The sequence below is a fragment of the Phoenix dactylifera genome, chromosome 4 (genome assembly GCF_009389715.1).
Source record: "Phoenix dactylifera cultivar Barhee BC4 chromosome 4, palm_55x_up_171113_PBpolish2nd_filt_p, whole genome shotgun sequence".
NCBI lineage: Eukaryota > Viridiplantae > Streptophyta > Magnoliopsida > Arecales > Arecaceae > Phoenix > Phoenix dactylifera.
In genome coordinates this window covers 2,886,598-2,950,374 of record NC_052395.1, presented here as the reverse complement: position 1 = coordinate 2,950,374, position 63,777 = coordinate 2,886,598, and the positions used below count along the sequence as shown (strand labels likewise).

General features: G+C 43.3%; 1 protein-coding gene, 1 long non-coding RNA gene and 2 pseudogenes across 2 annotated transcripts; 2 read left to right on the top strand and 2 right to left on the bottom strand.

Annotated features, from left to right (window-relative positions):
- Nucleotides 1–15,646: 15,646 nt before the first annotated feature.
- On the bottom strand, nucleotides 15,647–16,000 carry LOC103712956 (annotated as a pseudogene).
- Nucleotides 16,001–17,122: 1,122 nt separating this feature from the next.
- LOC113463088 lies at nucleotides 17,123–20,941 on the bottom strand. The gene is made up of 2 exons (XR_003386777.2): nucleotides 18,622–20,941; nucleotides 17,123–18,526 (listed from the first exon to the last, which is right to left on the bottom strand). It is a non-coding gene; the product is annotated as an uncharacterized LOC113463088 (long non-coding RNA).
- Nucleotides 20,942–24,908: 3,967 nt separating this feature from the next.
- LOC103712973 lies at nucleotides 24,909–51,559 on the top strand (annotated as a pseudogene).
- Nucleotides 51,560–56,112: 4,553 nt separating this feature from the next.
- Nucleotides 56,113–56,950, top strand: LOC103712955 (40S ribosomal protein S30). Its single transcript, XM_008799676.4, has 3 exons — nucleotides 56,113–56,214; nucleotides 56,308–56,445; nucleotides 56,553–56,950. The coding sequence occupies exons 1-3, from the start codon at nucleotides 56,211–56,213 to the stop codon at nucleotides 56,597–56,599; spliced, it is 189 nt and encodes a 62-aa protein (XP_008797898.1). The 5' UTR covers nucleotides 56,113–56,210; the 3' UTR covers nucleotides 56,600–56,950.
- The last annotated feature ends 6,827 nt before the right edge of the window (nucleotides 56,951–63,777 follow it).

Here is a 63,777-nt window from a genome sequence, read left to right as displayed (position 1 = left end):
ACTCGGCTTCAGCCCGGTAAACCACAGCCGGGCTGGTCCTCGGAGTGTCGCCGGAAAAGCCTTGCACATCATGGCCTCCGAGGCTCCTTGTAGGGCCATTAAGACCCGGTAACTCTCCAGGTGGTCAAGAGGATCAGCCTTGCCGTTGTAAGGCTCCACCTGGGGCATTTTGAACCGTAGCGGAACCGGTTCATCTTCGATCTCCGGGGAGAAGGGCGTCTTCGTAGTGAACTCGAAGTCGCCATCACGTCCTGATTTTCTTCCGTGGAGTGCCTGGATTTGGCACTCCAGCTTCTCGACCTTCTTGTCGAGTTCGTCATTCTGGAGGACCGCTGCAGCGGTTCGTTCGGGTGCAAGTTGCCCCGGAACCGACTCAGCTTCTGAAGGTTGTGGCCAGCCTCCGTGGCCTCTGACTGGGTGCTCTCTCCAGAGGGAGGCCTGGACTTGAGAGTCCTGACCTCGAAGGGGAAGTCCGCTTGTAGGGGGCTCCGGTTGGACTGGAGCCGGAGGAAGCGGTGCCGTTGGGATGCCCCTGGGTTGCAAGCTTTGGACAGCGGTAGCCAAGGCTTGCACCTGTTGCACCAGGGCATCAAACTGCTCCGGCCGAACTTGAGGGGTTGGCTCGGCCGGAGGCGGCGAGTTTTGGACAGAATGTTCAGGACTGAGTGGAGGACGTCGAGAGGCGTTGGAAGCCCCTTTACTTCTTAGCTTCATGGCAGCGACTCGGTCCCTTCCTCTAGCGCCAACTGTTGCTGGAAATTGGACCCGGGGGCCGCCGCGAAACCAGGGGAGGAGGAGCTCCGCTGCCGGGAGGGCGGACGGCGGTGCGCCGGCCGACTGCGTCCTCCGTGGGGATGAGAGAGCGGAGAAGAGTGCGTCCTGTCCTGTCTTGTAAAAAAGCCGGTGGCCGGGCTCTCCGGCGCCGGCCCTCCGATGCTTAAGTCAGAGGGGGCTAGTATGTGGAGAGAGCAAGGAAGAGATATGTGGAGAAGATGAAGAGAATATTTGGATAAGATAAAGAGGATCTTTTCCTCAATTGTGTCTATGCCGTTTTTTTCTCTCCTCCGGTCCCCCCCCTCCTTTCCCCCAGGTTCCCTTTTATAGAGGGATATTGTGTTACCTGGGAGGTGACAGGGGAATTTTGTCATCTTTTGTGATAATTGGGCACGATTTGGCCCATTAATGGCGTAGTGGAGAATAAGGCCGAATCAGACCGGAACCAGGGAGTTGTCACGGTCGATCGGACCTGTTGGAGTGGTTGAACCGCCGGCCGTGGTGGGCCTGGGGTCCGTGGATGGTAAGTGCATTTATTACCGAGTGAACCGGCGGTCAGGGAGAGCCATACGCTTTGATGGTTCAGTGATCCGGAGATCGCCTTGAGCCGTGTTCATTAAATGACTGAGTGCATCGGAGACTTGGGGGGGTCTCATGCATTAATGGCAGGTCGTGCCGAATACCTGCGGAGATCTTATGCCTTGATGGCTTGGAGATAGCGGCAGGTTGTAGTGGAGTTGTCAGGTCCCTCAGGCTTAGAGGGTTAGGCGGAAGTTGAACATTTGGTTAAGGCATCGGCTCGGCAGGGGTGCCGAGCCAAGCCGGTCGCCCGACGGGGCGCCCTGTGGCGAGGTCGCTTCTAGTCAGTATTTCTAGTCGGCGCCCTTTGGGCGAGCGTTTTCCTGATTGGCGTCCTTTGGTCGGCCTTTTCTTAGCCGAGCGTCCCTACCTGGTGCTTTGGTTGGTCCTTTTCGGATCGGCGCTGTAATAACCCCAAAATATTTTTTTATGTAAAAAAGGATAGAATAGTCCTTTAAAATTGATATGAGGGGTAAAATTGGAAGAAATGAAAAGATAATGGCATAGTTGTAGATGCGTTGAAGTGGTAAGGGTAAAATTGGAAAGAAATCAAAAGTTAATGGCATAACAGTAGATATGTTGAAGTGTTAGGGGCAAAATGGGAATTTAATAATATTAAAAAAAGGGTGAATAGTATTTTGATGTGATTTAATTGGAGGGTTTGAGCTGGTGAAACCGAGAGAAAGAGGGAGGGGGTTCTCAGGCGTGAAACAGAGGAAAGAAAGAAAGAAAAAGAGAAGAAGAAGAAGAAGAAAGAAGAAGAGGAAGGGGATTCAAGGAGGAAAGGGATCCCGGTTGCACTTCCAGCTGAAGGAAAAAACGTAGATCTCCTTCCCCTCTACGCAAGGACCTCGATTTCCAAAAAGAAAAAGGTAAATATCCATCCCTATCTAGTCTTTTGATGACATTAGGCTATACAAAGGGTGGATATAGTCTAGAGGGGTCGGATAAGGGTTGTAGAGGTGGTTAAAAGAAGAAGAATCGGATTTTGACAAATTTTTCCGGCACTACGGAAAAACTGTGTCGAAGTCCCAACGTCGGCAAATTATTTAGGGGGTCAAACGGCCTCCGATGATGATGCATGTTATCTCTTGGGAATCCTCTGTGAGTGTAGAATGTTAGGTAAAAATTTCATCAAATTTGGAGTCCTGAAAGTGGATCAAAACCGGGATGAAGTAACCCACTGTCAGTTCGGGTTACTGTTCATCCGGGTGGAAAATAGGGGATTTCATGCCATAATAGGGTATTAAGCCCAGATTAAGCTAAGGGAGACCTTGTACTCGTGCAAGGGAGTCCCTAATACACATAAATGATGAGTTAATTAATAGAAAAAGAAAAAGAGAAAGAAAAGAAAAGATTTAGGGAACGGGGGAGTTGAATCAATTAAAGTTCCCTATATTATAATTGGCACGTAGATTATGGCCCTTGATACAAGACTAAATGTATTGTAAATGCATGTCACAGTTGGGCAAGAAGCTAGGGAACAAGAGGAAGAAGTTCCCCACTGCCTGCTGTAGATTTTTGGAGGCGTATCAGGGCTGTGCCGGATTGACAGGTGAGTGGGAGTCATGTACTTTGCACCATGAGCACATTCCTTATTCATTTTCATAAATGTTGCCAAGTGTGACTTGATTCCACCTGAGCTTATTGATTAATTGTTATAGTAGATTCCTCTATAATCTTGATTCTCTATGCTTGATTATTCTGTACATGCATTTGAGGGAACATTGAGAGGAATTACGAGGGGTTGATGAGTAATCAAATTGATTCCGAATTGTGAAATGATTTCTTTTGTAAATTGATTTCATTTCCTATATTTCAAAGACTTATGAGTGGTAGCCTTGATTATACTCCTTTATGAGTAGTTAAATTTGATCTGAATTGTGAAATGACTTCTTTTGTAAATTGATTCCATTTTCTCTATTTCAAAGATTTGTAGAGCCCATTTCAGTGGTATATTGAGTTGCATTGCACACCCTTGACCCCTCACTCCCAACCCTAATGTTAGTTTATGATTGGGTCGGAGTCGAGTGAGTGGTAGTCTTAATTATGCTCCTTTTTAGTAGAGTATTGGGAGGGTGCATTATGGCATTTATGCATGGCTTGGCAGTATCTGCAGGACACTTATAGTCGATGGGGTTGAACATCGGCCTTTGTGCACATAGTAGCCTTCTGGGTGGGCGGAGCCCAGTCCCTTCCTAGGGGGGGCACGGCCCTAGGCGTAGGATCGGCCGGTCCTACGACTTATGTTCTGCTTGCCGCCGGGCATAGTAAGACCCCGTGAGGTGCAGTATGGCTTTCCGCGGATGTAGAATTTCCGCGAGGTGCCGTTTAGTATGTAGATGTGAGATGGATTTCTGTTCTGGATACTGGCCAGCATTTATATGATCAGTGTGGTGTCTTATCCTGCATATGCATGTGACAGTAGGGAGTTGTTGCTGGTTCGCCTGGGGCGTAAAACCCACCTCCCGATAGCTGTCTAGCATTTATGTTATCGGTATGGTGTCTTATCCTGCATATGCATGTGACAGTAGGGAGTTGTTGCTGGTTCGCCTGGGGCGTAAAACCCACCTCCCGACAGCTGTCTAGCATTTATGTTATCGGTATGGTGTCTTATCCTGCATATGCATGTGACAGTAGGGAGTTGTTGCTGGTTCGCCTGGGGCGTAAAACCCACCTCCCGACAGCTGTCTAGTGATGATTTACATATTGGTGTGGTGTCATATTCGATGTATGCATATGGCAGTAGGGAGTTGTTGCTGGTTCGCCTGGGGCGTAAAACCCACCTCCCGATAGCTGTCTAGTGATGATTTCAGCATATTGACACCTGATTTGTATGTTCCAGCATTATGATCTGTTGAGCATATTCATGAGTAGCATATATGTTTACTTGATTATTCCATATATGCTTCAGATGAGTTGATATTGATTGTGGTGATATTGATGATTTACTCCATATTCTCTATGTTGAGATCATGTTCATCTTGTTATTGATCTTGAGATTTCATCTCGAGCCATGATTATATTCTGTCTCATGTGCATAGTACTCTCTACTCCACTCACTGAGTATTTATATACTCACTCCCCAGTTTGGTGTTTTTGATTGCAGGGCAGGTATTGTATAGAGAGGAGCAGGGTTAGAGATTGCCTGCTAGCTGTGCCGCTCCATAGTATAGTATAGTATAGTATAGTATAATGTAGATAGAGGTTTATTCCCTTTTGGTGTATTATAAACCTTCTGTTGTATTTAGTGTATAGTTACAGTCATAGATCCTGTTGTGGATATGGGTTTGACCATGGATAGAATGGGAACCAGATTTTTATACAGTTGAGTTATATGCCTGTGATGATGTATTGATATATATTGTCCAGGTTCGTTATGTGACAGGTTATGTGATTGCTGCTCTGACAGGTAGCGTTTTGTATGTAATGAGATAATCCTGACAGGTCACCATAGGAAAGGTGATCATTTTGTGCATGCATCATGCCAAAATTTTCAGAATTTATTGATGATTAATAGGTAGTAGGGTTCTACGTGGTGGCTGGTGGCCTTATGCCTACCCGCACCCTAGGACCGTCGCGGCGGCCCGCCGGGAACGGGGCGGGGGTCGTGACAGAGGTGGTATCAGAGCAAAGGTTAAACAAGAGTCCTGTCAGAGCAATAGGATGAGTCAGGATTAAGTATAGGATTATACTATGGAGCATAGGATTTTTCTGTATGTTATTTTATGAGTTATTTACAACTCAGTAAAATATATCATGACTCAGTGTGTAACGACCCATCCTCTCTTTTTGACTTTTTTAGAGAGATATAAAGAATACTCCAAGGAGAGGACCTGCTCGTCCTGGAAGGAGGATGGAGCCAGATATAGCATTGGATGCGGGTTCTGCACATGTCGAGCCCCAAAGAGAAAAACCTCCTCCTGCTGATAGACGGAGGGTTGATGATCAAGGAGATGTAGGAAGTAGAGATGCATTGATGGAACAGTTACTGGCGGAGAATCAGGCTCTGAGGGAGCAGATTGCTCGGGGGAAATCTCCTGCCCCGTCAGTAGTATCTATCCCACCTCCTGTACCTGTGCCAAGAAGTTTGGCCAGGCGGGCTCTAGATAATGAGGGGATTACTGTACAGGAGTTTCTGAGGCTCAGAACCCCGGAGTTTAAGGGGGAAGAAGGTGAAGATCCTCAGAGATTTCTGGAGGAGACTGAAAAGATGATACGGAGACTGCCCTGTTCTGATGCAAGAGCTATAGAACTTGTAGGGCTTACAATGAAGGAAGATGCCTGGGACTGGTACCAGAGGCATATGGAAGATAGATTGTACAGTAGGAATCCTCCAACCTGGGAAGAGTTCAGGCAAGCAGTGATGGATGAGTTCTTGTCTCCGGCTGAGAGGCAGAATTGGGCTCTTCAGTTTGAGAGGCTGAAGCAGATGCCCGGAATGAGCGTATCTGAGTACGCTCGTGAGTTCACTAGATTGGGGAAGTATGCTCCTTACATCATCCCCACTGAAGCTGCCAGGATAGAAAGGTTCAGACGAGGTCTGATTTCCCCGCTTTATAATGCAGTACTGGCAGTAGAGGTCCCCACCTTGTCTAGGCTGATAGATAAAGCAAAACAGTGGGAGACCAGAAATAAAGAGGAAAGAGCTGAAAGAGAACAGAGGAAAATGAGTGTGGGGAAGGAGCAAAACAGTAGAGGTAGATCTGAGGGAGTAGATCTCTCGGAGGGCCCGACGGAGCAGTCTGTACGCTCAGCTCCACCTGCCCCACGTAAGAGGAAATGGAGGGAAAGAGGTCAATCACAAGATACTTTTCTACCATCAGTACCTCGTCCTCCAGTCACTATAGCCAGAACTGAATCTGGGTTCCAATCATGGCCAGTGTGTGGCATATGTGGGAAGCAGCACCCTGGCAGATGCAGAATGGGCCAGGGAGTGTGCTACAGATGTGGACAGCCGGGTCATTTTGCCAGAGAATGCCTGCAGGGTGCCACCCAGCAGTTTGTGCCTTTGGCATCCTACCCTTCTGTGCAGATGGACAGGCCTAGTAGTAGGGGGCCTGTAGGCAGAGGCAGAGGTCAGACACCAGCATCACAGCAGAGTGTTGGACCATCTCAGCCATCAGCTCCAGTAGGTAGAGGGCAAGGAAGGGTGTTCACGGTAAATCCACAAGAGGCACAGGCATTAAATGTAGCTGTGACAGGTATGCTCCTCATTGATAAGATTAAAGCTAGAGTATTATTTAATTTCTGGAGCTACCCCATTCATTTGTGTCCCCTTATTTTGCTAAAAAGTTAGCTAAGGATAAGATATTAATGCGTATTCCCTTAGCTATTAATACACCTGTAGGGGATAGTATAAAAGCGAAGTATGTATATCCTACCTATGTGGTAGAGATAGAAGGTAAAACACTCCTAATTTATTTGATTTCCAATACCACACTGAGCAGAATATGAAGAGCAGATACACTCACCCCTTTGAGTAATCAGGTAATTTACTCTTTAAATTCGAGGACGAATTTTATATAAGGGGGAGGATGTAATAACCCCAAAATATTTTTTTATATAAAAAAGGATAGAATAGTCCTTTAAAATTGATATGAGGGGTAAAATTGGAAGAAATGAAAAGATAATGGCATAGTTGTAGATGCGTTGAAGTGGTAAGGGTAAAATTGGAAAGAAATCAAAAGTTAATGGCATAACAGTAGATATGTTGAAGTGTTAGGGGCAAAATGGGAATTTAATAATATTAAAAAAAGGGTGAATAGTATTTTGATGTGATTTAATTGGAGGGTTTGAGCTGGTGAAACCGAGAGAAAGAGGGAGGGGGTTCTCAGGCGTGAAACAGAGGAAAGAAAGAAAGAAAAAGAGAAGAAGAAGAAGAAGAAAGAAGAAGAGGAAGGGGATTCAAGGAGGAAAGGGATCCCGGTTGCACTTCCAGCTGAAGGAAAAAACGTAGATCTCCTTCCCTCTACGCAAGGACCTCGATTTCCAAAAAGAAAAAGGTAAATATCCATCCCTATCTAGTCTTTTGATGACATTAGGCTATACAAAGGGTGGATATAGTCTAGAGGGGTCGGATAAGGGTTGTAGAGGTGGTTAAAAGAAGAAGAATCGGATTTTGACAAATTTTTCCGGCACTACGGAAAAACTGTGTCGAAGTCCCAACGTCGGCAAATTATTTAGGGGGTCCAAACGGCCTCCGATGATGATGCATGTTATCTCTTGGGAATCCTCTGTGAGTGTAGAATGTTAGGTAAAAATTTCATCAAATTTGGAGTCCTGAAAGTGGATCAAACCGGGATGAAGTAACCCACTGTCAGTTCGGGTTACTGTTCATCCGGGTGGAAAATAGGGATTTCATGCCATAATAGGGTATTAAGCCCAGATTAAGCTAAGGGGAGACCTTGTACTCGTGCAAGGGAGTCCCTAATACACATAAATGATGAGTTAATTAATAGAAAAAGAAAAAGAGAAAGAAAAGAAAAGATTTAGGGAACGGGGGAGTTGAATCAATTAAAGTTCCCTATATTATAATTGGCACGTAGATTATGGCCCTTGATACAAGACTAAAATGTATTGTAAATGCATGTCACAGTTGGGCAAGAAGCTAGGGAACAAGAGGAAGAAGTTTTCCCACTGCCTGCTGTAGATTTTTGGAGGCGTATCAGGGCTGTGCCGGATTGACAGGTGAGTGGGAGTCATGTACTTTGCACCATGAGCACATTCCTTATTCATTTTCATAAAATGTTGCCAAGTGTGACTTGATTCCACCTGAGCTTATTGATTAATTGTTATAGTAGATTCCTCTATAATCTTGATTCTCTATGCTTGATTATTCTGTACATGCATTTGAGGGAACATTGAGAGGAATTACGAGGGGTTGATGAGTAATCAAATTGATTCCGAATTGTGAAATGATTTCTTTTGTAAATTGATTTTCATTTCCTATATTTCAAAGACTTATGAGTGGTAGCCTTGATTATACTCCTTTATGAGTAGTTAAATTTGATCTGAATTGTGAAATGACTTCTTTTGTAAATTGATTCATTTTCTCTATTTCAAAAGATTTGTAGAGCCCATTTCAGTGGTATATTGAGTTGCATTGCACACCCTTGACCCCTCACTCCCAACCCCTAATGTTAGTTTATGATTGGGTCGGAGTCGAGTGAGTGGTAGTCTTAATTATGCTCCTTTTTAGTAGAGTATTGGGAGGGTGCATTAATGGCATTTATGCATGGCTTGGCAGTATCTGCAGGACAACTTATAGTCGATGGGGGTTGAACATCGGCCTTTGTTGCACATAGTAGCCTTCTGGGTGGCGGAGCCCAGTCCCTTCCTAGGGGGGGCACGGCCCTAGGCGTAGGATCGGCCCGGTCCTACGACTTATATTCTGCTTGCCGCCGGGGCATAGTAAGACCCCGTGAGGTGCAGTATGGCTTTCCGCGGATGTAGAATTTCCGCGAGGTGCCGTTTTAGTACCGTAGATGTGAGATGGATTTCTGTTCTGGATACTGGCCAGCATTTATATGATCAGTGTGGTGTCTTATCCTGCATATGCATGTGACAGTAGGGAGTTGTTGCTGGTTCGCCTGGGGCGTAAAACCCACCTCCCGATAGCTGTCTAGCATTTATGTTATCGGTATGGTGTCTTATCCTGCATATGCATGTGACAGTAGGAGTTGTTGCTGGTTCGCCTGGGCGTAAAACCCACCCCCACAGCGTCTAGCATTTATGTTATCGGTATGGTGTCTTATCCTGCATATGCATGTGACAGTAGGGAGTTGTTGCTGGTTCGCCTGGGGCGTAAAACCCACCTCCCGACAGCTGTCTAGTGATGATTTACATATTGGTGTGGTGTCATATTCGATGTATGCATATGGCAGTAGGGAGTTGTTGCTGGTCGCCTGGGGCGTAAAACCCACCTCCGATAGCTGTCTAGTGATGATTTCAGCATATTGACACCTGATTTGTATGTTCCAGCATATGATCTGTTAGCATATTCATGAGTAGCATATATGTTTAACTTGATTATTCCATATATGCTTCAGATGAGTTGATATTGATTGTGGGTGATATTGATGATTTACTCCATATTCTCTATGTTGAGATCAATGTTCATCTTGTTATTGATCTTGAGATTTCATCTCGAGCCATGATTAATATTCTGTCTCATGTGCATAGTACTCTCTACTCCACTCACTGAGTATTTATATACTCACTCCCCAGTTTGGTGTTTTTGATTGCAGGCAGGTATTGTATAGAGAGGAGCAGGGTTAGAGATTGCCTGCTATCTGTGCCGCTCCATAGTATAGTATAGTATAGTATAGTATAATGTAGATAGAGGTTTATTCCTTTTGGTGTATTATAACCTTCTGTTGTATTTAGTGTATAGTTACAGTCATAGATCCTGTTGTGGATATGGGTTTGACCATGGATAGAAGTGAACCAGATTTTTATACAGTTGAGTTATATGCCTGTGATGATGTATTGATATATATTGTCCAGGTTCGTTATGTGACAGGTTATGTGATTGCTGCCTGACAGGTAGCGTTTTGTATGTAATGAGATAATCCTGACAGGTCACCATAGGAAAGGTGATCATTTTGTGCATGCATCATGCCAAAATTTTCAGAATTTATGATGATTAATAGGTAGTAGGGTTCTACGTGGTGGCTGGTGGCCTTATGCCTACCCGCACCCTAGGACCGTCGCGGCGGCCCGCCGGGAACGGGGCGGGGGTCGTGACAGGCGCTCTCTAGCCGAGCACCCTTCTGGTTGGTGCCCTTTGGTCGAGCGCCCCTTCTTGGCGCTCTCTCTGGTCGGTGCTCTCTGGTCGGGCGCCTTCCTGGTCGGCGCTTTTTGGCCGAACATCTTTCTGGTCGGCGCTCTTTGGCCGAGCGCCTTTCCGGTCGGCGCTCTTTGGCCGAGCGCCTCCGTGTCGGTATGACTTGGGGTTTTTCCCCCAACAAGTAGTGTCTCAGCAAAATACCATCTTGTCTAGGCTTGGCCTGACGGTCTCATTTCAAAACATAATACAAGAGCATCATGTACTTGTGCCTTTTTTTTTTTGCTGCTTAGGAAAAGAGGAAGGGGGAGGAAGGGACAAGTTCATCCCCGCATAGCAGCCCCTACTGGGCCTCCACTTTGCCAGAAGAATGTTCGATGCGGGTATAACTGACTCGTGTGTTGGGCACGTCGGCCGTTTTTACTCATATTCTCTCCACCCGTGGCTCGGGTCAATTATCTCTCTGGGTCTCGATCCGAACATCCGTGTAAGTACGTCATATCCGGCACCATCGAGGCTACCAGCGGACCAATAAGCCTCCTACCTCATATGTTCAAGCGGGGGGCATCCGGTCTCTGCATTTAATCGACGCCCGCACGTTTCAAACTCGGACCGCGCGAATGGAAGTAAAGGCTTAGTTCTACTGAGCTCACCTTAGTGGCCAGTTTGGTGTACTTGTTCATGTTTGGTGTATATTCATGTGCTATAAATTAATAATCCTATCTATTGCTAATGAATTACTTGTGCTTGTCTGATGAATGTCTTGTGGATTTTAAATTGCCAATGACATACATTGTTAATGCCTCTAGCGATCATCTGCCCATTCTTGTCAGTAATGGTTTTAAAGTAGAAATAATAACCATCATTACATTATAGTGGGTTCCAAATACCCTCTATTAATAATTTATTACATATCTAATTAATTTTAATATATAATGGGCATTTAACTAACAACAGTTTACAGCTATTATCTTCCTGCCATTGTCCAGTGAAACAACTCTGTTTTTTTTTCAAAAAAAAACAAATTTCTGTGTCAATTATAAAAAATACCTAACTCTGGGAACGGAATGTCCTCAACAGCTAGTTATTTGTTAATATAATAATAATCATTATATTAGATTAAAAGAATCGATCGAATCCATGGCTGGATTTGCAAAACAAACGACAATTAAGTAATTGATAGATCTTGACATAAATAGTTGGTAAAAAAGAGAGGTTTCCAGGACAGGATGCGGACCTTGATTAAAATCCTCCGAGCGCCGGAATGCCGAATCATTAAAGGCAGTGGTGTAATGTTCTGAGCCATTTTGATGGTGCTACTCGGCCAGCCTATTTAACCTCCCAATACCCCTCATATATAAAATTTGGACCCTGCCATTAATTCCACGATGGGTGATTATCATAGATCATGAGACCCATCTCATCTACAGTATGGCGCTGCACACAAAAAATCTTGTGCGCACGGGCGGCGCTTTGGATTGATTCGGATTAGATACCAGTCAGGTTGGATGCAGATTGGGTCACAATTCATTGACCCAAACCCGATCGGTTTATTAAACATGTTAAAGTTTTATATCTAAATCCGACCTATTTACTAAAAAATAACCTGTCGTAACCCACATAATCTATTTATTTAACAAACCAAATAGAATTAAATAAATTTTAATAAATTAAATAGATTTAAACAGGTTAAACATGTTAGCTGGCCAAGTTAAACCAATCATAAATAGATTAAGCAGGTTTTAAATAGATTAAATAGTTTTTAAATAAAGTAAATGGGTCGAATAATGATCTGATCTAATTATTAAATGGATCAAAACAGATTAAACAAGTCAAAGTCTAAATCTAAATTCAGCCTATTTAATAAGGAGGTTTAGACGATTAATTTGTTTATAACCGAAATCCATTTATATCAAATCTAAATCTGTTTAAAGTTGGTTGTTCATAGATCGGGTTGATAGGTCGGATTATAAATTGATATTCTTATACACCATAGGCCATGTGCCATGCATCATTCTGAGCACAAAGTTTTATGCATTAGTGGATGGCAGATGATGGCCATGAGCAGAAATTCCTATGTTCTGCCGTTGTGTTTTGCAGTTGGTTACTAATCACGACTATTACTAAAAGTCCCTCATTAGACCACTAATTCCGAGGTGCTCATCAATGGGCTCATCGTAAATCCTAACCATCCAAATCGTGGACCCAGAGACTAAGGCCTTGTTTGGGGGAGCTTTTGAAGGGCCAAAAAGCATTTCTGGCCCTTCAAAAGTACTTTCAGATAAAAAATGGTGTTTGGTAAAATTTTCGGAAAGATGTTTCAGTTTTTACGGAAAGCTGAAAATAGCTTTTGGGGAGAAGCTCCAATTTGGAGCTTTCCGAAACACTGTTTTCAACGTTGTCGGGAAACTGTTTTTTGGACCAAAATACCCCATTTAAATCTCACTTTTCTCCCAAAATCCTCATCTTGCTCTTCCTCTCTCACCCATCCCCCTTCCTCTCCCTCTCTATCTTCTTCTTCCTCTCACCACCGCCGTCAATGTTCCTTCTTCCTCATTTTTTTTTTTTTTGTTTTGGGAGCTCGTGATTGGCCCATGGTGGCAGCCACCATGCCGACCACCACCCATGACCGGCGACCCCTCTATATTTCAATGAAATAAAATAATAATAAATAAAATAAATAAATAAAAAAGAAATAATGAGTGAGTGGCAAATAATCTGATCTAAATAAATAAATAAATAATATTAATAATTATTTAATCATTATATCACCTAGCTAGAAATTAATAGAGAGATAAATGGTTATTAGAAGGATGAAAAATTAATTTACACTAATAATTATAATATTTATATATTTATTATTGTATTATACTATAAATATAATATATATTACATTATATCATAATGCATTGATGTGTTATGTTAAATAATTTAATATATATTAAATTATTATTCTATAATACATGATGTTATAGTACTATATTATAATAATATCATATTACATTATATTAATATTATACTATAATATATTTATGTATTATTACATATTATATTTTATATGCTCTGTTGTATAATATTGGTAATGTCCTTTATAGTCATTTTATCACACAAAAAGTACTTTCTCAGTTTGTTTACCAAACAATGTTAAAGTACCACAGCACTTAGAAATGTAGTTACCAAACAGCAAACAACTTTTTATTAACGCTCTGCTTCAGACAACTATACTTCCAACAGCTCTACTTCCAAAAGCTCTACACTAACAGCTCCCCCAAACAGGGCCTAAGGTTCTGTTTGGAGGAGCTTTTGGAGGGCCAAAAAGTATTTTCTGGCAATCTAAAAGTACTTTTAGATAAAAAATTGTGTTTGTTAAAATTTTCGGAAAGCTATTTAGCTTTTGTGGGAAGCTGAAAATAGCTTTTGGAGAGAACCTCCAATTGAACTTCCGAAACGTTGTTTTTTTTTTCGGAAAGCTATTTTTGTACCAAAATACCCCCATTTAAATCATACTTTCCGCCAAACCCTCATCCTGCCTCTTCCTCTCTCACCCATCCTCTCCTCTCCCTCTCTATCTTCTTCTCCTCTCAACGTGCCGCCTCTGTTCTTCTTTTCTTCTTTTTTTCTTTTTTTTGTTTGGGAGCTGAGGCTGCCCACGTGGCACCACCATGCCGGCCACCACCCATAGCCGGCGACCCTCTATTCAATGAAATAAAATAATAAAATAATAATCAATAGAATAAATAAAAAGAAAAATAATGAGGAGTGGCAAATAATCTAATCTAAATAAATTAAATAAATAAAATAAATATTAGTAATTATTTAACCAATTTATCACTTAGATAGAAAATTTGTTAGAGAGATAAATAGTCATTAGAAGGATGAAAAATTAATTTACACTAATAATTATAATATTTATATATTTATTATGGCATATGCTATAAATATAATATTATATCACATATATCATAATACATTGATATGTTATGTTAAATAATTAATATTATATTAAATTATTATTCTAAGTACATAATGTAGAGTACTATATTATAAATATTATTACTTACATTAATATTATACTATATCAATATTTATGTATTAATACAATTATATTTATTATGCTTATTATATTATACTGTAATGTTCTTTATGGTCATTTTATCAAAAAAAGTACTTTCTCAATTTGTTTACCAAATACATGTAAAGTGCTATGGCACTTTATAAATGAGTTACCAAACAGCAAACAACTTTTATAAACACTCCGCTTCAGACAACTCTACTACTAAAAAGCTTTTCCAACAGGGTCTAAGACTCTCCTCGACCATCCGATCAACTTTTATGTCTCTCTCTCCCTCTCTTTGAATCCTGCAAGTGTGGATAGAGGTCACTGTGAAAAAACGAGGTGCGATGAGTACTAAAAAAAAAAAGGTATTTTTTGGAGCCTATATTAATGCTTATAAGTATTGTAATTCTCATGCTGATGCTTTTAAAAATGTCGCAAAAGCGTAGATTAGATGGGAATGAAAAAAATTTTTGCCGACATTTTTTGAAAGCATCGGCAAAAATATGAAAGCTTTGCCCTACGAGCGCATCCCCAGCAGCAACTACGAGACGGGCATTGTCCCGGACGGCATCATCCGCGGCATCGTTGATTACGACTTCGTCGTCGACAATTGGCTCCGTGACATCCACCACGACTTCCAAAAGCGCCGCCGCCCCCTCATTGCCGGCCTCGCCGCCTTCCGCTGCCACAGAGCTACCAGGCCTGTTGACTACTGCATCTTGGGGAAGCACCAACCACCAATTTAGATATTAACATTGGTGTAAATACCATACGACCAATGAGGTGACTTCTGCATTGCTCAAAGAGATCATAATTACCATTTTTCAATTGCTTTCGCACAAACTTTTGTGCGCTATATAGGTCCCGTGCAATAATCTGAGCCGACAAAAGTTCAATAGAATCTTTCCCGGAGTAAAAACTGTGATATACTGGCTTCGGAAAGGGCACCTGTAGCAATAAGAAAATATTAAGTGAACCAAAAAAAGAAAATATTAAAAAATATTGCGATATGCATCCCTTCCGTTCCTTCTAAAATCTGCTCTACATCCGCATAGAGATAACCGAGCTGACTCAATTCAAATGGAGTGACTATCAATCCTATCGCGTGCATTCACTGTCAGTTGACTGCAGAAGAGAGAGAGAGAGAAGGAGAGAGAGACTCGACCAACATCAAATCTAATAAGCTGGCTTGAAAATATCTAAAATCCCAGAGGCCAAAGCAGGGACGCATTCTGTTCACAGAATAGAATGCCGAGACAACCTATATCAGCAAGAAAGCCAGATCGCAAGGCTTCCGAGAAGCATCGCAGACCCTCCAGGAAAGCAATCATCGTATCAAACAAAGGCTGCTTTTTAAGAACAATAATGAGATTTCAATGCCAAAGAAGTCAACTTCGTCCACCAAAACAAAATTTTCTATAGGTGGTATGCATCAAGTTGCCATCGCATCATAGTCTAATTCATAACGCACTTTATTATGTCTGATAGTTTTTGATGAAATATGTCTGTTAAAAATTTGACAACGTCGGTAGCCTATAAGAAAACTAGTCTGAGCCCCGATAGAGCTTCCCGAAGACATGCAGAAGGGCAACAACAGCAATGAATCCGAGCTCATAATGAGGACAGTGTTGGGTGAAATCTTGCGCCTGCAGCCTCATCTGTGTAAAAACTGGAGCATTGTACTGGCACCTCCTCCAGCTGCACCACCACCTCCAGTTGTCCTCCGCCTGCGCAAGCTTGCAGCAGCTGCTGCACTGCCCCTGGGTGGTGCTTCGCCATTGGCTACCATTTTGCTTCAGAGTCTGCTTAAAAAATGAGCACAAATTAATTCAAGATTATGAGAAATGAGTACGCATGTTGAATAAAATTGCTCGCGCTTATGTTATCCAGTATTTCTGAAAAAGATTGTCATAGAAGTTTGAAAAGAGGAGAAAGAAGAAGAAACTGCCGTCGAAGACTACATGATTCATAGCCCATCAAAAAACTGGATCTGGTTATCTGGCATGGATGATTACTTGGCTTACTCGAGGACAGATGCAGGAAACAGCTTCTTAATAATACCAGAACTTACCAACAAGCAACCATGAACAATCACGAAAAAAGTGAAAGGCCATAGCACGATTTATATGCAGACAACCAGACCAGTCTCAGAGCAATGAGTACAACCCAGAATAAAGCCTGGTCGTGATCAATAACCATTCTGATAAATAGATCAAAATAAAATATAGCCCAACTCATCTTCGGTTTAAAAAAGATCTTTGTTTCAAACAAAGATGCTAATGCAAGCGGTTTCATTGTGGGATTAGGAACAGGCAATGGCTGAAACATTGAGGACAAGCAAGATGATAGGTGGCTACAGCAGCACCAATCTTAAGATATAAGCACAGGAGGAAATTGGTTAAGAAAACAAGTTTCTCTAATCCTTCGAGTGCTCCATAGAGAGAGAAAGTAATGTGTGTGTCTGTGAAAGAGAGAGAGAGTGAAAAAGAGGTTCTAGGCCTAAAAACAACTTAGGTTTTCCAAGGTGAAACCTTTGTGGCACGCACTATAGTGTTTAGGCCAAATATCCTACATTTAGATAAAAACCCTGATGCAAAACGAGCATAATTTTCATACAATTATGGTTTAAGATAAAGGTTTGCAGAACTAGGAGGGACGGTAATCTGAAAATTGAGGGTTCCTATTTCTAGTTGATAGAATTTCAAGTTAGGGATTTCAAAACAGTTGCCATGTTTGAAGAAAACTGGGTTTGAATCAAAACCCAGCAAATTTGGACAGATTTTCTGCGGATAAAATTACCAAGCAGCAGAAGGTGGTTGGCAAAATCTTTCAACATAAATGATGTTCCCAAAATCTCAGCAAGGGGATCCTCAAAAAACAGCATCTAAAAGAATAAGAATATTATAACCTATCAGGACATGCGATTTTACCAATGAGAAAGTGAAAGAATCTTCTGAAAATTCTAAATTCAAAGCTAATCCCATTTCATACAAGCGGGCCGATTCGCATTTCAATAAAGAGAAACGACTCTTGTCTTGACTTCTCCACCTAATCGACTTAGGTAAGTTCTAATCTAAGCAAAACGCTTATAACTTATTTTGTGTTTTTGGAAACTCTCGAAGGATCTCCAAACAGGCGTAAAAAGTGGTAGGACCATATTCGAGCTCTCGCACGCACAATGCAGGCTGCAGCTGTATCTCTCCCAAACCCTATAAACCAACTTGTGGCACAAGAAAAATACCCCCAAATCTCAGGCTTTTGTTATGTAGTGCAATAAAATTTGTAATCACATATAGTGTAGAAAGCTTTTTGCATCGCATAAATGCCACTGTTAAATATCAGACTGGCCACATGTTGCAGTCCTCTTTAAAAGAAAAATATAAAAGATATATATAGCGGGAGAAAAAAAGATAAGAAAAATATGAAAGCTAGATACTTGATTTCTGATCCTCTACCATGTAACCTAAATATAAAATAAAAAAACACTTTAGAATAAACAAATATGAAGGAGGTTCTTTCCCCGTGCAAGTTGCATGTCACTTTAAGAAAAGGAGAGAGAAAGCTAAGCAAAATTTTTTTTTTAAACAGAAAAGGCATTGAGAAGTCATGGCAAAAAAACTAACACCAAACCATGTCATATAACAACAACCAAATCTTAACAATATCCAAAGTTCTATCACTGGCCTAGCTTCCTCTAATATTGATTTTCTAATTTGGCCAAAGGAAAATAATATGATAAACTGATTAATGAAATGAGTTGTAATTTGGACAACATAAAAATGATTGCACATCATGAATAAACTGAATTTGGTTGTAATTTTTTTATGAGAACACACGACCTTACCATTTTTTTTCTTTTTATATTTAAAAACAACTTTATAAGACTTGCACTTTATCACTGCTCATATTTTTTATCAGTGATGTGGCTGTATACGACAATAACTGTCAAAAGCCATTTTTTTGGGCTTGCAATGGAACACTCTGAAAAATCAATTATCCTATATTATAGTATCTGACCAGCACTCATTTAACAGAAATGAGTTTGCCACAATGAAGAAAAGAAAAGGTACAGGATCAAAAAATAAAAGACCACATTATCTGAATGAAAGCCAGCTGGACTTTGCCCAACATTTCCACAACTAAATAAATAACTGTTATAATAGAAAAGTTCTGTCATATCTCAATAGGTCAATCTTGGAGCACATCCAATGCCTATGGAGCAATATTTATCCAGCCTCTGTCGCATATTTATGCCCTCAATATAGTAGATTCTATGGTAAATGATTACTGCTTTCAGCTAAAACCCAAGGACAACATATACTAGTGTCCTGCAAAAAAAAAATCAGTACAACACAGCTCTCCAGACTCACAAAATCCTACTAGCAGTATTATGAGGACTTTTGAAAAAGTTAGACGCCTTTACCTCATAAATGTCGAAGCACATAACTTCTAAAAAGTTTGACATGGTCAAACTAGTGAAGCCTGTTAATGCCAGAACTTTAAAATAACACATCCTGTCACTGTCTCTGATATGCAGATCGATAAAACTAACGCCTTATTTGGATCCAGAGCACTTTTATCTGGGGATAAAATATGCTTCGATCTTTATATAACCAAAAAAGTTTAGAAGCTTGAGGAGAAATTATGCAAGCGGGATGAAGTTTTAACAGTAATGGGAAACTTTAATTCAAGGCAGCCTGCAAAAGGAAAATCACCTCTCAAATAAAGATATAATCCCAAAGCTTCAGGGAATATGGGCTCTGGTTGGTTTCAATCCTGGTGCTTCCCTTCCCTTCAAATATTCTCTCCTCATTGCCTTCAAACTATAACTCGTCCTTATCCAAATGAATAGCATACCCAGCCATCCAAACAAAAAAAAAAAAAAAAATAGATGGAGGGTTTAATCTATCTATAATTATACAGAATCTAGATAGAATTTCCTGTACAAGGATAATCTAATGTCTTCCCGAGGCCATTCGAGTTATATAAGGTTTTTGTAGCATTACTGACAATCAGAGATGCATGAGATCCTCCTGATCTGCAGAAGTGTATTATAGTATAGCTACTCATTAAGATTCAACTAAAAGTAATGGCCATCAACTCTTGCATTTAACCATATCGAGCCCCACTCATCTAATTCAACTTTATCATACTCAAATTCTTTAAATTCAAGACAACAATTTATCCGGTTTTTGGTTGATGAACCAAAATTTCTGTAGCACAACTCCTTGTGCTATTGAGGGTGTCCCATACTAAGCCACTACTTACAGATGTTTGAATCCTGCAACGCATAACAGAGCCGGACATGTTAAAGGCGAATCCTTTTGGATGAATGAAGTAGCATCAGCAATGCTAGTTTGCAGAGCTCAAACATAACTCATAATTCTCAAAGTGGCTTGATCTAAGACTAACTTTCAGGTGTTCCATGAATAAAGGTGCATAGACAGAACAAATATATACGTAAGCAAGCCTTTACTGCAATACCAAGATGAAATAAATCAATGGCTTCAGTCTAAAGCTAACCAAAGAAGGTGCTCTTCAAGTCAAGATATATGGTTGATTTATAATTCCTTGCTCATCTATGCATGAGCCAATCGACTCGAATCTATGGTTCTAACAGACAAGCTGCCATCAAAATGGTTAGTAGCCAAAAACTTACACCTACAGATGGTAATAGCTACGAGATGTGAATGGTACATGCCTCCTGTAATATATATAAGGAAAAAGAACCAGAAAACAAATCAATGGCAAGCTCCTTGATAGTTCCTTCCATTGAAATCATCACTTAAGCCATCTAGACATGAGTAACTAGAACTGCTTTCATTTCCACCAAAAAGGATACAACAAGCAGATAAATTGAACGCCTCAGGTTCATAGTAAAGGTATTCGATTCAAGCTTCACGCATAACACAACTCAACAGATAGATTATTCAGCGGTTAAATCATTACATGAAGCTCGTGGAAAGCCTCACTGTCAATTTAACTTCATCGATGACACCATGTTGCCAATCCAAGAAGGCAAAATATATCTTGCAGGTTCAAATTAAAATCTTTTTACAATAAGACGATGATAATTAAAGTGGCTAACCCGCAGATCACGAGTTAACAAACCAAATCAGTAGAGCAATAATTCTAACAACTTTGATTGCTTAGGGTTTTTATGTGATTAGACGCATCTTATTTTGATTATCATAGTTTTTGATTCAAATAGCAATCATCAAAGTTTTGATTCAAATACAGCATCTCCATCTCGATCCAAGATAAGCATCATAATCTTTAGAAGCAGGGAGAAAGAAGAAAGAAACTAAGTAAAACGAGAACATCATCAAAATGTAAATCTGAACGAATGATAAACAAAAGATTACAGCAAAAGATAGCGTCCGACACCAAAAGAAATCAAATAAATCTGCAGTAAATTTCGTTCTTCTTCGCTCGAATTCCATAATCGAAACCCTAGATCCGGTTAAATTAGCGAAGAAAAAGCAATCTGGCGAACAAGAAAGGGCTCAAATCTAATAAAACTAAATCTAGGCCAAAAAAAATGAAAAGAAAATAGGACCTAAGGCCCGGATCTATCGATAAAAACACAAAAACCCCTCTCCCCGTCCACATCAAACCAGATTTATTCTCGAAAATCCGAGTTACAAAGCCCAAAGCTCAAAGATCGCGCAAGAACGGCAATGGGGAGACGAGAGAGAGAGAGAGAGAGAGAGAGAGAGAGAGAGAGAGGACGCGAGGTAGGGGGGAAGGTACCCGGAGCGGTCCCAGCGGCGCAACTCGGGGTTATTCCTCGGGAAGAGACTGCAGGGCGCGTCGCACGCTTTCTTCGACCGGGCCAGGCGGCTTTATATATTATTAGCAGCAGGATGTGCGCCTGCCACGCGGCAAAGCACGCACATTGTTTTCATTGACCAGGACGTTCCTAAGTCTAGCCCGATTTGACCCAACCGATGCTCTTATTCCAGAAAATGCTTACGTGGAGCCAATTAAGTGTGCAATTGAAGTTCCTCAGGCTCGGTCATCCCGGCTTAGCAAGTCAACATTCAACCTTGTCTATATATTGCATCAGTTTTTAAATTATATTAATCTTTTCATCCAATATTGTTCATATACACCGAAGAAGCAGCACCTTAACAGCCAGATTTGAATTGGCTAGAATTGTGCAGTAGACACCTAATTCATGTGGTTGGTTTAGTCCAAAACTGCGGTAAGTGGGGAGTGGTTAGATGTTAAATTGTTGAGCCAACAAAATATGAGCTCATGGAGGTTGAGTTTCATGCATATCAATAAGCACCCAAAGTATTTCTTTTGCTATCAATCATTAGAAAATTCTGGACGATAAATATTTAGGGTTTTGCTATGGTACTCCTACAAGAACTGTATGGTGCAATTTCTACCATTCGATTCAAAATAAATAATTTATATCATTTCTTGATTAATTGGTAGTACATGTCAAAAGTGTAGAGTTTATTTACAAATCTTTGAAGACTATGCCCTAATCCAAGATATTCTCCACCTTCCTCCTTTTCCTTTGCCGTCACAGTTGTACCATGATTACTAGTCCATTTCAAAATTCTGGGATCTAAAGAGATTTTTTTTTAGCATGAGATCTTAAGAGATTTCATTATTTTTTGAGAAAACCAAAGAGGGGATGGCTTATCCAATTTATTAAGATGATAAATAAAAAAAAGTATAATATTCATAATGGAACTCAACACAACCATGCATCCATACAATATCTATACAATATATAATGTCCCACATTATAATTCATAGAAAAGTTCGGAATCGAAATTTGAACTAGTATCTCCAAGGCGTGTCATGATTCAATAGAAAAGGGCTAAAGTTCTTAAGAGAGTCTTAACATGCCACCAGCCATAGAACATTTTGGTCATACTTGTCAAAAGGTAATGCACCACTAGCCACAGGCTCCTTTAGTCAATTTTGTTGAGTGATTAGATACCACTGTCATCAATGTTTAGCACCTTATCTTCATTGGTCGAGGGGAGGGGGAGGGAGATAAAAAAAAAGAGGATAGGAGAGGAAAGAGAGAAAGAGAAAGCAGGGAAAGAGATGGAGGGAGGGAGGGGGAGACAAGGAGAGGGAGAAAGAGAGAAGTGCCATCAAGGAGAGAAAGAGAGAGAGAAAGGAGGAAAGGGATGCCCAATAACCAATCCAAGTGCATAAGTATGTTGAAAACTACGAGTGGTGCTATTCTTTTCTTATTGCTTCTATGCGAAGTTTATTTTCTTCCTTTTTGTTACAAAAATGAAGTCACTTTAAAAATATGTCTCTCTCTTTCCTCTCTCTCTCTCTCTCTCTCTCCCTACCGCTGCTTAGAATCCTTGACCTTCCTGTGGGTTTACATATCAATCAACAACCAAGGAGCAAGATTTATAGGTGGTCTGTCCAAAGTGAAAACCACCAGCAATCTACATGCATCATTTTTTTTTCTTGCTTTGCAAGTTTTAAATATTATTAGTTCTTGGTCTTTAAATCATATAAGAGCAATGAAAAGAGAATTTGCAAACAGAAAGTTGTTGAGCCATGATGGAGATATTATATAGCCAACAATTTTTTCCCAAACAAACAGTTGGGCGAGCATGCTCAAGCGTTCTTTCTAAGAACAAAAGGTACCATGTAATGGAACACCTTTCCACAGCAATTCATGCATCACTCATTCACTCACAAAATTGTACTATGAGCTCCTATGCCTATTTTTGTAGACCCAAATTTCTATGATTCTCATTGTAGCATATAAGAGATCTTCATGTCATGCTAGCCTCAAATGCTATAGAATTGAGGTATATGTTCCTTAAAAAAAAAAAAGGATGGGGGAGGGATTGTCTAATATTCAAGTCTTACACAAATTAATCCAAGCCGATGCAAGAGGCATACCATGCACGAGAAGGATAAGAAGAAGAAATTACGAACTTCTTCCATCAAATTAGGTTAAGGTTATAAACTAATAATATGATCGATACTTATTTTATGGGAATGAAGAGATTTAAAGATGGGGCTATGTCAAAAAAAAAATCCTATGAAATGATGTTTAATTAGTATCGAATAAAAACAATGATCACATAAAAAGGTATATTTTTCTGGAATTAATCAACCTGATGGGATACGATCAGAAGAGAGCATGATCATGGAGTGAGCGAAAGAATGTATAAATTGCAAACCCAATTTTCAAGATTTTTTTCTTCCTATAAAAATCAGGCCCTGTACACTTTCTTCGATTGTATTACATCCTTTTATACTGCACTCTCTTCTGACCGCACCCTATTCAACAATCTGACCCATAAATAACTTACTTTAAACAGGTTTGGGTATGATATAGATAGGTTTGGATCATAAATAGTTCAATCCATCTAGATCCGTTTATTAAATGGCCAGATTTATATTTAAACTTTTGATTTGCTTAACCTATCTTGGCCTATTTAATAAATAGGTTAGATCATGACCTTTACCCATTTTAACCTGCTTAAAATTAATTGAACCCATTTCTATCTAATTTAATATGTTTAGCCTGTTTAGTGTGTTAAAAAATTATTTACCCTATTTAGTGTATTAAAAATTTATTGAACTTGTTGAACCTATTTAACCTAATTCGATTTGTTCAAAATAGATTGTGCGGGTCGGATTGGATTACCTGTTTAATAAACATATCGAGTTTTACTAAATAGATCGAATTTGAATTGAATTTTTTTTGACCCAACCTGCATTCAGATTGCCACTCTTACTTAAGGCTGCAAATGGGTTGGGTCGACCCGAGACCTGACCCGGCCCGACCCGCGTAGACCCGACCCGATCCGAATTTTAGGATCCGCGGGGTCTGGGTCGGGTCCTAAAATTGGATCCGAATCATTTTCTGGGTCGGGTCTGGGTTCACCGAACGGATCCGACCCGACCCGAATGGATCCGAAGAGAGAAAGAAAGAGGGAAAAAAAGCAAAAGAGAATTTTTTTTTCTTTTTTTATGTGGGTCGTGGTACTATTGGTCCGTGAGGATCCTCTCTCGGTCTATTACACTGTTGATGCCTCTGGTGTCTCGGTAGCAGGCTTTTTTTTTTTCTTTTTTTCCTTCTGTTTTTCGGTTTCTTTTTTTTTTAACTTTTGCAGGAGGAAGTGAGGGAACACCGAACTGAATATGGGTCATGTGCCAGTTTTCTGTAATGGAATTGGATTTTGGAAGAAGGTCTGGGATTTTTTTTGTCCTCGTGAGAGGGGAGCCGGGAGACACCAAGTTCCGTCCAATCAGTCATATGGACAAAAAATAGTATGATATGAAATTTGGCTTGTAGACCGACTTAGTTAGGGGTCATCTGTTCTGACTGGAGGTCAATTGCAAGTCTTTCAAGTCATGGGTCACCTAGCACCTCATAATTATGATATGACCAAATTAGATTTGTCCAAATCCTTTCCCAAAGCATAAAAAATTTGATTCGATTTGGATCCGGATCCGACCCGACCCGACTCCATCTTCAACCGGGTCGGATCTGAATCCAAAATTAAGACCCGAACAAAAAGTCAGGTCGGATCGGGGTCACCTCAGATCCGACTCGATCCGACCCATTTGCACTCCTACTTTTACTATTAGATTGACCGGACAAACCATACAGGTCCCGAGTAATGAGAAGACTAAATGACATATTAACTATAATATTTAAGCTTGGGACAATTTCAGGCGGCAATAAAGACAAGTAGCTAGATGAAAGGAGGTCCACGAGTTGATCCTCGTTATCAGCAGTTGAAAGACCTTCTCGCCAGCCAGAAGGCTCCCCTCCACCTCATTGTTTAGTTCGGTGGAAAGCGTGCAAGGTCGGTCAGGCCCACCGCTCGGCCGCTCATGCAACCTTATTTTTAGTCGTCAAGCCTCGTCGAGATGAGCTACAAGATTTTCATTCCATTTCCACTCGCATTTCTATAGCCCGAAACCTCGCGCGGTTGGGTTGGGGACACGCTCGCTCTCGCTCTCCCGCGCGCCGAGAAGATGGTTCACGGCGGAGCTGGAGAACCTCACAAACCTCCAGCCCCGCGGCGGCTGCGACGATCCCAACCACCCTTACTACTTCAAGGTTTCCCCCTCTCCTTCTTGCAGCAATCTCTGGTTTCTTGTTAACGATTCGCGTTCTTGATCGGATTCCAGGGTTTTGTTCGGTTCTTTTGAGGATTCTTGATGGAAATTTGGGTTTGTCCAGGTGAAATGCGAGAACTGCGGGGAGATAAGCCAGAAAGACGTGCGTGACGATGTCCGAATCGGTCCCTCTCCCCAGTGGAAAGGGAACTGCCAATCTCGTGCAGAAGGTTCTTCATCTTCGTATCTTGATGTTGGATCGTTCTTTGTTCGCTCGCTGTTTCTCGCTCTTAATCTTTTGTGTCGGTTTTCTTGCTAGTTTTTTTTGCTTGTGTTGGGGGAATACGGTTTTCCCCCAGTAATACAGTAACCCCGCCACCGGAAGGCTACGCAACCGACGACCTCGGACGACTGAGGTCGGCGCCCGACCCCAGAACATCCGACCTAGAGGATTTCCGACCTCAAAGGCCTGTCTTTGTCGACCACCTACTACGGCCGTACCTCTCCGAGGTCCGGCCAAGGGCCATATCCTGCCACTGCCCCAGCATTTATTACGCATGATCCCTGCAAACCCCCAATTCACTCAACAATTAATGTGAATCTCCGGCCTACACAACAATTAATGCGCACCTCCGGCTTACTCAACAATTAATGCGCATGGCTCCTATCATCTACGGACCCCCAGTTCTCCACGGCAAGTCAGCTCGGCAGAGTCCTGTCAGCCATGATAAGTCTGACCCCGGCCTCACCTCCGACATCAGTGCAATTACTTACTTGTTCGTGCACCAGATCAAGCAACGTGCCGAGCTGTACGACGGCCTTGCCCAGTCACATCGCAGGTAAACCGCCGCCCCCTATAAAAGGGAACCATGCTTCTCAGGGGAGGGGACGGAGAAAAAAACATTGCTGCTCTCATTTTCCTCTGAACACTGTTTTGCCCCCTCTGACTTAAGCATCGGAGGGCCGGCGCCGGAAGACCCGGCCACCGGCTTTTCTGCAGGCACCCTGACGGAGGACGCCGCCCGCCGACGGATCACCACTCCCTCGCGCCCGCCGACAGCTCCCCCTCCTCGACGGACGATCGCCCCCGGGTCCAATTTCCAGCAACAGTTGGCGCTAGAGGAAGGGCCCGAGTCGCGATCATGAAATTGAGAAGTAAGGGAGCCTCCAACATTTCCCGGCATCCCCCACAGAGTCCTGGACATTCCGTCCAGAATTCACCTACTCCGGCTGACCCGGTCCCTCAGGTCCAGCCGGAGCAATTCAATGCCCTGGTGCAGCAAGTCCAGGCCCTGGCGACTGCCGTCCAAGGCCTGCGGCGTGAGGAGGCCCTACCGACGCTCCCCCCGCAGGCCCAGATCTTCCCGGAGTCCCCTCCCGACGGTCCGATCCCCCAGGGCCAGAATCTTCATGGCTCTTCAAGAGCCAACAACGAAGGGCGGACCTCCCCCCAGAGAGAGCTGCCGGGGGAAGGTCTCAACAGAAGACCCCAACCCTCTGAAGTCGAATCAGGCCCAAACCACCGTGAGCCGGAGCAAACCACGGTGACGATTCCTCGGGTTGGGGAGCTCGACAGAAAAGTCGAGCACTTGGAGCGCCAGATTGAGGCGCTCCACAGCAAGAAGGCAAGACAGGAGGGGGATTTTGAGTTCGCCACCAAGTTCCCCTTCTCCCGCCAGATCGAAGATGAGCCGGTCCCCTTGAGGTTCAAAATGCCTCAAGTGGAGCCCTACAGTGGAATCACCGACCCCCTCGATTACTTGGAGAGCTACCGAGCTCTCATGGCCCTATAAGGATCCTCGGAGGCTGTGCTTTGTAAGGCCTTCCCGGCGACTCTTCGAGGGACAGCTCGACTCTGGTTTTTCGGGCTGAAACCGAGCACCGTATCTTCCTTCGAGCAACTCGGCAGACAGTTTGCCACCAATTTCGCGGCCAGCCGACGCCAACGGCGGACGTCAGATTCCCTCCTGGATATCAAGCAGAAGGAAGGGGAGTCCCTCAAGGAGTATCTGGACCGCTTTACCGCCGCCACATGGGAAGTCCGCGAGCTGGACCAGTCCATAGCCATGTCGGCTCTAAAGACTGGGGCCCGCTCTTATCGATTCCTTTTCTCTATCGAGAAGAGCTTCCCGGCCGACTTCACCGAGATGCTGGCCCGAGCTCGGAAGTATGCTAAGGCCGAGGAGGCGATCGCCTCCAGGCGGGGCGCAATCGAGCCCGCCTCAAGAAAGCAGAAGAAACGCCGCGAGGAGCGCGGCCGTCAAAGAAGCCGATCCCCCCGAGAGAAGAACCTCCCCCGACTGAGAAGCCCACCTCGGCAGCAGGGACAACCCCAGCGAAGGACCTCACTACGACCAAGGTCCCCACCACGGCCTCGGGCATACCCTGGGAGGTATGAAAATTATACCCCTGTCAACGCTCCCCGGGCCGAAATTTTGATGGAAATCGAAGGCCGGGACTTCTTCCGACCTCCACCTCCCATGCGGGATACGGGATTCCCACGCAACCCCAGGAAGTACTGCCGCTTCCACCGAGACCGCGGGCACGACACGGAGGATTGTATTCAGCTCCGAGACGAGATCGAGGCGCTTATTCGCCGTGGGGTGCTCAATCGGTTCGTTCGGAACCGACGCGAAGAAAGGAGGCCAGCGGAAAACGCAGCACCGTCCGAGAATCCGGATGACAACAGGCCTATCGCCGGCACCATCAATGTAATCGGAGAAGCCTCGGCAGGAGGATCAGCCCAAGGAATCTTCCCGAAGCGCCCGCGTACTGCTGAAGTCATTTCGTTCTCGGACGAGGATTTGGAAGGGGTTGAGACCCCTCACGATGACGCTGTGGTCATCTCCATGATTGTAAATAAATTCGATGTAAAACGTGTCCTAGTTGACAATGGAAGTTCAGCCAACGTTTTGTACTACCATGCCTACCAAAAAATGGGGTTACCAAAAGGACAATTCCGAAAAATTAATGCCCCACTAGTCGGGTTTACCGGAGACTCGATCCCGGTCGAGGGCGAGGTCAGCTTTCTTGTTACGGTCGGCCTCGCTCCTCGAGAAAGCATTGTGAGGACGGACTTTCTTGTGGTCCGCCTATCCTCGGCCTACAACGCCATCTTGGGGCGACCGGGGCTAAATGCCCTCCGAGCTGTGGTCTCGACCCGACATCTACTCATGCGATTCCCCACCGACCGAGGAGTAGGCGAGGCCCGCGGGGATCAGCTGGTCGCCAAGCAGTGCTACATGGCGGCTCACAGAGTGAAGCAGCCAACTGAGGCGCCGGCTCAGGCAACGGGTCCGTCGCTACCCATAGAAACTCTGGACGCAAGGGATAATCCCTGGAAGAAGCAAGTAGAGCCTGGTGAGCTTCTTGTTCAAGTCCCCCTACGAAAAAATTTTTCCGAGCTAACTGTGCAGGTCGGCTCCGGCCTTGGCGTCCGCGAAAGGGATCACCTCGTCAGCTTCCTGCGGGACAACGCTGATGTCTTCGCCTGGTCGCCCGCTGACATACCAGGAATTGATCCTGAGGTCATGGTCCATCGACTCCAGGTGAAGCCGACCAGCAGACCTGTGAAGCAGAAAAAGAGGGGCTCCGCCCCGGAACGACAACGAGCTGCAGCCGAGGAAGTAGACAAACTCCTCGAAGCCGGCTTCATCCGGAAAGTCTCCTACCCGGATTGGCTCGCCAACATAGTCCTCGTAAAGAAGGCCAATGGAAAATGGCGCATGTGCGTGGACTACACTGACCTGAACAAGGCCTGCCCGAAGGATAGCTTTCCCCTTCCAAGCATCGACCAGCTCGTGGACTCTACCTCAGGACATCAACTGCTGACATTCATGGACGCCTTCTCCGGATACAATCAGATCCGGATGGCGCCAGAAGATGAGGAGAAGACGGCCTTCATCACCGACAAGGGCACCTATTGCTACAAGGTGATGCCTTTCGGTTTGAAGAATGCTGGAGCCACGTATCAGAGGCTGGTCAGCCAAATATTTGAGGACCAGATCGGCCGAAATATGGAAGTCTATGTGGACGACATGCTGGTGAAGAGCCAAGTGGCGGAGCACCATGTAGCCGATCTCAACGAAACATTCTCCAAGCTCAGGAGGTACCGAATGAAACTCAACCCAGCAAAATGCGCCTTCGGAGTCACCTCTGGCAAATTCCTGGGCTTCATTGTGACCCAGCGTGGAGTTGAAGCCAACCCCGAGAAAATCCGGGCGCTGCAGGGGATGACGCCTCCAAAGACAGTCAAAGAAGTGCAGCGACTTACCGGACGGGTCGCCGCCTTGGGGAGATTCGTCTCCCGATCGGCCGAGCGCTGTCTCTCCTTCTTCAAGATCCTTAAGCGACCAAAGGACTTCCTGTGGACAGAAGAATGCCAGCAGGCCTTTGAGGAGATCAGACGCCTTCTGGCCTCTCCCCCGCTGCTCACCAAGCCTCAGCGGGGCGAGGTTCTCTACTTATACTTGGCCGTCTCCCCGATCGCAGTAAGCTCAGTCCTGGTCCGGGAAGAGGACAAGCTCCAAAAGCCAGTTTACTACATCAGCCGGGTCCTCAGGGATCCTGAGACCCGATATTCTAAACTTGAGAAGACAATTTTTGCCCTTATCATCTCGGCTCGGAGACTCCGCCCTTATTTTCAAGCACATACAATAGTCATACTGACCGACCAGCCTATGAAGCAAATATTGCAAAGGTCAGATCGTGCAGGGAGGATCGCCAAGTGGGCGGTAGAGCTCGGAGAATTCGACCTCGAATATCAGCCCAGGCCGGCCATCAAAGCTCAAGTACTCGCTGACTTTCTTGTGGAATGTACCTTGCCGGACGACCCCGAGCCACCATCTGTGCCTATAGACGGAATTCCGAAGCAACCGTGGGTCCTATATTCGGATGGGTCTTCAACTTCGGGGGGTAGCGGGGCTGGATTAATCCTCACCAGCCCAGATGGAGTGGTGGCCGAGCAAGCCTTACGCCTCGAGTTTCCGGCCTCAAACAACGAGGCGGAGTACGAGGCGCTTATTGCTGGGCTCAAATTGGCAAAAGAACTGAAAGTGGAAGATTTGAAGGCCTTCAGCGATTTCCAGCTGATAGTGAGCCAAGTCCAGGGAGACTTTGAAGCGAAAGAGCCATCAATGCAAAAGTATCTACAAAGAGTGCGGGAACTTACGTCCGCCCTAGGCTCTTTCAACATCCAGCACATTCCCAGAGCGGAGAATCTCAGGGCGGACCAGTTATCCAAACTAGCGACCTCCCGCATGAGCGAGCTTTCCAAGGAGACGACGCTCGAATATCTTCAGACACGCAGCACGGAGGAACCCGAACCCACCATGTGCATCGACTTCGAGCCGAGCTGGATCGACGGGCTCGTCCGTTATCTCCGGGACGGAGCCCTCCCTCAAGATGAGATTGAGGCTCACCGGATCAGGCGTCAAGCTCCACGGTATGTCCTATACGAAAATAGGCTTTATCGTCGATCATTTACTTCTCCCCTCCTCAGATGTCTCCGCCCCTCTGAGGCGGACTATGCCCTTCGAGAGGTCCATGAAGGAATTTGCGGAAATCACCTGGAAGGTCGGGCGTTAGCCCATAAGATCCTGCGACAAGGATATTACTGGCCCACACTCCAGAAGGATGCGACGGATTTCGTTCGGAGGTGCGACCGGTGCCAACGGAACGCCAACATCCAACGCCGACCTTCGGCCCTGCTAACCTCAGTCACCGCCCCCTGGCCGTTTGCCCAGTGGGGAATCGACATTCTGGGACCCTTCCCTCTGGCCACCGGACAAAGGAAATTTCTGGTCGTCTCCATCGACTACTTCACCAAATGGGTCGAAGCTGAACCTGTGGCCCGGATCACCGAGCATAAGGTGCGGGACTTCGTGTGGAAGTCCATTATTTGTAGATTTGGACTCCCCCGTATCCTTATATCCGACAACGGCCGGCAGTTCGACAACGTCCACTTCAGAGAATTTTGTTCTGAGCTCGGCATCGACCACCGCTTCACCTCGGTCGCCCATCCCCAGACAAACGGAGAAACTGAGGTAACAAATCGTACCATTTTGTAGGGACTCAAGGCCAGGCTTGATCGGTCCAAAGGACAGTGGGTTGAGGACCTGTACAACGTCCTCTGGGCTTATCGGACTACGTTCCGATTGCCCACCGGCGAGACCCCCTTTAACCTGGCATACGGCACGGAGGCTGTCATCCCACTGGAAATCGGCCTCCCCTCCCCAAGAGTGGAGCATTATGATCCTGACTCCAACTCTTCTCGGCTCATAAACAACCTGGATCTCGTTGAAGAGACACGAGAGGTCGCCCGGGTCCGTATGGCAAGATACCAACAGAAAACGGCTCAATACTACAACTCTCGGGTCAAGCCCAAGCTCTTCAAAGTAGGGGACCTCGTCCTCAGGAGGGCCGAGGCCTCTCAGCCAACTGAGCAAGGAAAGCTCGCCCCAAATTGGGAAGGACCGTATCAAATCGCCCGAGTACAACGACCCGGGGCATATAAGTTGAAATCCCTCGAAGGGACTCCCATTCCGCGAAGCTGGAATTCCGAGAATCTACGAATATTCCTCGGCCAAGGTCGGGACGCCTCGAAGCTCGATCGTAGAGTCCCAAACTCCCTCGACCTCGGGAAGCGTCGCAGGTCGGTAGCGCGTTCCCAGACCCACCGACCTGGCGCACGATCCCTCGATTAAGGTCGGGATGCCCCGAGGGTCGACTGTAGAGTCCCAAACTCCCTCGACCTCGGGAAGCGTCGCAGGTCGGTAGCGCGTTCCCAGACCCACCGACCTGGCGCACGATCCCTCGACTAAGGTCGGAATGCCCCGAGGGTCGACCGTAGAGTCCCAAACTCCCTCGACCTCGGGAAGCGTCGCAGGTCGGTAACGCGTTTCCAGACCCACCGACCTGGCGCACGATCCCTCGACTAAGGTCGGGATGCCCCGGGGGTCGACCGTAGAGTCCCAAACTTCCTCGACCCCGGAAAGCGTCGCAGGTCGGTAGCGCGTTCCCAGACCCACCGACCTGGCGCACGATCCCTCGACTAAGGTCGGGATGCCTCGAGGGTCGACCGTAGAGTCCCAAACTCCCTCGACCTCGGAAAGCGTCGCAGGTCGGTAGCGCGTTCCCAGACCTACCGACCTGGCGCACGATCCCTCGACTAAGGTCGGGATGCCCCGGGGGTCGACCGTAGAGTCCCAAACTCCCTCGACCCCGGGAAGCGTCGCAGGTCGGTAGCGCGTTCCCAGACCCACCGACCTGGCGCACGATCCCTCGACTAAGGTCGGGATGCCCCGAGGGTCGACCGTAGAGTCCCAAACTCCCTCGACCTCGGGAAGCGTCGCAGGTCGGTAGCGCGTTCCCAGACCCACCAACCTGGCGCACGATCCCTCGACTAAGGTCGGGATGCCCCGAGGGTCGACCGTAGAGTCCCAAACTCCCTCGACCTCGAGAAGCGTTGCAGGTCGATAGCGCGTTTCCAGACCCACCGACCTGGCGCACGATCCCTCGACTAAGGTCGGGATGCCTCGATGGTCGACCGTAGAGTCCCAAACTCCCTCAACCTCGGGAAGCGTCGCAGGTCGGTAGCGCGTTCCCAGACCCACCAACCTGGCGCACGATCCCTCGACTAAGGTCGGGATGCCCCGAGGGTCGACCGTAGAGTCTCAAACTCCCTCGACCTCGGGAAGCGTTGCAGGTCGATAGCGCGTTCCCAGACCCATCGACCTGGCACACGACCTCCCGACTAACATCGGGTGCCTCGAGGTTCGACCGTAGAGTCTCAAACTCTCTCGACCTCGGGAAGAGTCGCAGATCGATGGAGCATCCCCAAACCCCCTCAACCTCGGCGGGCGCCATAGGGCTCATGAGAAGCCCGAGCTCCCCGAAAGTCAAAGAACGACTCCGGAGGTTGGTGAGGAGATAAGGCCACCTACTCCGATACGAGGGGCGCAATTTTGGAAACACAAAAGGTACATCCTACTTGATGCTCGCCTTGTTATATTTACCTACGTATTGACAGTGAAACCCCGATTAAAATCGAGACCTTAATCTGGCCAAGGTCGGATTGTTTCTATAAGTCGGTGTAAGATTAATCTCCCACTGACCTTGTGCATGCTCCGTCTACCGACAATCTCCACCACAACTCATGTAAACCCTTATGGGCAAGGGCCAAATTCAGCCCCCATGCCCAGACTCCAATGTCAACCTGCGAAGATGACCTCAAAGGCCGAGGTGTTCCTTACAGGCCCCGACTTCGCTCGCCTGAATCTCGGGAGAGTCCGAGGGCAATGACTATGAAAACCCTGGCGACGATGTGACTATTGGCCTAAGCTCCCCTTTTAGGGGGCAACTTTCTTACGGACCTACGCCCCAGGAGCCAAGCTCAAAAGCTTGGCCGAGCACCCCGGTAGCGACCTATGTAGGTCTAGCGCGGCCCCACTTGGGGGCCCGAGGCCCGAACCCGGTGCCACGAGAACCTAAAAGCCAAACTTGGCAACCTTGGCGACCTTCGAATCCGAGCTACAAGACTTGGCGAGATTTCCTAAAGTCTAAGCTCGGAGCCCCCCCCTAGTTAGCGTAATCAGAGTTCGGACACTTATACACGTTGGAAGAAAGGTAAGACATAGCCAAAGAACATGTCTTTATTAATACTATCCGAAGGCTCGGATACAAAGTCGAGAGTCGGCGGAAGTACCGACCTCGTTTGCAAGCGAAAAAGACAAAGGGAAGAAGAATAAATGCAGAAGTGAAAGAAAAAGCTTCCATTAATAAAATGCCAAAAGGCTAAGTACAAAACTAGAGGCCAACCTTCTACAAAGTCGAAGGCCGACCTCGTTTACAATAAAGAGAGAAAAAACCAAAGTCCTAAGAGGCGGCGGCTCCATTGGCATCACCCTCGTCGTCTACGGGAATGACCTGCGGGTCTTCAGTAGGCGCGGGCTCAGGGTCTGCGGCGGGGGCCTCGGCTGGCGCCGCGGGAACAACCTCGCTGGTTTCGCGAGGTAGAGCCTCCGCCATCGCCGGTTCGGCTGCCTCGGCCTCGACCTCAGCAAGGTCTTCCTCGGACACAAGGGCAGCGGGGACCTCGTCGTCGTCGTCGGAGCCATACCCGAACTTCATCCTCGGATGGATTGTAGAAAGGTCAAGCTGGGAGCAATACCGGAACATCTGCCTCCGAAAGTTGTCGAAGCCCCGGAGGAACCCGTCCACAGTTTCCTCCTCTAACATATCGCGGAACTCTTCTGACTCCTTAAAGAGTTCCACGGCGTTCTCGGCCCGCTCGAGCGCCCTCTTCTCCCGGGCCTCGAGCTGCTCGATCTTGAGGCGGAAGACCCCGGCCTCGTACTTCAGACCCGCGACCTCAGACTGGGCCTCCCCCAGGCGTGCCTCCGAGGCACGCAGGGCCGACTTCGCCAATGAATGGGCGGCCCTTTCCTCTTCAAGCGCCTCGACCATGGAGAGTCGCCCGGCCTCGGTGGCTTCCCTTCGCGCTTCGGCCTCGGCCAGCGCCGCCTCCAGCTCGGCGATTCTCTTCTTGGCCGGCTCCAACTGCCGGCTGAATCGCCGAGTCTCTTCTTGAAACTCTTGGGCAATATACACCAGGGTGTCGATCTCGTAAACGTGCTGCAAGAGAGAAAGCGATTACGAGTTGGAAAACATAGTATATGCGCCAATAGCCTAAGGGAAACCAGAAGAACCGCTTACCCGAGCGGTATTGCGGTAGGTACCGTCGACGATTTCTTCCAGCGACTGCCTCCGGAACTCGGCCCGGTCTGCTGGAAGCATTACACGCCGAAAGACGGCGCGTGGAAGGCCGAGCTATCCTCAAGGAGCGGGGACCCCGGCTCGGCCGATTCCTCCCTCGGCCCCCTCGAAGAGCTCGGCTCCCCCGAGCTGGGGACCTCGGGGCCTCATCTCAGCTCGGACCCCGACCGCTGCGGCAGAATCACAGCTGGCCCCCGTTGGGAGACGGGGGCAGGACGAAGAGGCGCCGCCGAGGTATCAATGACCGCTGTCCGCCCCTGGTCGGCTGCGGAGGCCCCCACCTCTGGGCCTCCTGAGGTAGACGCGCCGGCCGACTTGGACTTCTTTCGGGGCTGAGGAACAGCCCCCCCGGCCTCGGCCTCCCGCCTCTTCAGCCTAGAGAAGAGGGATGTGTTGCTGGTCGGCATGTGGGGGATGTCTGAAACCAAAAAAAATTTTCTTAAGTGTCAGACCAGTGTTAGTGAAAAGAAGAAATAGATAAAAACAAAACGAGGCAACTATTCTTACCCTCGAGGCGCACCGAGCTCAAGCCCACGCTCACCAAGGCCTCCTCCCGTAGGAGCTCGGTTAGGTTGAATCCCTTCCCGAGGGCCCGTAGGGAATCCAAGACCCTCAGCTCCCTCCCCGAGGGCTCGGAGAGCCTATTGAGAGTCTTCAACCGAGGGTGCCCCCACCTCGGGTTGAACCCCCACGGCACCTCAGATGCAAGAAAGAAAAATTTTTCCTTCCACTCATGAATAGAGGAAGGGGCGCCCTGGAAGAGTGACATACCGCCCCGAAAGGCGAAGTATAGCCACTCTGCATCCGCCGGGTTTTTCTTTAATAAGAAACACCGGCGGAAAATGCTCACCGAGTTCGGAATCCCGTGCGCGAGGCACAAGGACAAGAACCCGATGATGGTTCTCCACGAGTTCGGAGCAAGCTGTGCTGGGACGAGTTGATACTCCACCAGCAAGTTGTTCACAAACTCGTGAACAGGGAACCGCAGGCCGGCCCAGAGCGTCTCGCGGTAAATCGCGATCCGACTTGGGGGCGGCCGCGTCACCCTGTCTTCCGGCCCTGCAATTTCGAGATGAAACCCGGGCTGGAAGAAGAATCGGGAGCGGATTAACTCCAGCTCCTCCCCCGATAAACTTGACCCTACTTCCTCCGGACCGAGACCCATTTTTACAAAAAATTGAAGTAAACTAAAAGATGAAGGGAGTAAGTAGGAGAAGAAGGGGAACCCTAAATAACACGGGGCAAGAACCTACAGAAAGAGTCGCCGGAAATCGCTCCGGGGACCGTCGGCAAAGTTTCGTTGGGAGGGAGAATGGAGGTAGAGACGGCAAAAGCAAAAGGCAACCAAATAGGACTGTTAGGGCAGACTCGTGGGGTTTATATAGACCCCCCCAACGGCCCGGATTGGCGGGCTTAGTTTCCATCCCCCGTCCGGATAGCGCCAGGTGTCGACCCTGGAGCCCGAAGCACCGCATTCATTCCAGATTGATATCTCGGGTACGCAACCGGGGCGCCGTCCCATCGGATCTCACGGCCTCATCATGGGCCCGCTAAACCGGATCACCTTGAAAGACGAGCGGACGTCACCCCCGCTCCCTTCATTTAATAAGCCTCAGGAACACGTGGAGCGCCGAGATAACCCCAGCCTTCCCGGATCGTTATTCCGCTAATACGAGATCGGAAACGTCCGACCTCAGATCATGCCACGTGCTCATTTCGGGGCGCGAAACGGCGTACCTATTTGAGGAGGCGGCTTCGGCTATGAGATCGAGGCGCCACCTTATCGGGCCCAGGGAGCCACATTATGAGCCCGCCATACAAAGTGATCTCGGAGATCTAAAGGGCGTAATCATCATCATGGCTGCTTCGAGATGCGTAAGGACGCAGACCCCGTCATAAAATCGCTGTATAAAGCGATCTCGACGGGCCAAAGGGCGCAATCCTCGCCATAACTACCTCGAAATGCCTAAGGGTGCAGACCTCCTCATAAATCCACCATATGAAGCGACCTCGAAGGTTCAAAGGGCGCGGACTTCGTTATAGAAGCTTTAAGCCGCGTAAGGGTGCGGGCGTGATCCCCTTCGGCCTCGATAACCACGATAACAACTTCTACTTCCCACGTCCGAGCCTGCAGCTCGAACTCGGAAGTCGGAGGGTAGTGTTGGGGGAATACGGTTTTCCCCCAGTAATACAGTAACCCCGCCACCGGAAGGCTACGCAACCGACGACCTCGGACGACTGAGGTCGGCGCCCGACCCCAGAACATCCGACCTCGGATCATCCGACCTAGAGGATTTCCGACCTCAAAGGCCTGTCTTTGTCGACCACCTACTACGGCCGTACCTCTCCGAGGTCCGGCCAAGGGCCATATCCTGCCACTGCCCCAGCATTTATTACGCATGATCCCTGCAAACCCCCAATTCACTCAACAATTAATGTGAATCTCCGGCCTACACAACAAATAATGCGCACCTCCGGCTTACTCAACAATTAATGCGCATGGCTCCTATCATCTACGGACCCCCAGTTCTCCACGGCAAGTCAGCTCGGCAGAGTCCTGTCAGCCATGATAAGTCTGACCCCGGCCTCACCTCCGACATCAGTGCAATTACTTACTTGTTCGTGCACCAGATCAAGCAACGTGCCGAGCTGTACGACGGCCTTGCCCAGTCACATCGCAGGTAAACCGCCGCCCCATATAAAAGGGAACCATGCTTCTCAGGGGGAGGGGACGGAGAAAAAAACATTGCTGCTCTCATTTTCCTCTGAACACTGTTTTGCCCCCTCTGACTTAAGCATCGGAGGGCCGGCGCCGGAAGACCCGGCCATCGGCTTTTCTGCAGGCACCCTGACGGAGGACGCCGCCCGCCGACGGATCACCACTCCCTCACGCCCGCCGACAGCTCCCCCTCCTCGACGGACGATCGCCCCCGGGTCCAATTTCCAGCAACAGCTTGCTCTGTTCTCGGGTTGTTCGCGTTATAGCTTTTCTCATATCCATGATTTTTTTCGTTCAAGATGAACCCCTCAATCTAGGTTTAGCTTTCTAATCACTGGTGATGATTCTGATATCAGCTGATGAGGTTGTCAATGATATGTTAACTAGGGTCTTGTTGCCATTAACTGTTGAGGAGAGTGGGAGGAAACAAGAAAATAAAAGAAATTGTAGAACAATTCAAGGCTTTGAGGCGCATAAAATCGCTTTCTTTAAGATAATATTTGCCCCCACTCAAAGGAGTTTGCTAATAGGTTCCTAGCAAATCACCCCCAAGATACAACAAAGCCTTAGGAAATTCTGCAGATAGCAATTCTGAAGAGATTCCAAAAACTCTCCTGAAAATGTTTTAGAAGCTAAAGGAAATAAAGGTCTTTTGATAGAATTGCCGGAAGTGGGGAAAATAACATATTGCATAGTAAGATCTGGGCAAGGCTCTCTATTTATAGAGACTTGATGCCCCTTCCCAATCGGTGCATCTTCTATTTCAGAATAATCCACCTTTTTGTTGCATCTTTGGCTAAATAGAGACTTGATGCCCCTTCCCAATCGGTGCATCTTCTGTTTTAGAATAATCCACCTTTTTGTCGTATCTATTGGCATCAAACTGATGTACCAATTCGGTACAACTCTTGCCAAACAAATAATTTAAGTTGCTGCAATTTTCGACTTTTATTCGTAACCGTCCGTAAAGCAAAGAACGATTCGCACAAATTGCCAAACTTTAGATTTGAATATTATATCTTCAACAGTCACTTTAAAATAACAGTTCGTGTTATATCTTCAACGGCCACTTTAAAACAACTGTTCGTGTTATATTTTCAATAGCCACTTTAAAGTAATTGTTCTTGTTATATCTTCAACGGCCATGTTAAAGCAACTGTTCGCGAGGTTTGATCCGGAGTGATTAATAATTATAGTAAACTATGAATTTACTATTTTTATATTACAATCTATTATATATTTCCAACATTCCCCCACTAGATAGTAATATTAAATTTTCTTTAGTTTCTAACAATATAACCATGCATACATAAAGATATTTTTCGATTTAAACCTTCACTTAGTATAAATGTCTCAAAGCTCTAATGAAGTTATTGGTGGCCGAAGCTTAAACCAATGCTTCTTTATTAGAACCAGAAACATTACACACATAGTTATATTCAGTTTCATTGAGAAGTTGATAACTTGCTTTAGCACTATTGTGGCCATGTGCTAATCCTGGTTTCATGAATATTTACAAGAGTAAACCCCAAACTCTTGCTAGAAGCGACACCACTTCTATATTCATATAGGTGGGATCCCATTTTTATTTGTGTCTCTGTTACTGTAGACACTTAAAATAATTTGAATTCCATTAAGAGTTATAACTCATCCTTGATTAACGTAACAGTTAGCACTAATTTTCTTTTGGGACTCAATGTAAGTATTAGTGCTATCAGTCACATAACAGTAACTTGTTATTACCCTTTAAACCTTAGTACTAGTTTTTTTTTTTTTTGCTAGAGTAAGGTTGGGTTACCATTACCGGTGACTATTTACAAAAGGGGAAACCCTTTCTAGCCGATGTAATTTTCACCAAGTCTCTTGACAAACCTTTGGTTAGCGGATCTGCCAAATTATTGCTAGATCTTACATAAATGATAGTAATAATTCCATCCATTATTAATTGTCTGACATATTCATGTCTTAAATTGATATGTCTAGATTTACCATTGTAAACTTTACTATATGCTCTAGACATAGTAGCTTCACTATCACAGTGCAAAGAAATAGGTGGCATAGGTTGTGGCCATAACTTAATGTCTAATAACAGATTTCTCAACCATTCTGCTTCCTTTCCGGCAGCTGCCAATGCTATAAATTCAGATTCTATGGTTGAGTGTGAAATACATGTATGTTTTTTAGAGGCCCAACTAATCGCTCCACCACCAAGTGTAAAAATCCATCCTATCGTGGATTTATTATCACTTGCACTTGTAATCCAACTTGCATCAGTGAATCCTTCTAGTACAACTGGATAATTAAAATAGAACAATCCCAATTCAATTGTTTTCTTGAGATAACCAAAAACTCTATTTATTGCTTTCCAGTGATCTGTACTAGGCATACTGCTGTATCTAGAGAGTTTGCACATAGCAAATGCAATATCTGGCCTTGTACAATGCATAACATGCATTAAACTTTCAATAGCACTGGCGTATTCAAGCTGTGCCACTACTCTGCCAGAATTGTCAGTCAATTTTCCATTAGGATCATATGGGGTACTTGCTTCTTTTATTCCTAGATGTTTAAATTTCATCAACAATTTCTCAATGTAATGAGATTGATTTAAGGCATATCCCCCACTATGTTTCCTAACCTTTATGCCTAAGATAGCATCTGCTTCATTAAGATCTTTCATCTTAAACTGAGAAGTCAGATACTTCTTAGTTTCAGACACACCTTCTAAATTGGTTCCAAAAATTAGTAAGTCATCCACATAAAGACAAATGATCATGCCATAATGTTGAGTAAACTTTGAATAAATGCACTTGTCAGCATTGTTATGTGTAATTCATATGATAAAATTACTAAATCAAACTTTTCATGCCATTGTTTTGGTGCTTGCTTTAAACCATATAATGACTTGACCAATTTACAGACTTTTCTTTCATTTCCAGGAAGAACAAATCCTTCTGGTTGTTCCATATAAATCTCTTCATCAAGATCACCATTTAAAAATGCTGTTTTAACATCCATTTGATGAACATGCAATTTATAAATTGAAACTAATGCCATAAGAACTCTAATGGATGTTATTCTTGCCACTGGTGCATAAGTATCAAAATAATCTATGCCTTCCTTTTGTGTAAACCCTTTGGCTACTAATCCAGCCTTAAAGGTTTGTAAAGATCCATCTGTATTGTACTTCTTTCTAAATACCCATTTGCATCTAATTGGCTTTGATCCTTGAGGTAAGTCCACTAGAACCCAAGTATTGTTAGACAATATTGAGTCCATTTCATCATTTATAGCCTCTTTCCAAAAGGCTGCATCTCTTGATGACATTGCCTCACTATAAGTTTTAGGATCATCCTCAATATTTAATAAAATGGGTATTTTCTTGAGTACAGTGGTTCTATTACCTTCAACAAGAAAGACTATAGATCGAGAAGAAATGAAATCAGGACCTAAATTCTTTTTTTTTCTATTTCTCTGACTTTTCCTAGGCTCCAAAGAAGTATTATGCTCCTTCCTTTTATTATTCTCATGGTTTGACATGCTGGGAGTTAAGTCAGTTTGTGAGGGTTGTGTGCTATCAATTGTAGGAATAGACTCAGGCACAAAATCAGTACAGAATTTATCTTCTATAAATTCTGCATCTCTAGTTTCCACTATAACATTAGACTCTAGGTCTAACAATCTATATGCTTTTGAATTTTGAGCATATCCCACAAACACACTTTTAATTGCTCTTGGCCCTAATTTGGTTCTCTTTAGACCAGGAACTCTATAAAAGGCCAAACACCCCCACACTTTAAAATAGTCCAGATTTGGTTTTCTTCCTTTCCACAATTCATAAGGTGAAATTTGCATTTTTCTGGATGGAATTCTATTGTGAACATGACATGCAGTGAGCAATGCTTCACCCCACAAATTTAAAGATAACTTAGCATTTAAAATCATTGCATTAACCATGTCAATTGAAGTCCTATTTTTTCTTTCAGCCAAACCATTTTGCTGAGGTGTATATGGTGCTGATTTTTGGTGTATAATACTGTGCTCTTCACAATAAGCAGAAAATTCATTAGCAAAATATTCTCCACCTTTATCATTGTGAAGAATTTTAATTTTCTTTTCCTTTTGATTTTCTACTTCTGCTATATAACATTTAAAGAAGTCAAATGCTTCGTCTTTGCTTCTCATTAAATACATATATGTGTATCTTGAGCAATCATCTATAAATGTTATAAAATACCGTTTGCCACCTCTTGTTAGATTTCCATTCAATTCACAAATATCGGAATGTACCAATTCCAATATTTGAGTATTTCTTTCCACCTTGGGAAAAGGCTTCTTAGTGATTTTTGCTTGAAGGCAAATTTCACACTTATTATTGTCTTTATGCATATAAGAAATATATCCATGCTTTTGCATAAAATGTAATGACTTAAAATTTAAATGTGCTAGTCTAGCATGCCATAAAGAACAAGAATCAATAATATAAGCAGAATGTGATGATACTTTATTAATATTATCAAGACTGAGTTTAAACATACCATTACAAGAATATCCCTTCCCAACAAAAATCCCATTCTTAGAAAGGACCACCTTATCAGATTCTAGAACAACTTTAAAGCCTTTTTTACATAACAGACTAGCAGATACAAGATTTTTTCTAATTTCTGGGACATGCAGGACATTTAACAAAGTTTCTTTTCAGAAGTAAATTGAAGTTCAACAATTCCTTTTCCAAGGACTTTTGCGGGGTTGTAATTTTCCATTAGTACTTCTTGACCAACAGCAGCACCTTCATAACTCTTGAATTGATCTCTATCATTGCAAACATGAACTGTAGCGCCAGAGTCAAGCCACCACGCAGACGATTTGTTGGTCGTTGCCATATGTATTTCTGTAATCATACTAATTTGCATTACAAAATCCATAGCAACAAGATCTTTGATCTCTTCTTCCACCATATTTGCATTGTTTTCATTGTTGGTTGAACCTGGACTGACTTTCTTTTCATTGTGATGATGCCTACACTCATGAATATAATGGCCTTTCTTTCCACAATGATAACAAATTTTATTCCTTTTGTTAGGATTGTTATTCTTCTTGAAGCCAGAACCTTTCTTTTGCACTTGGAAAAATTTCTGGCTTCTTTGGTTTTTGTTAGACTCCTTTTTACTAACATAATTCACGTTAGAGTTCAGATACAGAGCATCTCTTTTTCTAGTTTTTTCTTCAATCCTTAGATGCTTTTGTATCCGTTATGTTTAAATCTTCTGTCATGTGCAGAAGTTTCTTCCTATAATTATTCCAAGTGGGAGGAAGTTTTGCAATAATTGCCCCCACTTGAAGTGACTCAGGAATAATAATTTTAAGATCACGGAGTCTGCTAACCAAAACTTGCAATTCATGTACTTGATCCATGATTGGTATGTTATCAGTCATCTTAAATTTAAAATATTTCATAATCAAAAATTTGTCCGCACCTTGCTTTTCAGTTGTATACTTCTCCTCTAATGCGTTTCAAATTTCTTGTGGAGACTTCAAAGAGACATAGAGATCATAGAGACGATCTGATAATGTGTTCAAAATGTGGCCTCGCCAAACAAATTCATCATCCTCTCACTTCTTTCGTTCTTCTTTGACTTGATCAGAATCTTATGGAGTTTCAGGAGGAATTGGTTGTAGACTTGGATTTAACACATAAGCGATTTTTAGTGCAGTGAGAAGAAATGCCATCTTGTCTTTCCAACGAGTGAAATTAGTTCCATCAAATCGATCTAACTTGATGAAATCTTGATTCATGACTTTGAAGGCAGTACTTGATTCAAAAGCCATTGCGAATATCACCTTAAAATTGTTGAGGAGAGTGAGAGGAAACAAGAAAATAAAAGAAATTGTAGAACAATTTAAGGCTTTGAGGCGCGTAAAATCGCTTTCTTTAAGGTGATATTTGCCCCCACTCAAAGGAGTTTGCTAATAGGTTCCTAGCAAATCACCCCCAGGATACAACAAAGCCTTAGGGAATTCTGCAGATAGCAATTCTGAAGAGATTCCAAAAACTCTCCTGAAACTGTTTTAGAAACTAAAGGAAATAAAGGTCTTTTGACAGAATTGCCGGAAGCGGGGAAAATAAAGTATTGCATAGTAAAATCTGGGAAGGCTCTCTATTTATAAAGACTTGATGCCCCTTCCCAATCGGTGCATCTTCTATTTCAGAATAATCCACCTTTTTGTTGCATCTATTGGCATCAAACTGATGTACCAATTCGGTACAACTCTTGCCAAACAAATAATTTAAGTTGCTGCAATTTCCGACTTTTATTCGTAACCATCCGTGAAGCAAAGAACGATTCACACAGATTGCCAAACTTTAGATTTGAATATTATATCTTCAACAGTCACTTTAAAATAATAGTTCGTGTTATATCTTCAACGGCCACTTTAAAACAACTGTTCGTGTTATATTTTCAATAGCCACTTTAAAGTAACTGTTCCTGTTATATCTTCAACGGCCATTTTAAAGCAACTATTCATGAGATTTAATCACATGAGGTTTGATCCGGAGTGATTAATAATTATAGTAAACTATGAATTTAAGATTTTTATATTACAATCTATTATATATTTCCAACATTAACTCATTTCCATCTATGTCCTTTAGATATCTAGCTTGATATTTATTTTGTTCAATCTTAGCTATCTTTGAATGTTGGTCTTGATGATTTTGTTATTACAACGGTCTCGAGACACATGGTTAGAAGTAAGAAAATGGGAATTGATGAGATCTTTTTTTCCAGCAATAAACTGTCTTCAAAGAAATGCTTGATACATTGAAGACTTCAGTTCCATTGGCAAATCAATCTTACGTTTCTGATAAGCACTAGAGTATTATTTGAAAGATCGAATAAGAGTTTTGGGCTGTTAACTGGCTGGCCTCATCTATTTTGTTTTATCATTAGGATTATAAAACTATAAAATCATGAATGGGCTGGCTTCTGCAAATGTTTGTTGGTCAGAGTAGGCTTTAAGTTGCACGAATGTTAAATCTGCCACACCGAAGGTGGTTCTCAACTATCTTCCCCTTTTATTGCGTGCCTATTTATGTTCACACATTTGTTGATCACATATTTGTTCCCAATACCTACAATTATACATGGAAATGTGTGTAGATATTTCAATGAACAGAGGGAGGCTTATGTTATCAATTAGAAGAAATTCTACAAAAGAACACTGAACATGGAAATTGACTAATAACTTTTCTAATTAAACCGCCCTGCCATTGGCTGCAAGTGCAAGAAAAGATGGATCTTATGTTTTGTAGAAATTGTATTGAAGAGGTACTTTCTAGAAGTGAGCACTTTCATTATTGTCTTAGGATAACGAGCAGTCTGACAAGTAGATGATGGGGGTTGAAAAATGGGTGTTGCAGGTGCTTTCATTTTTTTATTAGACCCTACTGAACTTTGAGGAACATTGCACTTTATATGATTAAGCTATTGATGATGTGGACCTGACAAGCCTAACATGCCTTACACTTGCAATTTGACCCCTTATATTCTTCACCTTTGTTATAAGACTTAAGTTAACCTTGTTTTTTTTCTTCTTTTTTTACTTATATATCTATTCTTCTATGTTATCAAATCGTACCTCCAAGAAATGAAGGACGGCAGAAAACATGGTTGCCATTTTGATATCAAGAAGATAGCAATAAAGAAAGGCAATCTTCTTGATGGCTGAAACAAAATCCTTAAATCAAGAGGCCCACAGGCTTGCCCCAGTGTTTAAAGAGATTATAGCAGTAATAAAATAATTTTGCTTTTGCTAGATGGGATAAAATTTACATGCTTATTCTCTTTTTCACACTTTTCCATAAATAATTTTTTATGATCTGCACAAAAATCATATATTGAATAGGATGAGATGCTTGCCATGATATAAGGATCTAATTGTCCACATCTATTAAAAAAAAAAGGTTGTAAGATGACATAAAGAAACATTTTAATCGCCAACTTATCGAATTATGTAGATGGGATAAATGTTTCTCCCATCTCCTCACCCTAACTGCAAATAAGTGTCCACCTAGAATGCTTAGAGTGAAACCAAGATTTCGATGGAGCATGATGCTATATTCTTCTCATCGAAGTACCATTCTTCCTTTTATTGAAAGAACAACTAATAGGGGCTACTTTGCGGATCTCCCTTCTATGCTTTCTTTTATGTAATTAGAAGCTTACTCACCTCCTCACTTTCATCTTCATTTTGTTATGGAAATTTTGTTCCTATATCCTCCTTTTACATGCACTAATTACCCAACTAGGTCTCCATCTCAGAATTTAGTTTGAGTCAAATGGAAATCATTTTAGAAATCTAATCACCTATTCATTACAATTACCCAAATCTAGTTTCAGTATCTAACTAGTCTTTTGGTACTTTCCATACCAAGAGCATGTTAAAGTCATTCTCATCCTAGCACTCCAACCAACACGCTATCAAAAGACATTACTTATTGCTATCTGCGATCATGTATACATGTCTCCACTATGCAGCCTCCAAACAATACCTTAATAAAGCCGTCTCCTTTATTATTGTCAATACTCTTTAAATTGGGTTACATTGGCTGGTGTTTTGAAATTGAATGAAGTAAATAGAAAGATTGGTGATGGCAAATTTAATTGGAGTGGTCCAAAAAAACAAGGAGATAGAGGGAGGCCGTTCCAATTGTGAGTTACCATGTGAATGACTTTGTTAAATCTTTCATGCACAACAGTTTTTGCCAACCACCATCTGTTTGAGAAGAAAACTTACAAGTTAGTATAGCAGCACACTTGCCTCCCATCACCATAACTATATTTGCTCCTCAGCATCTGAGCTGAACCCATCAATAAGAAGCTTGCAAATATCTTCTGTTTATCTTCAGAGTTATTATTATTTATTATAGATGCAATTCTGATAACCTTTTATTATTCAAAAACAGAATCAATAGATAGATAATGAATCTATCAAATTTATCCAAGAAGATACTCTTAGAGACAATCAATCTACCAAACTTCAACTTGATGACAGCATCTGCTGTTTCCACGTTTTACTGAAAATCTTTATACTTGAAGGGAATAAAAAAATAAGTGGTGTCTTCTTGTCTTTTCCTTGGTTACCACCAAACAGACCTTTTTTCTGTAGCTGTTCATTGATAGAACAAATTGGGTGTTAATCTTATGTTTAAAAAAAACTCATTTCTAGAAGCATTAGGGAGTGAGCGAAAGAAAGGACTAATTGGAGTGTCAAATGATTTTAGTTCTAGAAACAAGGAGTTGAACATTTGTTGGTAGCCTTCCATACTGATGTTCATCTTATATACCTCTGACACAGTGGGATATGGCTGTATTGCATTTCCATCTGCATTTTCTTGCTGTTTTTGTCTTCTAAATGCATTGATGCATCCTGCAAGAACATTTAAAAATAGAAAAAATAATTATTCTTGAACTTGTTGCTTACAGTTCCTGATCATAAAGAGCTTTGCTATGGGGCCCAGCTATGGTACCAAAACAATGTCATATTTCATGAGGTTGTTGGTATAATTTGCAGGATTAGTGCAATACACTGTGGGATTATGGTGTGAAGCACCAATTCCCACCATGCACATGGCAATGGACTTTTCTTTGGTAGCAGGGTTGGGCCCCAAGCCTTTTTATGACAACAAATGACTTGTTCATTTCTTTGGGTAATAATCTTTTTGGGCAACTTATGAATATAGTGGCAGTTAGTCATATGTAATGTGGTACAAATCTTTGTTTGACACATAATTAGAAAGCATAGCTATCTCAAAAGAGGCTACCAAAAGATATTTGATGCAGGAGTGTTTTATTATTTTATACATTTTGCCAGTTAATTTTAGATGTACCAGCACTGCCATATCTCTTTGTCTAGTGCAAGCTATGTGGGAGGCAAGGATCAATTCAGATGATTCCTGGGCATGGTCAACCATTGACTCGTGAACTTAGTCAGCGTGAATCGACCACCAGATTGATGGTTTTTGACTGCAGAGGCTTTGAACCTGTTGGTTTCTCTTATGGTGATGGATGGATGGCTGAATCTGTAAGTATCTACTGCTTGTAGCTTTTGCAGTCTCTGTTGCACAACTACTTCTGGTATTGCATTCAACTCGTACTTATTTCCTAGCTTGTCACTCTGGATATACCTGTTCAGTACATTCAGCTCCTGCAGAACTATGGTAACATAAGAATTTGCCTGTGAACTAGTTCTAATTGCACCTTATATTGCAATTCATATAGATGATAACGGTGCAGCATTTATATAGTTACCTCCTTTCAAACACATGGTGAAATTTGTGAACTATGTCAGTGATGGTGGTAAATATTGAAAATTTTATTGGATTCTGCCTTGATGAACGAGATAAAATGATTGGTGGCTGTGCATGAACAGACACAATGGTGTGTGAGTGAGAATGTCCCAGAAATTCTATACTGGGTGCTGCGCTTGCTTTGAAATCTCGTTTTTTAAGAAAGATCAAGTGGTTTTTTGGGTTGTGAATGAAATTGATTCTTGCTTTTCAAGTGAGGTTGATTAATTTTGTTTAGGGTTGTAAGGAAATTTGATCTGAATGCTAGTGAAGCTCATGAGTGCACTAGCATGTTGATTGAAACGAAAAATAAGTGATGCACGTCCAAGAGTTCTCTTATTTTTTAAGGCCTGTTGTCCTCATGTGTGTTTGCAGGGACAATATGAGCAAGAATAGGAAATGGTTGGCTATTGTTGGTGATGGGAGGCAAAATGGATCATCCTATTTCGGCATGGAGTCTCCCAATTCCGGCCAGGCTAACCTCGGCCTCGCCAAGAACCAGGTAGACCTCGGCCCTGCCAAGAACCAGGCAGACCTCGGCCCCGCCGGAGGCCAGAGCCGACCTCAGCCCACCAGAGGCCAGAGCTGACCTCAGTCCGCCAAAGGCCGAGCCAGCCTCCACCAGAGGCCAGAGCTGACCTCGCCAAGCACATGTCGCGGCCTCCAAGCCTGCCCAACTTCGCGCGCAGTCGAACCTACGCGCACACCCACACCCACACACGTGGCCGAACATCCCAACCTGGCCAACCCCTTGCTTGCTGACCATGCCATGACGCGTCAACCAAGGGTCATACCCTGTCTCACCTGTCAAGGGTCATACCTTGCCACACCTGCCAAGGGTCATATCCTGCCGCACCCGCCGACACGCCATCTCCAGCTATTGGCCAGCTGATCACATCTCAGCCCAAAATTTCAGATAACAGCCGCCACACTCACCCGATAAAAGGGGATAGAGAAAGGCCCTCGGTAAGCTGGGATAGGCATTCCTAAGTTTCTACAAGCTATTTTGAGCTAGAAGAGGCCATCAAAGGCACTCAGAAAGCCTTTTTCCACAAAAAAGTCCGGCTAACTTAGCCATTGGAGGGCCTTCGCTGGAATTTCCGGCCAAAGCTTTGTGCATGTATCCCGGAGCGCAGGGAGGTGGCCATCTTGCTCCTTTCCGGCCGGCGTCTTCTCGGAGGTATTCTGGACCACCGGAGGCAGCCCCCTTTCTCCATCCCCGGCTGGCATCTCCTCGGCTCCCTTCTGGCATGGTCGCCCTCAGGCCAAATTTCAACCACAAACAGTTGGTATCTTCAAACCAGGTCTTTAATGATCATTCTGGAGCGATGGTGCTAGAAACTAAGGCTGATAGACAAAATCAATTATGGGCTGTCCAACCAAGTGCAGTTTATTTGCTCGCTCACTTGGGTCAAATTGTAGTCTTGACTTGACATACTTAGCAGCCAGTGTGGGGCATCAGAAGTTACACTAATAGAACGTAGAATATAGATTTATTTTATAATTTACACGAGAGAGCTTAATGATCCCATACCTGCTAACATTTAATGCCAACTCTTTTTCAAGTTGACATTTGTTTTCTTTGGAAGCATGTAGATTTTGTCAATTTTATAGGAAGTTATAAGCTAAGTAACAGAATTTTGCCATGTGAATGTCTTAACATGCAGAAACCTCAAGTTCTCTAAAACGTTGAATCTGGTCTCTCGAATTGATGGGAGACAGATGTTTTGGCATGGCCTCCTTTTAATGCACTGTGCTGGAAGTTAATCAGATTTATCCCATTTTCTTCTTCTTCTGTTACTGGCCATTTTTCTCCGTTGTTTCTATTCCCTCCCCCTTTTATACTCCAGAACCCTTGAAATGATTCATTGAATATGTCATCTGTTGAATAATCATAAGGACAAAGGGGTTCTCAATTTTGAAGAGCATGTCTAATGGGTTTGATGCTGGTTGACTCGAGGACATGACATTTTTCTTGCTGGCCACATCTGTTGATTGGAACATTGATACCAAATTGTACAATATTCAAATGCATAGTCTCTAGGTAGCTATAAGCGGCAGCAGATAGATATCATCAGGTTGTATTATATATTTGATTTAAATACTAATGTCGATGGTAGTTAGTGACAGTGGTTTTTCAGGTAATGATAACTTTCTGTAGTACTGTAATTGTATCTGTGTGTATGTCCTGGTAGAATTTTGGTACACAGAATCTTGGTGCTTCTGTACTAATAATTATGTTTCACCATCCATGAGACCCTAACTCTTGCTACAGCTCCATGAATTTCATCTGTATGTTAGCTGCTTTGCTTAATAACTTGATGTGCATAGATTTGTCACTGTAAGTTTTGCTTTATGGGTTCTCTCCAAGTGACAATCTGTTGATCATGCAAATCCTTAATGTTCCATAGAATGGACGAATGATCAAGATGTGCATGTCTTAAAAGTTTTTTTTTTTCAAGTAAAATGTGTATAGATCAAAAGGTGCTACTTGCTGTGTCACGTATTCTGAAACTTAATGTTGAGGTGCTATCATGGTCTCTAGATAAGTGTCACTCCATTTGAAGTGGATCTATCTGGAGGTGAGTTTGCAGACTATGATGAGAAGGGAGAATGCCCAGTTGAGGTAACCAATCTCCGGGCACTGTTTAGAGTGGTAAGCTTGACATCTTGGGTCATGGATTATGTTTTAAATCAGCTGATGACTTGCCGACTATACCAGTAGCAATTAAATTCGAGCGAAAGCCAATATGGCTGGTTGAATATATCACATCCACAGTATTTAATTATTGACATCTTTTAATGTATATTTACAGGTAAAGAAGCAAGAGCAATGGCGCAACACTGCTTTTGTTTGACGGCAGTACTTTATGAATGCTATGTCACAGGATGTACACAAGTTTTGCCATGATGCTACGAGACCTGTTATCTTCTACCATGATAGTACGTACTTCCTATCATCCCTTTGTTCATATGCTTAATCTTCATGAATCTTGTGTTTGCACAAGCCATTTGATGGTTAGATTCTGTTATGAGACTTTTGACTTGTAAGCTAGGGTATTGTTTCGAAACATTTTAATGATTCCCTTGCTTTTTTGGGCTGCGGAGCTTGACGTGCCACCTTCAGTTTTTGGGGCGCGCTACTTGGCTGCTTTTGGTAGTTGAAACTCGTTGACTGGTTGTGTAAAACCTGGTTATCTTTCTCATGGATCTCTTGATATTATAGCTTATTATGCTGTTTTTCATGGGGGCAGCAAAGAATTACATTCACTTAGAGCAAGACCCAGACCTATGTTAAATTTTGCTTAATGGATCTATACGTACAATGTATTGAAGGTAGGAGAACTTATATTCTGTGAATAAAAATCCTGTTTTGTTTTTTTGTAATATGTGAATCAGGATCTATGTTATTTTTTGCTTAATGGATCTATATGTATTTTGTGATAGCGGTAGGGTGATGGCATGAAAACAGGCAGCAGGAGACCCTATTATTCTGTGAATGAAGAACTTTATTTTGTTTTTGTGATATTTATAAATGGAATTCGGAGGTGGAAAAAATTTCTGAGGCATGTCACTGGTGCAAAAATGCATTCAACGGTGAGATGGAGCTTCAAACACTCCTCTGGGAAAAGTAAGAGGCAAGGAAGGGGGATTTGGGGGGTGGGGGAAGAAGGCTGAAGGCTGAAGGCTATGGAAGATTTCTGAGGGGATCAAATCAAATTCTGCAATTGTTTGCTCGGTGTCTTTCTTTCATTTGCACGTCTTTTTTGGGATTGCTTTTTGAGATATCCCGACTGAAAGCCTTATCAAATATTGACAGCACTCCCAAGCATGTTAAAAAAAAAAAAGCATTGTTCTCTGATTTTATTCTTAAGGAGGAATCTAGACTGAAGATAAGCATATCTTGCTAACGTTTTTATTGTTCTGGTTGAAAAATCATGAAAAAAAGACGGGAAACTGAACAGAAGAATCTAGGCCCTGTTTGGGGAGCTTTTGGAGGGCCAAAAAGTACTTTCTGGCCCTCCAAAAGTACTTTTAGATAAAAAATGGTGTTTGTTAAAATTTTCGAAAAGCTGTTTCAGCTTTTGCGGGAAGCTGAAAACAGTTTTTGGAGAGAAGCTCCAATTTGGAGCTTTCTAAAAAATGCTGTTTTCAGCTTTGTCGGGATGCTGTTTTTTGGACCAAGATACTTCCATTTAAATCACACTTTTTTTCCTCAAAATCCTCATCCCGCCTCTTCCTCTTTCACCCATCCTCTCCCTCTCTATCTTTTTCTTCCTCTCAACGCCGCCACCTCCGTTCCTTCTTCCTCTTTTCTTTTTTTTTCTTTTTTTTTGTTTTGGGAGCTCGTGGCTGCCCACAGTGGCAACCATCATGCCAGCCACCACCCATAGCTAGCGATCTCTCTATATTTCAATGAAATAAAATAATAAATAAATAAATAAAATAAAAAGAAAAATAATGAGTGAGTGGCAAATAATCTGATCTAAATAAATAAATAAATAAAAATATTAGTAATTATTTAACTAATTTTATCACATAGCTAGAAAATTTGTTAGAGAGATAAATGGTCATTAGAAGGATGAAAAATTATTTTTTACTAATAATTATAATGTTTTATATATTTATTATTGTATTATACTATAAATATAATATTAGATTACATTATATCATAATACATTAACATGTTATGTTAAATAATTTAATATTATATTAAATTATTATTCTATAATACATAATGTTATAGTACTATATTATAATAATATTATATTATATTACATTAATATTATACTATATCATATATTTATGTATTAATACATATTATATTTTATTATGTTCTGTTATATAATACTGGTAATGTTCTTTATGGTCATTTTGTCACACAAAAGTACTTTTTCAGTTTGTTTACCAAACACATGTTAAAGTGCTACAGCATTTTAGAAATGTAGTTACCAAACAGCAAACAGCTTTTTATAAACGCTTTGATTTAGACAGCTCTACTTCCAAAAGCTCTACTACTAACAGCTCCTCCAAACAGGGGCGTTACCGGTTATGTTAGCTGTACTGGTTATATTATAAGCAATAAATTAAGAGTCGTCATCTCCTTGTCATGATGAAATTGTTCTTTGATTTGTTCAAAGGATTTGTATTATTTGTGTTCTTTGCTTAAATTACTTTTCCAATGGCCCAAATCTTCGCAAATGTCAAATCTGTGGCCATAGTTGTTACCATATTGCAGTAATCAAAACTATGAATGTTTATGGAGTAAACATTCAATTCTCTCTCTAGATGATGCTAATATATAATAGTATGTTTATCAACAAATCCAATAAAAAGGTCTTTGATGACAAAATCAAAATTAAAAAAAAAACTCAAATAATTTAATAAACGGTGAGATCATGGCCATACATCAAGTAACCCTAATTTTGAATCAGTCGAACAATACTTGAATGAATAACTAGCAGAATTGCTATATCAACTCATCAAATGAGAGAATAATAGTCACAAGATACTCCATTCCCTTGTCAAGAGGACTTGGGTCTGGTGGTTGGTATCTTCTCCTTCAATAGCTTGCTCAAATGATAGGTCCGGAGTTGAAGCTTTGGTGATGGCATTCCATCCGTATTTCTTGAAAGTATATATATATTTTTAAATTTATGGCAAAACATTTGTCAAACCTACTGGTCTAAAAGGGGGAAAAAACTGAATAGTTAGATATAAGAAGATGGTCCACAATCAAGACATGGGGTATGGCAATTGTCACATACCAAGGCAGGAAACCAATCAACTTATTGGTTAGCAAATGAAGGTTTCAAGGTATAGAGATCACTTTGCTTCCTCATTGTTTATCATCATGCTGGCATATGTTTTCGGTAGTACTCACGATAGATTCCAATATTGAGGCTGAAAAATGTTTGCTATTGTCTTGCCTGTTTAAATGAAACAGTCCTTACATTTTGTGTTCTGCCCTTCTTCCTATCGGCACTTATCATTCCATGTCCTAACCTGGCATTTAAAACATAGAAATTACAAACCCTTTTCTAAACAAAATCAGAAACATCCATAAATTGTATTTTGTACACTACAAACCCTACACTTCCATTACTGTGGAGTCTACCTATTGGCGGAGGAGACCATCTGCTATACCCTCTTTTGTTGTCTACGTGCGGACCAGGTTTGGCAGTGGTGGAGGAGACCATCGTCGAGCGGAGGCAGTCCCTGTCGGAGGACTTTCTTCTTCGGCTGCGAGCATCAGCGAGGAGGCCAGACATAGTGGAGTGGGGTGTTCGGTGTGCCTATTTGGCCTATCATATTTAGCTGGATAGAAACGTCCGGATCTTTGAGGATAAGTGGTCCCAGCCGATGGTGGTGGTGGTCAGAGTTCTGCTTTATTCAACGGAGTTTATCAGTAGTGTACTATTCTATTCTCCTGAGGCTAGGGACATCTGGGTCTCTCGTCCAGTTGTGTCAGCGACCATGTTTGCATTTGTTGCTTGGGAGCCCCCACTTCTTTTCTTTTTCAAGGTGAATTTTGATGGCAGTATTGATGGGAGTGGGCTTTATCATCTGAGATCACCACTCCAGATTTGTGGCGGCTGGCAGTCGACAGATTTACGACACCCTTATCATTGTTGCGGAGCTGCGGGCGGCATGAAAGGGTCTCTCCTATGCGAGGCAGGCTTTCGGTGCGGAGTATATCTACCTAGAGGGCGACTCGCCGAGTCGGATAAGCAGTCCTTGCTCCGTGACATACGACGGATGGCACAAGATTGCGCCTCGTTTAGGGCCACGCATATGTACCGGGAGGCCAACACAGCTGCAGATTGGGTGGCCTCCTACGCGGCATATCACTCGGAGGTTTTTCTTTGGATAAACCAGGCGAATGTTCCCTACCCGTTGGGCCATATTTTTTTTTTTCTGATTTTCTTGGTGGTACTTATATACGTGTGGTGTGAGAAACCGGTGTACCAAAAAAAAAAAAACAATTGCGATCTTTGAAATACATCAATCCTTACGAAGTCTCATGAAAGTGGGGTTTGAATCCACATCTCTTCATATAACTATCACTATTGGAGTCTTTACCTGTTGCATTAGCCACTAATCTTTTAGTAAACATTAAATTAAATTATGGGATCGCAATCATTTGTCAAGTACTCTTGTTCAAGTCAATCATGTGCTTGCTGGAGGGTTAGATCATAGTATGTATCGCAGGCTCATATCCTTTTAAGCACTTGCATTAATATGCCTCAAGAAATCATAAATCACATAAAATAAGAGCAGTCGATGGCAAAATGAAGATCCAAACACTCAATTTGGCGGGCTTTTGATACTCTTGGACATTTCTCTCTCCGAATCATTCACTTATATGTCATACATATGCCTGACAATGGTCCAAGGAGGATAAATAAGAACACATAGATTGAGGTGCGCATGTTTTTATAGCAGGCGTAAATTAAAACATCTTTTCATAGGTCAATAGATCACAATCTTCCCATGCCGGAGACAAGGCTGAAACAATCGGGTGGCAATTTGACCTAATCCACCGATGCAACCTACAATTGGATCAGATTTAGTAAAAATAAATTTAGATCATAAACAGGTTAACCCATCTAAATTTATTTATTAAATAGGCTAAATTTAAATTTAGACCTTTAACTCATTTGACTTCTTTCGACAAATTTAATAATTAGACATGTCATAATTTAATATGTTTAATTTATTTTCATCCTATTTAACCTACCTATTTATTATGTTTAATCCACTTAAATTTATTTAATTTGTTAAAATTTTGCTTAACTTGTTCATCTTATTTAGCAAATATATTATACGTGTCAAATTAGATTGTATATATAATAAATAGATTAGGTTTGAATCTAAATTTTTGATGTATTTGGTAAATAGGTTGGGTTCCCCCGACTCATATTGGACCCAGCCCGTATCTTACTCGACCTAACCCGATTGCCACCTGTCTATATATTTCAGCACACGTCCGAAACCCTAATCCGCCAACAGAACTCAGGGTTTCTCTGTTCCTTCCCTCTATCGCTCGCTCGCTGCAAACGCTACAAACCAATCCGCCGCCGCCGCCGCCATGGGTAAGCCAAAAGATTTCCAAAACCTCCTGCTCCCTTAGATACTCTATTCTTTCTCTCTATTTCTCTCCGTCTCACGGGGTTGGTTGGTTTCAGGGAAGGTGCACGGTTCTCTGGCTCGTGCCGGGAAGGTGAGAGGGCAGACGCCCAAGGTCGCGAAGCAGGACAAGAAGAAGAAGCCCCGTGGCAGGGCCTACAAGCGCATGCAGTACAACCGCCGCTTCGTCACCGCCGGTACCAAATCCTTCCTCTCTTCTATTGTTTCTATCTGGATTCGGTTTCTCTTTGGATTTTGGGAACTGCTTCATGATTCCTTGCTTCTTTCTTTTCATTCTCTTCAGTTGTTGGATTCGGGAGGAAGCGAGGGCCCAACTCATCCGAGAAGTAAAAAAAGATCGCGGTAGACTCCTCTTCAATATTTAGTTTCAAAAAAATATAGGGTTTTGTTTCCGGATTCTGAATTATGGGTCTGGATTCTGTGCTTCGAGAATGGTTTATGGAAATATTGAATCGATTGGGGGGTAATGCTATGTTTTGCCCCTCTTTAGAGATGCTTCGGTAGCTATCTATCGTTATTCTGAAGGAAGTTTCCATTTTTTGGATCACATTTGTTCTATTCGTCTTTCAAAATTTAGCTCCTTTTGTATGGTTGCTGCTGTGTCGATGTTAATTGGATATCCAGCTTGAATTGTTAATGATGAATGAGATGCAGTCTTAATCAGTTGTGAGTTTGATATTAGCGATGAGTTTTAAGTGATGGTGGTATTAACAAACAAAAAGATGAATGAAAATATTCGATGATGAATGTTTGTGTCCTAGTCAAATAGTGTAATTGAAAATTAGTGTGTGATCAATAATTTCACTGAGGAAGTAGCTGAGAGGCCTTAAACATATTGCATTGCTTTCATCATTTTGTCATTTGACTGCCTTTCCACTTCCTGAACTACGATCTCTGCTTCCAATGTCTTTCCAGCTAATGCAGTTACTAGGTTTAACTTATGAGAAGTGTATTGTGAATGTATACGATTTCATCTTAATCTTCTTGGTTTGCCCTGATACTAGTGTTCCAATATGAAATTATGGCTGCATTTTGTTATCTTAGATGCAGGCAGTGGTACTGGTATGCTTTCATGTACTGTAGACTAGAGCTGATCAAAATCCGGGCTAGGCTGGGCCGGGCTCGGGCCGGGCTCTACAGCAGAAATTAGGCCCGATGGCTATGCTCAGGCTTGGCCCGACTGTCGGACTTAAATTTTTGTCCAGGCCCGACCCGACTTTATAAATCTGGTTCTAGGCTCATCTAGCCCGACCCGACAAGCCCGATTTTTTCTTTGTTTGGAATCTGGAAATGGGCCAGAATGGCCTGACCAGGCCCGGCCCGATTTTTTTGGTCGGGCTATTTTTCTTACCCAGGCCCGACCCATGGGCCTTTTTTTAATGCCCAAGCCCGAAAAATTCCGCGCCTGGGGAAACCTTCCCTTCCCCAGATCTCGACGGTGAATTCATAAATCAAAACTTATCCTTGACAAAAGATCTCCCTTTGTTGCACTAGGAATCCTCGGCTCTTAACGAATAATGATGATAGGCAACTCGAGTTTTTTCAAAGGGCTAGGCGGGCCAGTAGCCCCGTGATCAGCTCTACTGTAGACATATGATGAGGCAGGTGACTAGTGATTGTACGCACTCCAATCATCTAGCGAGTGTGTGATGTGTTCTGAATGTTCGGGAGTAGAAAAGGGTGCTTAATTTGTTGAGCTGATCTTGGGGCCTGTCAAGAGACCTTTGTAAAGATTTTCAAGGAGATAAGGGAAGGACCCTCTCATGATCCATTTGCATTCTTGTCCATCCGACAATGCATGCTAATTTCGTTGCCGCTATATTGCTACTTTGTTTGATTAACTGCTCGTTCGCTCTCTCTTACTAGCTTCTTGCATGTATAATGTCATCCCTTTGGTTTTAGTCCCCCCTCTTGTCATTGGCAGGTATCACTTGAGCAAATCAAACTAAACCATATGTAAGTGCACTCATAAATTTTACATAATCACCTGTTTTCCCTGAATATCATGACCTATTCCATGATAAAATGCGCATGGCAACGGGAGGATTATACAGCATTGTAGCCGAATAAATTTTTCGTGGTCTTATCTGCTCTTGGGTGACAATTTTGATGATTTGCATTCAGTATTCAGTATCTCAATTACCTTTTGTGGGCAAATTTTGATGTGTTCAATTTATGCATGAAGGCACTTGTTTCTCAATTTATGCATGAAGGCTCTTGGGTGACAATTCTGATTATTTGCATTCAGTATTCAGTATCTCAATTACCTTTTGTGGGCAAATTTCGATGTGTCCAATTTATGCATGAAGGCACTTGTTTCTGGTGTGATTCTGAGTTCAAAAAATTTCTATCCTATAGCTGCCATGATTTGAAAGGTTTGAGCCAAATTTCATGCACAAACTTAGGCTTGGAGGTACTTAGCTTCAGATACCCTCTGCCTCCCCGGGATACACCCACCATCGAGCCCCCCACCATAAAATTACAATGAAATAGGAGCACAAAAATACCCCTAGCAGACCAAAGGGAGGGGAACCAAAAAAAGAAAGCAGGCAATGGCAATGGATGGAGGGACGTCTAGGTGGTTTTGGTGGCTTGCACTGATTTAGGTCGAGCTAGTAGGTCGGTTTTCCAGGCTTGAAGGAGTTGCCGTGGTTTTGCACTGTGCTTGCCTTTATTCCTTTGCATTTCAAACTTGAAATGCAATTCATTAATGGAGATAATCATTTGAATGAGTTATAAAATATGTTTTCAAACTTAGGGAGCATGACATAGTGCAGCTATGAGAGATGTGTTAGGAAGTGCAAGATAAAGTTTGGTTTTTGATCTTAGCAAATCTGAAAGGTGAAAATCAGTTGACTTATAATTTCTTATATGGTTGATGATGTGTTCATTGGCTGAAGTGAAGGAGGGATAGCATCATTCATGGATGGGAGGACAGAGGTGCTTTTATTATTAGAGGTGGTGCTTTGTGTGCAATGGAGTTTATTATCTTATGATCGGAACTTGGTATCGATCTTTTGCTAAGTGTATTTGCAGCATCAACTAATTACATGTGAAATTTTGGTTTTTCTGGGTCAGAAGAGAAATTCTGGAAGATTATTACTTTATGCTTATCTGTGTATAAAATCACATGAGATGATGGGTTTTCATGATCGGAAGGAGGAATAATTGCAGGAACTTGTGATCTCATTGGAGGGTTATTCTGATGGAGTGCTGTAATTTCATTCAAAAAGGGAGCTTGTGTGGGGAAGTGGAGCAATGTTGGGATTTGTCAGTTCAATTTCATTTGTAACCTGACACAGTGGAGGGAGGAATTTGCATCGGTTCTGAGAAAATGTTGTTAGATCGCTCTCATGATGAAACCTGTAGAAGCTCTTTCCGCTTCAATGATGTCTCAGCTTAATGCAAAAATGTGTCATCTCTAGATTTTTGGAAGCAAATAGTTGATTTGGAAGGAATGAAAACATCAGAGGTAGCTCATATTTGATGCTCAAAATAAACATACTGTGTTGGTCTCCTTTTAGCCGAAAAAAAGGAAGTCTTAGCGGATTAATAGTTTGATAAATTATTGTTGTCCAAGTTGGTCTGAGATCTCTTGCAGTTGGTTGTAAAATTAGTTTCTTCTTGTTTCGAAGCAAATTTGTTTTCTATCACTGCAGGCATGCCTAGAGCTTTCTTCTTCTAAAAGGCAACACGACTTTCTGTTGCCGCCCCCTGTACCAGCTTTATGCCATCCCACAATGCCTGCTCTTCCTACAATAGAACAGAAAAAGAAACAACTATAGAAGCTGCCCGTAGGTGCTGCGCCTCTGCTAGATTTCAGTGGAACAATCTATTATTATTTCAAGTCATTATTGCTCGGGCTGTTAATTTGTTGGCCAAAATTCGACTGGGTGGTGGTGATTCCAAGCCTATGAATTAATGCAGTTGTCAGCAGAATTACAATTAGTAGGGACATCCCAAGGACTTGATCCCATCAATGAGTGAATTTTGTATATGCTTGTTGCTGTGTTTCCCCCTTTTTTTCTTATTTTTTTTTTGTTGGTTGATCTGCATTTCCTCTCCCCTTAGACAGGGTTGTTTTTGCGAGTTGTGACACCAGGTGGAGCTGCCGTGTAGGTGCTGATTTTAATGGCAGTATCCTGAGAAGATGTGGCCTGTTTTGGGCATTTGAGACTAACATCTTGGTTTGTTTCTCTCCTTAAATGACTGAGACAAGGCAAAGGATTGGATACCTTCATCTCAGTTAACATCAAATATCATTCCATGCTCGAGATACTCAAGCTGCTTGATCGCATTAAGGGCATGTTCGAAATATTTTTTTTAAAAAAATAAAAGTTTGGTGATATTATAAAAGAAATGTTTCTACAAGAAAAAACAAAAAGACTACTTTCAAAAATACGAGAAAAAAAAGACTAACATCTAATTTCTGGCTTTTCCTTCTCACAAAGGAGAAGCAACACTAAACATAGCTTAAATGTTTATTCTCTGATTACATTTACTGTGCATATCCCAGATTCTCAAAGATTTCCCTTGTATGAGCCCTGATAAGAATGATTGTTCATTATTCACAATGAGAATAATTCCTCCTGATCAGCTTTTTACGACTTGAAAACCACTTTTGGAGTCTAGCAAAAAAGAAAAAGAAAAAAAGAAGCCCTCACCACTTTGGCACATTAATTCAGCTCCACGTGTCTTTGAATGGCAGCTTGGCCCATTTAACCTCAACACTTAGGGGGTCGAGGGAGCAATATGACAGTGTTTGGATTGAGAGATCTGGAGAAAATATAAAGGAAAGCATTTGAAGAATAGAAATCTTGCTTCCGGAGTTCTCTTCCCTTCTCCCGTTACCATGAGTTTGCAGCTGTCAGTAGCATCGCCGGTGCGAATTCGCTCCAAAGGTGATATGAGCCTCCTTTTTTTTTTCATTCTTTTTTCTTTCTTTCTCTCTCTCTCTTTTTTTTTCTACAACGGATGATTCATACAATACGTGTATAGATATACTTAATAAAGTTGGAAAACAAAATATTAGGGAGCTCTCGAGGTAGCTCTCCATCTTCTGCTTACACGGTGTTGCCAGCATGGTTGGTCACGTAGGTAGCCACCTAGTCTGCAGCTCCATTAGCTTCTCTAAACACATACTTAATTTGGACAACTCCTTTATCCCTCAGCATCATCTAGATATCAGTATATCACGAAGCAGTGAATGGTCACCAACAACGATCCTCGGACCCTCTGGATCCAGCCGATGACCGTAGCCGAGTCACCCTTCAAGATGACCGAACTAACTGATAGCACACGCTAAGCATGTCGGAGATCCGCTCAGGCAGCCCTTAGCTCCGCATTGAAAATCGTGCAGTCAAATAACTGGCAGCCTTCTGCTGCCACAACTTTGGAGTTTGGGTCCCTAATAACGAAACCCGCTTTGCCTTTTGTGCCTCCATCCAGCACCGACCCATCGAAATTGACCTTGAGGAAGCTAGGGGTAGGGGCTCCCAGGTGAACACCGTACGGGGGGCTGTCGAAGCAGAATGGGAACCTCAGATATCTCGAGCTGTCAAAGGCTCTTCTAAGAAGGAAGCATAACTAATCTCTGCCGCCTGCACCCGGGTGGTCTCCACCATGAGCTTTAGCGACATACGATGCTCATCGAATGTTCGCGCATTTCTTACCAGCCAGATCTGGTATGCTATGCAAGTCACTCTAACTGCCTCCTGGCATGTTAGTGGGTTGCCTGACCACCGACGGATGGTTCGTAAGAATTGGTCCCAAACCCTACCGCACGCCAGGCACCCTCGCCCATGTGCACTGAAACAGTACATGGTCCACCGTCTCATCGACCCTGCAAACCCCACACACTGAGAGAATCCTCAATTCTTGTTCGCTGAGTACTGCTCTCGTCGGAAGTTGATCCCAAACCACCTTCTATAAGAACAGTGCGATCCTTGGGTGGAGGCCAGTGCGCCAGATCCAAGCACACTTCGGACCCAGCTCATGCTCGTAAGAGAGCTCTCCCACCCTAACACTGGTCCTACTCGAGGTGCTCCACACCCGAGTATCAGGACCTGCACACCCCGGTATCGGAAGAGACCAGACCCTCTCAGCAAGGTGTGTCCCAAACAGTGATCCAACCTAGCCTCATCCTAAGCTGCCTTGTCAGGGTCGAAGAGGTCACAAACCCGCAATCCCTCCACTGCCTCGATATCAACCATAGTCGACCAGAGTCTCAAGGGGAGGGCACCCACCCACGGGTCACCAACCACATCAATGCTCCGCCCATCACCTATTAACCATCTAGTATTCTTCACAACTGTTGGCAGATACCTCATGATCACTTGCCATATAAATGAGCATCTGCGCCCATCCGAATCACTCCTTCCATGCCGGTCCGGCCAATCTAGCAGCCATGGTCTGACTCCAGACCCCCTGCGGCTCTAGCATAAATCGAACAGTATGTCGGGCAATCAATGCCCCGCGCCTCTTCTGAAGAGACAGTACACCGATTTAATGCTAGGCAAACACTCTCCCACGCCACTAAGTGCAACCCATGACCCCCTCCATACGACCCCCACAGGAAGCTCCGAAGTAGTCGTTCGATCCTCATCAGCATTGTCTTCAGAACCACCGTGTTTGCCATGAGGTAGACATGCATGGAAGCTAGCACCGATCTAATCAACGTCAATCTACCCATCATAGAGAGTGAGGATGCCCTCCAACCTTTCAGTCTGCTCTGGACCCGCTGCACCAGAATGGAGTACTCGGCCATCCGTAACCTCCTACCTGTAATGGGTACACCCAGGTAGCTCCAGGTCCCATCCTGTTCTAGCATCTCCAGTATTCTCTGAATCTCCTGTCTAACCCTGCACTTTGTTTTTAGGTTGAAGGAGATGGTCGACTTCTGAAGGTTTACCTTCTGCCCTGACGCTGCACAATACTCCGCTAATACTTTTCTAAGGACTCTTGCATCCTTAACTCGTGCCCTGACTAAGACAAAGCAATCGTCTGCGAATAGTAAATGAGAAATAGGCCGAGATCGTGGGGCAGGAACAAACGCCTCCAGCTCCTAGCCAGTACACACCCCCCATAGAGCCCGAGACAAGACATCAGAGCAAATGATGAAAAATATGGGGATAAAGGACATCCTTGTCTAAGCCCTATGGTAGACTTAAAAAAGGAGGACGACATACCATTGACCAAGATGGAAAAACTCGACCCCTGGACGCACCCCAACACCCAGTCAATCCAGATCTCATGGAAGCCAAAACTCTCCAAAGCTCGCCTTAAGAAGCTCCACCTAATTCTATCGTAAGCTCGCTCCATGTCTAGCTTGACAGCCATCAGGCTTTGCCGCTTAGAGGCACGCTGGAGATCCCATATCATTTCTTGAGCTAGTATGACATTATCAGAGATATTTCTATCTCCCACAAAAGCACCTTGCTCCTGGTAGATGAGGCCTATTAGCAAGGGCTTCATCCTACCCACCATTATCTTTGCCACAATATTATAAA

Excerpts from the sequence above, each read along its gene's own strand:
- LOC103712955 (XM_008799676.4), top strand. Across the intron at positions 56,446-56,552 it reads CCGCCGCTTCGTCACCGCCG|TTGTTGGATTCGGGAGGAAG; the intron begins GTACCAAATCCT and ends CATTCTCTTCAG.